The sequence below is a fragment of the Cucurbita pepo genome, chromosome 18, assembly GCF_057944985.1.
Source record: "Cucurbita pepo subsp. pepo isolate OVF chromosome 18, ASM5794498v1, whole genome shotgun sequence".
Taxonomy (NCBI): Eukaryota; Viridiplantae; Streptophyta; class Magnoliopsida; order Cucurbitales; family Cucurbitaceae; genus Cucurbita; species Cucurbita pepo.
This window is the reverse complement of record NC_141815.1, coordinates 3457735-3529823: the sequence shown is the minus strand read 5'-3', so window position 1 is coordinate 3529823 and position 72089 is coordinate 3457735. Positions and strand designations below refer to the sequence as shown.

The 72089-nt window shown below is 36.8% G+C and overlaps 4 protein-coding genes, 1 long non-coding RNA gene and 2 other non-coding genes across 9 annotated transcripts in view; 2 read left to right on the top strand and 5 right to left on the bottom strand.

Moving 5' to 3' along the window:
* The window catches only part of LOC111787013 (cysteine synthase), a 5288-nt gene extending 2136 nt beyond the window's left edge, over positions 1 to 3152 (bottom strand). Inside the window, exons 1-8 of the mRNA XM_087119427.1 lie at positions 2886 to 3152; positions 2720 to 2777; positions 2086 to 2144; positions 1904 to 2013; positions 1735 to 1792; positions 497 to 760; positions 250 to 387; positions 1 to 19 (exon numbers count right to left, since the gene is read on the bottom strand). The exon at positions 1 to 19 is cut by the window's left edge and continues 33 nt beyond it. Of these exons, the coding sequence (XP_086975553.1) occupies positions 1 to 19; positions 250 to 387; positions 497 to 760; positions 1735 to 1792; positions 1904 to 2013; positions 2086 to 2124 (628 nt within the window). The 5' untranslated portion in view covers positions 2125 to 2144; positions 2720 to 2777; positions 2886 to 3152. The remainder of the gene's footprint in view (positions 20 to 249; positions 388 to 496; positions 761 to 1734; positions 1793 to 1903; positions 2014 to 2085; positions 2145 to 2719; positions 2778 to 2885) is intronic.
* Positions 3153 to 7692: 4540 nt separating this feature from the next.
* On the bottom strand, positions 7693 to 12390 carry LOC111779900 (cysteine synthase). 3 transcript variants are annotated; one of them, XM_087119425.1, is made up of 12 exons: positions 12253 to 12390; positions 11416 to 11474; positions 11182 to 11291; positions 11032 to 11089; positions 10197 to 10460; positions 9979 to 10116; positions 9638 to 9689; positions 8567 to 8646; positions 8389 to 8448; positions 8227 to 8307; positions 7981 to 8065; positions 7693 to 7864 (listed from the first exon to the last, which is right to left on the bottom strand). In XM_087119425.1, the coding sequence occupies exons 2-12, from the start codon at positions 11452 to 11454 to the stop codon at positions 7716 to 7718; spliced, it is 1116 nt and encodes a 371-aa protein (XP_086975551.1). In that variant the 5' UTR covers positions 11455 to 11474; positions 12253 to 12390; the 3' UTR covers positions 7693 to 7715. The 3 variants fall into 3 exon arrangements, with proteins under 3 accessions (XP_086975551.1, XP_086975552.1, XP_023515859.2); XM_087119426.1 differs by lacking the exon at positions 12253 to 12390 and adding an exon at positions 11548 to 12223; XM_023660091.2 differs by having other exon boundaries at positions 7693 to 8065.
* Positions 12391 to 21825: 9435 nt separating this feature from the next.
* Positions 21826 to 21989, top strand: LOC111780766 (U1 spliceosomal RNA). The gene has a single exon (XR_002812911.1). It is a non-coding gene; the product is annotated as a U1 spliceosomal RNA (small nuclear RNA).
* Positions 21990 to 27528: 5539 nt separating this feature from the next.
* On the top strand, positions 27529 to 27692 carry LOC111780746 (U1 spliceosomal RNA). The gene has a single exon (XR_002812888.1). It is a non-coding gene; the product is annotated as a U1 spliceosomal RNA (small nuclear RNA).
* Positions 27693 to 30146: 2454 nt separating this feature from the next.
* LOC111779899 (putative transcription factor At3g04930) lies at positions 30147 to 31862 on the bottom strand. Its single transcript, XM_023660090.2, has one exon. The coding sequence runs from the start codon at positions 31640 to 31642 to the stop codon at positions 30455 to 30457; it is 1188 nt and encodes a 395-aa protein (XP_023515858.2). The 5' UTR covers positions 31643 to 31862; the 3' UTR covers positions 30147 to 30454.
* Positions 31863 to 37102: 5240 nt separating this feature from the next.
* On the bottom strand, positions 37103 to 39786 carry LOC111779907 (guanosine deaminase). Its single transcript, XM_023660103.2, has 5 exons — positions 39644 to 39786; positions 38917 to 38976; positions 38043 to 38233; positions 37588 to 37692; positions 37103 to 37464 (listed from the first exon to the last, which is right to left on the bottom strand). Exons 1-5 carry the CDS (start codon positions 39660 to 39662, stop codon positions 37276 to 37278), a joined length of 564 nt encoding a protein of 187 aa, XP_023515871.1. The 5' UTR covers positions 39663 to 39786; the 3' UTR covers positions 37103 to 37275.
* Positions 39787 to 44193: 4407 nt separating this feature from the next.
* Positions 44194 to 45740, bottom strand: LOC111779910 (uncharacterized). The gene is made up of 2 exons (XR_015413641.1): positions 45596 to 45740; positions 44194 to 44390 (listed from the first exon to the last, which is right to left on the bottom strand). It is a non-coding gene; the product is annotated as an uncharacterized LOC111779910 (long non-coding RNA).
* Positions 45741 to 72089: the final 26349 nt, after the last annotated feature.

Sequence of the window (72089 nt, the reverse complement as noted above, 5' to 3'; positions counted from 1 at the left end):
CTGGTTCTATTCCATATACCTACATTTCAAACACTTTTTGAGCCATAGGAATAACTATAAAATTTAGAAAAGTGCTTTTCATGGAATAAAAGCAGTATTAAAGGAACTTTTTGTACGTCTGAAGTCATCTCAAACTCATCCTTAAAACCATTTATAAAAGCAATTTAAAGGACTGCTTCTTTCATGAAAAATGCGTTTTGCTTAAAAACTCTCCTATTTCAAAGGACATCCCAAACAATTTAAACCAACCTTGATTTTTGGGTTCTGCTCCTTAAGGAACTTCCCTGCACCAGTTAGTGTCCCCCCCGTCCCAATCCCAGCCACGAGCGCGTCGACTTTTCCATTTGAATCTTTCCATATCTCGACCCCGGTTGCTTCGTAGTGAATCTAATGAAATTTTTAAAAAAATTAAGGAATTATCTTTTCGACAGATCAAAGACTGATACAGGTGCAAACATGGGCTATAATCGAAGGATATATCCCATCAGAAAATTACCATTGTATTGGCAGGATTGTCAAATTGCCTCAGAAAATATCCATTGGGAGTGGATTTTTCAAGATCTTCAGCAATCTTTAGAATTGCATCACCACTCATTTCTGGGTTGGTGACATGCAACTCGGCTCCAAAAGCAAGTAGCAGAATTCTTCTCTCCATGCTGAAAAAAGCTGGCATTACGAGAATAAGTCTGTACCCCTTGATTGCTGCAATCCATGCCAGTCCAATGCCGGTGTTTCCTGCTGTGGCCTCAATGAGAACACTCTTTGACCCCACAAACAAACAAAAAGTCAGTACCCATAATCTCAAGCTTTTGAAAGTAGGTAAACTTAGAGATATGAAAAGGTTGAAAAATAAATTTGATAAGTTAATTCAAAATTTAAAAAGCCTTACATATATTTGTTACCAAAAGCAAATATAATAAAGTTACATGGAAGTTTGATAATATACTAAGAAAATAATTGTTAAACACAAATATTCATGTATTGGCAAATGATAAAACAATAAAGAATGAAATTGATATAAAAAATTTATACTTCAAAAAACGTACAAGATCTCACGTAAATATGTATGACTTTCTTTCTATATATATACAAAATATGTATGGCATTTTGGTGCCTACTGTTACTTGCAGATTGAAAGTGTAATGGCTCAAGCCCACAGCTAACAGATATTGTCATCTTTAAGCTTTCCCTTTTGGGCTTCCCCTCAAAGCTTTAAAACGCGTCTGCTGGGGAGAGGTTTCCACACCCTTATAAAGGGTATTCCGTTCTAGGAGAGGTTTCCACACCCTTATAAAGAATGTTTCGTTCTCCTCCCCAACCGATGTAGGATCTCACAATCAACCCCCCTTCGAGGCCCAACGTCCTTGCTAACACTCATTCCTTTCTCCAATCGATGTGGGACTCCCACCAAATCCACCCCCCTTCGGAGCCCAGCGTGCTGGCACATCGATTTGTGTCCACCCCCTTCGGGGCTCAGCCTCCTCACTGGCACATTGCCCGGTGCTTGGCTTTGATACCATTTGTAACGGCCCAAGCCCACCACTAGCAGATATTGTCTTCTTTGGACTTTCCCTTTCAGACTTCGCCTCAAGGCTTTAAAACGCGTCTGCTAGGGAGAGGTTTCCACACAAGGATAAAGATTGTTTCATTCTCCTCCCCAACCGATATGGGATCTCACATAAAGATTAAGAATTGAATGAGTAGAACATTGGCTCGTGGCACACTATTATTTACCTTCCCTGGTGTTATAAGGCCCTTATCCTCTGCATCTTGTATCATACTGAGCGCGATCCTGCAATTCAGAGATTTAACAAGTAAACATAATAAAAATTCACCATTTTGAACTATCAAAACAGAGATTTTATATTAATGAATTCACTTTATTAATGGAGTATCTATTTACCGGTCTTTGACACTCGAACAAGGCTCCATTGACTCTAGTTTAGCAGCAATCTTGGCAAAGCAGCCATCTACAATTTTGTTGAGATAGACCATAGGGGTATTGCCTATTAGCTGCAGGCCAAGAAACCATCCATCAAGAAAAGGAAAAGAGAAAAGACAAGCAGCCCAGTAAGTAAATATTACTTCAGTGGCATCAGTCTTGATTGCACACTTGTCCTCCATGAGTTCAGTTAAGTTCGTTTCTGCATAAACAACAAGTGAACGAGGGAAAAGAAAAGGGAGAAAAACAGAACAAAAGAAAGGACACAAAATCACATAGAAGTAAGACTTGCTAGCTACAAATTTCTTGTATGGTTAATATAACTAAAAAAACTGAGTTGGCTTAGTGGTCAATAAGAGTCTTAAGTTCAAGCAAATGTAATAGGATCAGATAATTGTCCCGTTAGAATAGTCGATAAGCCTGCTAGCTAGCTTGGACACTCAAAACTCAATACATAAAATTAAGACAGTAAGGACTTGGAGTATCTGAAGTTAACATTGGAGCAGGTCAGAGCTTTCCAACAATTAATGAAGATAGGCTTTGGGCTAAGGCTAAGACTTCCCAAATGGTGCATAGAAAATACAAGCAGCAACAAAGGAGAACACATAATACAATCTCGACCCACCAGTGATTCGAAATCAAGCAATTAACGAGAAAAGAAACTGAAACCACAATCTCAAAGCACATCATAATTGAAGATCAAGAATAAATCATACGAAGAAACAGAGAAATCAAAATGAAAATGAAAATGAAAGCTAAACAAGAACAAAGCAGCACCCTCAAAACGGAACAAGGGAAGATCAGTCAATGAATTTGATCTCAATCAACAAACCCACTGCAAGAAAAGAAGGAAAAGGTTACGTTAGTGCATAAAATATTAATAATCTATGGAAAATGGGGTAGCGCGGCTTGGTTAGTCAACGAATGAGGTAAGGTAGCTCACCAATGGAAGTTGAAATCCGAGGAGGAGAGTATTTGGTGGATTTCAGTGGCTAGGCCGCCATTCTTACGCGTCATTGTGCTCCGCAAGAGAAACAAACGATCAATGTTGCGATCTCCTTCACAAATCTTACCACATTCAATCCATTCGCAAATTCAGTTGGCAGATTGCTTATCGAAAATCGAAACGGGATGAGATCGGAACGAAATCGAGAAGGATCCAAATGTTTTGTATATTTAGCTGTCGAAACGGTCAGGAACTATTTAACAAATACAATATATATATATATATATATATATATATATATATATTTTTTGTTTGAATGCGAAAATCAAATAAATAATAAGAACACTTTGACGACGGAATCGAGGGTACCAATTTTACACCTATATTTATTAAATTTATTTATTTCAACATAATTATTAAAATTTTAATTTCTTCAATTTAATTTACTAAAAAACATGGTTTGTTTAGCCTTTCTTGATTTTTTAATTTTATTTTTTTTAATTTTATTTTAAATATAATTAATTATTTCATTAAGATAAATCAATAATAATCTATTTAGATATATATTTAATTCATTTCCACAAATACAAGTGTATTTAGTTAATTATGTTCAGTTAGTTTACTTTAGCTAATTACTTATTTACTATTAATAATCAATTATTTTGATTATTTAAGGAATAATTAATTAATTCAAATTCAAATTGATAATAATAAACTAAAATTAATTAAATATCATATTGTAATAATTATGTAACAAACCTAAAAATAAAATTAAAAATAAAAATAAGATAATAATAATTAAAAAAAAAATGGTAACTGATTCCTCCTCCATCAATCTCTCACGTCTCTTCCTAAAATCTCTCCTCAACACCTCCTCTTAGACCTCTTAGAGAGAAAAAAAACAAAACAATGAAACAAAGACAGAAAGAAAACATGGCAGATTTAGGGAGAGAAAAAAAAACATGACCTTCCGTTCATGTAGATTTAACCATAATTATTACACCTTCAATTTTACTAGTTGAGATCTTCTTTCTCTATTATTCTTACACCTTCAATTCTTGTTGCAATTAAGAAGATTTAGAGATTTAAATTATATATTTCCAAGACAAAGTCTTTGATGCTGGCATGACGTCTAATACTGGAGCATTATAAAATATAGAGAATTGAACTTGAAATTGATGTCATGGGTTCACATAGATTGACTTAGATACCGAGGACAAAAATCGAATTTTTATTAAAGACAAATTTGTGACACCAACCTAAGTTAATCAAGTAAGTGGTCATACTATCGGCATGATTAAATTTGATGTTACATGTGCCCTGTGGTTCTACACGTGTCATATATATTGATATGTGTGAATTGGTTGTGGATCAATATGTTTATGATATGTTGTGTATATGTTAAAATATGTGAATTGTATGATAATACTTACGGCATGATGTGTTCAATGAAATGTTTGAGATAGGATTCGAGAATGATGCACTAAACGTAATGTAACAATAGGAGTAAGATATGTTCATGGAATGTTAAGGTTAGGTTACGTATCATAATGCTATAAATATGAGAGATTGATAAAAACGATATGGTCACGATAAATTAATAAAAGAATATGATTAAGTTATGGGTAGAAAGGATATGATTATGATAGATTGATAGAATGAAAGCATTAAGATACGTCCCTGTAACAATATGACTAAAGTATGTTCATGTAACGATATGATTGTGATATGTATAAGAACATTAAGGCTATGTTAAATTAGGAACGACATGACCACGAAGTGTTTACGATATGATACGACATGTGAATGTCAGAGATATATATATATATATATATATATATATATATATATATATATATATTGTGATATGATATGAAAGTGATATGAAATATGTTATGGAGATATGTGATAAATTGACATGTTCATGATATGATATATTGTGATGCGATATGTTATGGTATGAGATGTATATGAAGAGATGTTATGTTAAAAGCATGGAACGTTATGTTATGTCCATTAAATTGTATGTATACAGCATGATATGAATGACATGAAATATAACTCCGTTAGATTTATGTATGATATGAGAACGGGAAAAATGAGAAATAATATGATATGAATGATAAGCGATATGTGAAATGATATGATATGTACAGAACACTGAGGGGTTATATTTAATAATGATGAAAACAGAAAAATATTGAGACCTCATGCATGTGTGCTCATGCATTGGGAGATATCCCTATTTCATCACGAGGGTACGGACACATACACCACTAGGCGAGTGAAGTATCATTATGTTTTACATAATGCTGCCATGACGATTACTAATTCTAATGGGTTTCCCGCATAAGGAGCTTCTAGAGCAGGCTCGCCCGACAAGAAAAGGGTCCCAGCAATGTACGAACTGTCTAGTGAGCTCATACTCACACGTATGGGCTGTGTGTAGAGTGTATGGTACACATCCAAGCTGTCCAATAGGATAATGTCTTAGGAAAAGAGACTGATATGATAGGTCCCGTCATTGCATTCACATGTTCTTGCATTTAACCTCCCATAGTGGGTCACTTACTGAGTATTTCTTAAACTACTCAAGCCACGTGCTACTACATTTTTCAAGTTAAGGCAAGGTGTTCCCGTACGGCTGACGACGGCATCGCAACTCGAGACCACGACACATGCATAGGGTAGTGGTATTTATTTTCTTAGACTTAGGTTAGAATAGGATGTTTTTTTTAACTTAAACGCTTATTTATTTTATTTAGTCTTTTGTTGTGTCGTTCTAAAGATATTTTCGAAACACGTAAGTCTATGGTTGTGTTTTAAGATAAATGTTATGTTTTATGAAATTTAAATGAAGTCTTCCGCATTCAATGTTTAGGATATCATATGTATACAGTAGCGATCTTAAATTAAGTAGAAAATTTCGGGTCGTTACAAGTATAATGTAGGATATGTTATGTTTTATCTTGGATGGAATGTGAATGTAAATTGATATATTTATGATGTTTAGATTTAGTGAGGTTGATATTGTGAATGGGGAGCTATAGTTTTAGTAAGCTACTAAATGTTAGTGTATGCGTGAAAATGATTTTGCTAAGGAAAGTCATATGTTTCCGTTAAACGTCTTGAACATAGATAAATTACGTGTTATGACCATAGAGATGGAAATAAATATACCAACGTAAAGTATTGGTATGAACAAAACAAAACAAAAAAAAAAAAAAAAAAAAAAAAGAGATTTTATCTTACCACTTGGGAAAAAAAATTGAGTTAAGACCATAAAAGTTGAAAACGTTGTATACTTGAATTGATTGGAGAATAATATAAGTGCTTTTAATGGTAGCTGAGTTTTGGAAGTAGTGAGATGTAGAAAACTTTCCTGCCTTAATACGAATTGAAATTTTTTAAAAATACAACTATAAGTATGAAAGTTATGAGGTGATTTAAAAGTATGGAGTCACAGTTTGGATGAGGCATTAGGATCCTGACCAAAATTTTAGAAGTATACAGTCTCAGATTATCAAAAGTTTCTTAAAATAGAATAATTAAGAATAAAATGTCAGAGAATCATATAATTGCGTTTAATATTGGAGAAATGTGATCCGAAATTTCATATAAATAAATAATATTTATATTTAATTCTCGTAGTTTCAACCATTAAAATAATTTTAACTAATTTAATTTTAATTTATTTTACATTCATTAATAAATATATTACTAATAATGTGCCAAAACTTTTAAATTTTAAGTTAAAGATACACTATTTTTTTAAATACCATTAATATCAAATGATAGCTAAATGTGATTACTATATGTGCTCTGGGTGATTGATGGACGTTATCTCTTTATTGGGCTTGTATATTTACATGATATAGTTTACGTAGCTCCAAGTGATAGATTGTGAGTTCTCACTGTTGAGTGAGTTTATCTGCACAGAGCTAAAACGAAGAGACTAGAGTTAGGTTGGTTAGACGATGACCTAGATCAAGACACCTCTAGTAGGCTGACACTTTAGGATCGTGAGCGGCGATCAGAGGGTGTAGACGCTAATGCTCCCAAACTAAGAAAGACTCGAGAAGTCGTATCAAAGTACCTTATTGTCAAAGGTCTACATTAAGTCACCTACCCACTCTAGAAATTCCAATGACCTTCTCAACCCTAGAAATGACCAAAGTGATGCTAGAATATGTGTTTCATGCTTTAGGTGATCAATAGGAAAATTTTCTAAACAAAGCATGCACGAGTGAACCAAGTTAAGTTTAGGGCATTATAGTTGGAGTAGTTTACACGTTGACCTAAGTTAGTACATTTTCAATAGACCCTATACCTCAGAATTGTGAGCGGTGGTCAAAAGCCTAAACTTGTGTGCATTCAAAGAATGGATTAAGTCAAGGAGTCAGTCCTCAACGTCCTGAAAATGAGAGACAAGATTTAAATCACCTAAACGCCACTAAAAACCTAATAGACTTCCACGACATCCAAGAATGACTAAGGTAACTCTCCACACTATAAACCATATAAATAATGGCACTAGACTCTCTACTACCCTTTCCACTCTAATACCCATGCGGTCAAAATTTCACTTCCGTACTTATACCACGAGCTAGGCACAACCCAGTTAGGATAGTGTGACAGGTGCCCCAACCTAGTGGAAATGGCAAGGGTTTCTAAATAACCTCATCCAGCAATTCATCCCGCACCAATGAGCACTTGGGGAGGCCAATAAATCCAAAGTTCAACTCTAGAGAAACCTTCAAAAGCAGCAACAACAACAGACAAGATGAATCAATACTACTAAAAATTGGCCAAGAAAAAAAAAACGAATCAACTGTTTCGGAATGAATTTCGTCTCAAAATACAACTCTTTATGGCTTCTCCCGAGTAAATAAGTAACGAACTAACGATCACTCGATCAAATAGTAGGCTTTTGGACATACGCCTCTCAATAACCTCGAATAGCATTTTGTTCTTTCCTGTGTCATGTATGAACAAACCATGAAAATGTACACAACATTGTCCACTTTTCTTAACTTATTCTACTTTCTAAGCAAATTAATAAATAGTTTCCTGATCTCTTTGTTTGTTTAACTGTATGTCATGTTTACTGCCTCCTGCCTAGCTGAGTCAAAGAGTGAAGTCGATAGATACCGCTCGCCGAAGCTCGGAAAGATCACCTACCAGTGAAAACATTAAAGGACTATTTCAAGATTGATTCAAGTAAAGATAGAGTTACAAATATTTAAAGTGTGTGATCTCAAAGTGAAGGGAGACCTACCAAGATTCAACTTTCAAACTGAGAATGAATGTTAATAGGAAGATGGTAACATAGACTTACAACAATCAGTTTTCCTTCATTTTCGGGTCGCTTTGCGATCTTGATTGCAGCAGCTGCAGCAGCACCGGACGAAAAGCCGACCTATAAAGGGAATAATGTAGTCACCTTTGGCAGAAATGAGCATTTGTGAAGTAAAAATAGTTTCAAGAAAGATTAGAATACCAAAAGGCCTTCTTTTGAAGCAAGTAGCTTTGCAGTTTCAATGGCTTCCTCACTTGATATCTTACACAAACATACAAACATAAATAGTAGACATGAAGATTCGGATTACAAAATGTATAGAAACTCCAATGGATGAAAATGAGTAGCAACAGGCTCCTAAGTTTGTTCTGAGACTTACCTGAATAACCTCGTCGATCAATTTGATGTCGAGAATCGATGGGATGAAACCAGCACCAATTCCTTGTATGATATGCTGACCTTCAGTGCCAAAACATGTCAACGGTCAGCACTTGACGAGGCCAATCAAGTCACTACATGATTGTGATAATAACACAACATGAATTTGAACTCGAGATCTACTATTATAACATGTTATATCCCTAACCATCCAAAGTTCTAGGTTAAGTCACTGCATGAGACTGTTAGGAATCACGGATCTCCATAATGGTATGATATTGTCCACTTTGAGTAAAAGCTCTCGTGGCTTTGCTTTGGGCTTCCCAAACGGCCTTATACCAACGGAGATGTATTCCTTATAAAACTTAGGATCATTCCCTAAATTAGCCAGTGTGGGACTTCTCTCCCAACAATCCTCAACAGAAACACCATAGTTCAAAACCTCGATTGTCTTTGCCGTCTGGAGGCATTGGTTATCCTAAACAATGTTACTGAGTGGCAGTCTTTAATCCAAAATGACCATCCTTTCAAGAAGGAAAAGAACACTATGTGGCTCCACTTCAACAGAGCCTTCATGGGTTCTATGGAATGAAGAAAATGCAAGGATATTTCAAGACAAAGGAATGTCTTCACAATTTTGTAGGCTTTTATTGGTGTAAAAACGATCGATTAATACAATTGGAGAAGTTTCTTGTGTTCAACACAATTCTGTGCGGGAAACACTCCCACTTTTTATTAACACCACTCGAGAAGAGATTACAAGACACTTAAAAACTACTGCAGCACCCTGTGCTTTCTTTTCTTGAGATGAAAACCTAGGTACGGTGAAGGGGTATTTATATTGGAGGCTAGGCAATCTATTCCTAAAATATCTAGATCATTTTGCTAAAAATAAATATACATGAGCTTATACAATTATTGGGCTTGACCCTATCGAGCTAGTGATGATACCTCAACATCTTATATACAATACGGAGTCTATTTGGAAGCATTTTATGTACCATGAAACTTTCTTTGCAAGTTTAAAGGAGTGAAGAAAAAGGATATGGAAGGCATGTAGCAATAAACTCACCGGGTTGTCCTCCACTCAACACTGCACTTTCAACTGGTTCTATTCCATATACCTACATTTCAAACACTTTTTGAGTTTTTTCCATACAAATAACTATAAAAGCAAAAATATTTATGAAAAACGCGTTTTGCTTAAAAACTCTTCTATCTCAAATGACATCCTAAACTATAACGGCTCAGGCTCACCGTTAGCAGATATTGTCCTCTTTGGGCTTTCCCTTTCGGGCTTCCCCTCGACGCTTTAAAACGCGTTTGCTAGGGAAAGGTTTCCACACTCTTATTATAAAGGGTGTTTCCTTCTCCTCCCAACCAATGTGGGATGTCACAATTATTTAAACCAACCTTGATTTTTGGGTTCTGCTCCTTAAGGAACTTCCCTGCACCAGTTAGTGTCCCCCCCGTCCCAATCCCAGCCACGAGCACGTCGACTTTTCCATTTGAATCTTTCCATATCTCCACCCCAGTCGTGTCGTAGTGAATCTAATGAAATTTTAAACAAAATATCCTGATCAAAGAGTGATATAGGAGCAAACATGGATTATATCCCATCACAAAAGTACCTTTGCATTGGCAGGATTGTCAAACTGCCTCAGAAAATATCCATTGGGTGTGGATTTTTCAAGATCCTCAGCCATCTTTATAACTGCATCAACACTCATTTCTGGGTTGGTGATATGCAACTCGGCTCCAAAACTGAGTAGCAGAATTCTTCTCTCCATGCTGAAGAAAGCTGGCATTATGAGAATGAGTCTGTAGCCCTTGATTGCTGCAATCCATGCCAGTCCAATGCCGGTGTTTCCCGCTGTAGTCTCGATAAGTACACTCTTTTCACCCACCCACATATAATATTGGATTTGACCCACGATTGAGATATGTCGAAACAAGTAAAAGAGGCAAAGGAAAAACTTGAGGAGAAAGAACTTTTGGAACAAAGTAATCTTAAGCACTTAGCTTTTCAATTCTCTTTTGTTGTTGTGTTGTTGTAAAAAAAACATTCTTCTCATGAGTGTTTATAGTCGAGAAAGCAGTAACTTACTTTCTAAACTTTCTTCTCAAGTTAAGAACTACTAACAATCTTCTAAGTTAAAACACAAAACTTGGTCCACAATTCGGCAACTACTACCAATTCTCCTATAGTTGCTCCATGAGTTAGTAACTTATTCTACTAAGTCGGCTAATAATTCTCTTGATTACTCCCTAAGTTAGTAACTTGTTCTACTAAGTCTACTAACAATTCTCCTAAAGTTACTATATAAGTTAGTAACTTGTTCAACTATCTCGAGTTTGTTAGCTCACATATAAAAAGTCAATTTCCACAGGTCTCTATTATTTGCAGACTCAAAGATTCAAAATTGAATGAGCAACCACATTTGCACATGGTACACCATTCTTTACCTTCCCTGGTGATATGAGGCCCTTATCCTCCGCGTCTTGTATCATACTGAGCGCGATTCTGCAATACATAGATTAAAAAACAAAAGAAGGGTTGCTAACATAAGAAGAAAACAGAATACGAATTCGTGTTATAAATGGAGTATCTATTACCGGTCTTTGACACTCGAGCAAGGCTCCATTGACTCTAGTTTGGCAGCAACCTTGGCAAAGCAGCCATCAACAATTTTGTTGAGATACACCATGGGGGTATTGCCTATTAGCTGAAGCCCAAAAACCATCCATCAAGACGAAAACAAGAACGATAATCTAGTGGGAGTAAATCAAGTAGAAATGGGAGTTGAAGATGAAGTTTAAAGCATAAGAAGCAATGGAAATAAATATTACTTCAGTGGCATCAGTCTTGATTGCACACTTGTCCTCCATGTGTTCACTCAAGTTCAGTTCTGCATAAATTTTAGATTAATAAGAGAAGAGGTCTGCGGGAAACCAGACCAAAAAAGATACTAAAAAACTTACCACAAAATCACCATAGGTTTGCCTAGAGGTCAAGAGATCAACAAAATCCCATACAAATAGTAAAAAACTTAGAAAACGAATGAGTTCAAGCATGGCTACAAGTTATCTCGACAATCAAATGTAGTAGACTCATATGGTTGTCCCATTGAATTAGTCTACATGTATGCACGCTGGCTAGAACATTCATAACTCGTTGCGAGGATAACAAACTTTGAAGAACCTCCAAGATGGTAAGGTCTTGGAAGATTTGGAGTTGAGCAAGGGAAAGGTGGATAGCAGATATTGTCCTCTATGGACTTTCTCTTTCAGACCTCCCCTCAAGATTTTTAAAACGTGTATGCTAGGGAGAGGTTTCCACACCAAAGGGTGTTTGGTTCACAATGAGGAGCATACCATGAAATAGAATCCAAGAAGACAGAAGAACAATGTTGAGATAAAGCACAAAGTGTTGTATGGACGAGAAAAACAAGCAGCAACAAAGGAAGAGCGAACAATTTTGAGTGATTTGAAATCAAAAGCAACGAATAAAAAAAAAAAAAAAAAAAAAAAAAAAGACTAAATCGAAACCCTATCTGGAAGTATCATCATCGAAAATCGCAGTAAATCATACTAAGAAACAGAGAAATCAAGAACAGAGAAGTCAGCTGAATAGATATGAATGAAGAAAGGCAATGCAAGAAAACAGGGGAAAACAGGGGAGCTTACTCAACAAATGGAGATGATGGGTAGAAGCTCATCAATGGAGGTTGAAATCAGAGCAAGGAGAGTGTTAGTCCGATTACTTGCCCAAAAATCAAAATAATATAAAATTTACAACCACAAATTAATAATTATATTTATTTTTTTTTTAATCAATATATTAAACTTTTAATAAAACTATAGGATAATATAAAAAAAATCACTTATATTAATGAAAATTTGATACTATTTATTTTGTCTCTCCTAAATCTTTTTTCCTCTTTCTTTATTTTATCCTTTTTTAATTTCTTTTTGTTTCTTTCTAATTTTCTTTTCCTCTCCAACTTTCTAGGCCCACCCCAAAGATTGATCTTCTTCATAATACCCATATTGCCCCTTGCTTTTATATTTTAAAAAAAGAGTTTTAAAAGGTCGAGTTGCTTTAGGCATATATTAGCCTATATCATAATTTAGTCACCTTCCCAAATAGCCTACCTTTGTGTGTGATAAACACGAGTGTTCTTGAGTGTAAAATCATTGAGTGTATGAGGTTCTAAGCATATACAACTACTGTTTGTACAATTATGAACAAAGACGAAGGAAATGGAGGAGAGATCAATTAGTTAGTTGAAGAATTCGAGAAGAATGAGGGGAGATTATTATTTGTAACACATCACAAAGAGTTGTTTGACTAGAGTGGGAGAGGTGAGAAGGGCAATGTTTTTACTAAATATCATCTTTGTACTTGTGTACAAGGAAGGATTTTTGGTTTCTAACTATAACAACTCGGCTTTGTCTAGTGTTTTTCAATCTCTTCTACAAGAATTTGATGACATGTTTCTTGATGAAGTACCTAAAGAACTACCTCCCATTAGAGATACTGAACATCAAATAGACTTCATTTCGGGTGCTGTCATTCCTAATAAGCCAACTTATAGAGTCAATCCAATTGAGACTAAAACAATTTAAAGGCAAGTGGAGGAGCTCATGTAGAAGGGCTATACACAAGAAAGTTTGAGTTCATGTTCTATACGAGACTTATTGGTGCCAAAGAAAGCTGAAACTTGGTGCATGTGCCTGGATTGTAGAGTCATCAACAAAATCACTATAAAATCTCGACCTCCTATTTAGGCTAGAGGATATGCTTGATGAATTGCATGGTTCATGTCTATTTATACTTTTTTTTTTTTAAAAATCTGAATATCATCAAATTAGAATGCATGTAAGAAATGAATGGAAAACAACTTTCAAAACTAAGTTTGAATTATATGAATAGTTTATTATGCTTTTTGGGTTAACTAATGCTCCTAGTACATTTATGCGCTTAATATATAATGTTTTCAAAAAATATATGGGAAAACATGTTGTATATATTAATGATATTTTAATATAATTTGAAGACTTTGCTTGAGCACGTGGAGCATATTTAGTCAGTTTTGATTACACATAGAAAAGAGAAATTCCATTCTAACAAGTGTAGTTTTTGCAAAGGAAAAGGTTCACTTTGTTGGCTTCATAGTTAGTAAAAATGGAATAGGAGTAGATAAAGGAGAAAGTTAAAGTTACTATAGTTGCACCATTATTTAGTAAAATGAATGTTGCTTTAAATGGGAGGAAATGCAAGAGAATACATTCAATCAGCCAAATCCGTGAATAAATTCTTGATTCTGGGTGCTCCTATCATATGTGTCCCCATAGAGAGATGTTCCTGGACTTCAAAGAGTTCAATGGTGGAGTTGTCTATATGGGCAATGATAGTACTTACATGATGATGGAATCGACTCAGTACAAATCAAGATGTTTGATGGGGTTGTACGAAAACTCAATGATGTTAGGTATGTCTCTGACTTGAAGAAAATTTTGATTTCCCTTGGTGTTCTGGATGCGAATGGTTATCGTATCATTTTGGAAGGAGGGAATTTGAAAGTAGCTTGTGGAGCTTTGGTGGCAATTAAAGGGACTAGAAAAGGTAGCATATACTACCTTAATGGAACCGCGATCATTGGGCATGCTGCTGTGGCAAGTTCGAAAGAACAAGACATATCGAAATTATGGCACATACGACTTGAGCAGGCTGATGAGAAGGCGCTCCAGACATTGGTGAACCTTGGAGTCCTTAAGGGTGCCACAATCAAGGAGTCCTTAAGGGTGCCACAATCAAGGAGTCCTTAAGGGTGCCACAACTGGTAAAATTGATTTTTGTGAACATTGTATATCTGGTAAACAAAAAAATGTGAAGTTTGGTATTGCTATACATCAAACAAAGGGCTTCTTATTATGTTCACATTGATGTATGGGGTCCAAGGAAGAATATCTCATTGGGAGGAAAAATGTGGTTTGTCACCTTTATTAATGACTACTCGAGGAGAGTTCGAATGTATCCCATGAGGCACAAAAATGAGGTTCTCAGAATCTTCATGGAGTGGAAGAAAATGATAGAGAATCAGACAGACAAGAAAATCAAAAAGTTGAGATCAGACAACGGTGGAGAATATACTTATGATCCATTCCTTAAAGTATGTCGAGATGAAGGGATCGTTCGATACTTCACTGTTCTTGGTAAGCCACAACAAAATGGAGTTGCCGAGAGAATGAACCAGACATTGATAGAGAAGGTTCGATGCATATTGTCTCAAGCAGGATTGAGTAAGGCATTTTGGGCTGAGACTCTTAGTTATGCCGTTCACTTGGTGATTCATTTACCTGTTTCTAGAAATGTTGGAAAAACTCCGCTTGAGGTATGGTCGAGTGCTCCTGTTAGAGATTATGATAATTTGCATGTGTTTGGTTGTCCTGCTTGTTATCATGTTACCGACTCTAAGCTAGACCCTAGAGCAAAAAAAGCCAAGTTTATAGGCTTTAGCAAAGGCATGAAGGGCTAATGGTTACGGTGTCCAGAAACAAATAAGATTGTCAATAGTCAAGATGTGACATTGGATGAGTCTGGAACGTCTTTGCAGAAGATTGAAAATAATGACGAAGCATCGAAGCAAGTGGAGAAGGTGGTGTTCTCTCCCGATATGGTTGCTTCTACTGAAGAACCTATTGATCAGGTAGATAATAACTTTGATGTGTTAGAGCAGGTGGAGCAAAGCCTCGTAAATGAAACAGTGGAGAAACCTGAGTCCATCGCCAGGAACAGGCCACGAATGGAAATTTGAAAACCTACAAGATTTGATGATACAATAGCATATGCTTTCTCCATGATTGATGGAGTTTCCAGAGCCCCAAACTCGCAAGATGCTATTGTAACAACTGTAAAAAAACAATAATAATAATTAAATAATACAAATAATAATTTTTCCTAAACTACTCTCCACTAACCCCTCCTTCCTCTCCCAACTATCTCTCCTCAACCAACTCTTACGTCAAAATCCCAAATCCAGAATACAGGACGCATACTTGCAACAATTATAAAAAAAAAAAAAAATACCAACAACAAGATTTACTGTCGGAGATTTAATTGGAGAGAGATCTTGTTTTGTTATTACTGTAAGTCATTTTTCAGATCTCCTTTTCATTGATCCAATCGTGTTACAAGAAATCACGTCAGAATCAATTAAAAATGATAATAATATCCAACCCTAAGAGCATGAAAATGATATTAATATAAATATCCACGAGTAGTGTTACCTAGAGTAACAAAGAGATAAGACTAGAGGGTTGTGTCAGAAGAGACATTATGATGGATTTAGAGGGACCTCATGCATATTGTATGTTCATAAGCATGGGGCTACTTCCCCTAGAAATGATGAGTGCGGACGCGCACAGTATGATGATGAGTGCGAATGCGCATAGATGAGGGTGTTCATGAGGTGCATGACACTATGAGGTTCCCTTGACCTCCGTACGTCGCTACAGATTAGTTTGACCAGAGGGTCCAGGGGGTGTGCGAGCCCCCTGGAGATTCACACTCACATGTGTGAGTCGTGTGTAGGGAAGTACTACACATCCAATTTGTCCGAGACTGAAGATCATCCTTATGATGTTTAGAGATAGGTCCCTAAATCATGATTACATGTGTTTGCATTTGCATGGCCTCCTATAGTGGGGCCACTTATTAAGTATTGTTTGAAATACTCAGGTCGTGTGCCACATCATTTTTCAGGTAAAGGCAAAGCGCACTTGTACGGAGGACAGCGACATCGCGAGCAGAGACTGTGGCACGTGCACAGGGTAGACTCATATTTAAATTCCAGTTAGAATGAGTTGTTTTGCATTTCATTGTTTTAAACTATTTTTTATTTGTTTTTATTTTCTCTAAATTACAGTAGTTCGTATTTAAACACGTAAGACCATGACTGTATTTTCCAGAGAAAGTTGTTTTAAGCATTTTTCGAAGTTCACGTTATAAATGATATTTATATAAGAGTTATATTTCCGCATTATAGATGAGCATGAGACGTTAGTAACGACTCTGAATATGTGGAAATTTAGAGTCGTTACAGTTATGAATTAGGACATAGAGTCATTGCAGATAAATCAAATTTGGAATTTGGTACAACTTCCAAAAGGTAAAATGAAAATTGGTTATAAATGGGTTTATGCAGAAAAAGAAGATTCTTTTTGGTATACGAAATATGGCTAGACATGGTGGCAACCAAATGACTTGCAAGTTGAGATGGTTGTAAATTGTCATAAGTTTTTTATTTAATTTAGTTATTAACTCACTTTCAATATATAATCATTTTGATTAAATAAGAATATTAATTTTGTTATTAATTTTGTAACAATTTTAATTAATATTCTTATTTATTTTTGTTATTAGTATATAATGTTTTTTTTATTAAGATTCTACCTGAATTATCCCTATAAAGGGTTTGTTTAGGAGGTTGAGGTTACCGGAATTTGATTGAGTTTGTGTGTCACATTGTATTTCTTGAGTGACATTTTGGTGAGATACTTTGTAGTGTGAGAGTGAGGTATTCACTTGTAAACACTTTGATTATTAGTGATTGGTTGCTACCCGTGGATATAAGGGAATTTTTTCTCTCCGAACCACGTAAATCTCTTTGTCTCTTTGTTTAAATTTCGTTCGTTGGTATTTTAAGTACATTCGATCTTGCTTCTGTTATTGATATAACAATTGGTATCATAGTTTTGTGGTTGTAGCATTTCGACGCACAACAATCACTACAAGAGAAGTAAGATTTGGATTACCTTGTTGATCGAATATCAAAAATACTTGTTTGAGATTCGAATCACTCCACAAGCAAGATCGATCATGTCTAGCTTGAATGATTCTTCTTAATCAAATATCTCATAGCAAGAACACTTGTTTGAGATTCGAATCACTCCACAAGTAAGATTGATTATGCGAGCTTGAATGATTCTACATGTAACCTAAGCTATATAGAATTGTAAAGAAACTTGGTCATTGGCTAGAGAAGAGCACAAATGCTTCTTTTACTCTATTTTTCAAATCTTCTTACAAATACAACATAATGACTCTATATAGCCTCAAAATGAAACTCTTGACAGACATTTCAAGGGTGTGTAACATTTATATTTTATGACCATAATTAGCCAGACTATAATTAGCCACGTACTTTATGACTATAATTGGTTAACATATAACTTTCAATTAAATAAAAAGTCTTAAAATATATTAATGAAATACAATAAAAGGTTCACTCTTATTCAATGTGGCATGAATTGAAAAATCTTTTGATAATTTCAATACCATTTTCTTCACATCTTCATTGAGGTATATTGTAAGATTGATGTCTCTTGGTTCATATCATTCTCTACTTATTTAAGAGGATTCGACCTCGAATCTATTTGTGAAACTTTGCTACAAAATAAGTTATGGAAATACAAAGGACCTCACAACACTCTCTCATGTTATAGGCTAGTACACAATCAGAGACCATGACACGTGCATAGGTTAGTATAGGGTCGTTACATTAAGCTTACATTGTAAGTTAATCTAGAAAATCTATAAGTAAGTTAATCTAGAAAATCTATAAGCCAAGAGCACTAATACCAACTCTAATGATCGGTCGTTACATTAAGCTTACATTGTAAGTTAATCTAGAAAATCTATAAGTAAGTTAATCTAGAAAATCTATAAGCCAAGAGCACTAATACCAACTCTAATGATCTTACTTTTTTCTTTTTTTTTTTTTTTTTTTTTTTTTTGTTTATAATAAGATCGTTACCATATGCATGTCATGACTATTATATGCATAAAACTATTTAAAAAAATTGCCCTTCCTCTCTCACGTTATAGGCTAGTACACAATCAGAGACCATGATACGTGCATAGGTTAGTATAGGGTCGTTACATTAAGCTTACATTGTAAGTTAATCTAGAAAATCTATAAGCCAATAGCATTAATACCAACTCTAATGATTTTACTTTTTCTTTTTTTTTGTTTATAATAAGATCGTTACCCCAGGCATGTCTTACTTTTTCTTTTTTTTTGTTTATAATAAGATCGTTACCCCAGGCATGTCTTACTTTTTCTTTTTTTTTGTTTATAATAAGATCGATGCGTATCAAATAAGGTTCGAACCTGAGCATAGAAACTTATACCAATAATCAATTCATCCTCTTGGCCGAAAAAGCTACGACACCATTTAGGTATTCATTGCCCGTGTGTATCAAGGTGTTCCATGGCTCGTTAGTCCTCTCTTCCATGGTATTGCACTACCTTCATACACCTGAAGGAAGAATGTTTTCGTCTCACCGGCATTTATGTCCGACGGGTAAACCGTTCGTATTCCATCATTTTCTTTCTATATTTCACCTTTCCTTTTCTTGCATGTGAGCTTATGACGAGTAGTCGTGCGTGGAGAATGTTTGGGAACTATTCGTGGTTTGTTGGGTGTCTTAAAACAAGAGGTGGGGTTCGGTTTGTCTTCGCCGGTTTGCGTTCATCGGAAAACTACGACGACCATTCGATCTCTCTCTGTTACTCGTGGTTCCTCTCTTGTAGGTGTGTGTTGTGACGACCGTCGGAAAATTCCTTAATTTAGAATTTTAAAAGAAAAGTTGGAAAGTTTGCTCGTATTTGGGACTCGAGTATTACATATTATGGATAAATAATTAAAATAATATGCTTTTGAAAACCATGTCTACCTTAGGTAAGAAATAGTTTCCTTGAATGAAAAATGTGTATACTAGACAAAGTATAAATTCAAGATAAACTAATGGGGATAGTTTATATTAGTGGCGACAAATAGAGTAACTAAGATGGTTCATTTTCGTGCCCCTTTTTATTTATTTTTCCACACGAGCGTTCGGAGCAAAATAGAATAACTAAAAGAATTCGAAAAATATAAGTTCAATTAGATAAAATAATTGAAATAAATCAAACAAGGGAGAAAATAAAGCTCAAGGACCCGAGGGAGCGGTGTCGCAATGCTCCCTTATAGGCAACCATATGAACAATAGGTTTAGCATTAAGACGTTATAAGCATAGTTAGTAGTTCCATTTGTAGTGTTGCGATGCTACAAACAATATCTCGACACTATAACTGTAGCTATAATAGAACGATAATATTTTAATATTTTTTAACCATTGGAGGTATTAGAGGACGGAAATTGGAGAAAAGTTTTCTAGAAAGGGGAGGAAGTTGGGTTTTGCCGATATTACAAGGCTTTGATTGATGGATGAAGTTTCCAATGTCTAGTAAAGTTGATGGTAAAGTTGATGGTCTGTTCATTGGGTTGGGTGGCTGATGATGGTGGAACTTTGTTTGGTGAAGTAAAGTTTGATCATTGGATGATGTTTGAATGCATCTCCACCAACTCAAAAAGGGACAAAGATGATGGATTTGAGGTCGGATTGGACCCGAAGAGCAAATACAGGATAGTATCAAGAAAATTAGTAACTCCGGCCTAGGCCAACCAAGTAAATGGCCTTATTATCGGCTCGGTTGGAAGACATGTCTTATGTACGATGACACGTGCTTAGTGACCCTCTCATGTGTCATATTTGTTTATGTAATATTATGATGTGTTATGATGATACTATGATGATGTGGTTTGATATGCTATGATGATGTGTTGCGATGATGTCTTGATGCTATGATGATATGATGATATGCTGGATAATGATGTACTATGACACGATGACATACGATGTATAATGATGATATGACATAATATGATGACATCTCATGTTATGATGACGTGCATGTGCGAAATGCCACGTTGCATTATGATGAAGAGTTTTCTGATACACAATCCCTAGATAATGTTATGAATGATGAATGTATGAAGGTTTATGCATGCATGTTACCTAGAGTAATATGTGAAGGATATGTGGGTTGTGTCACATGAATGATTTAAGATGAACTATAGGGATCTCATGCATATTGTATATTCATTTACATCAAGTTACTCCCCATTTTATGAGATGAGTACGGACACATACACTATGATGATGATCATCATCATCATCATGTCTCGCATGATATTTGAAGGTTTGTTGTGCCTCCAGGTGTTCAGCTAAAACCAACTAGGGCGAATATAATGGGCTCGGGGGTGTGCGAGCCGTCTGGTGGACTCACGCTCGAATGTGTGGGCCATGTGTAAGAAAGTACTACACATTTAATTTGTTTAGACTTGAGGCCCCCTCTATGATGGTTTTACATGATAGGTCCCTAATCATAATGACATGTTTTTGCGTTTCCTAACCCCAACAGTACGGTCACTCATTGAGTATTTCTTAAAATACTCAAATCATTTGTTACTTCTATATTTCAGGTAAAGGCAAGAAACCCCTATACCGTGACATTGCAATTAAAGACCATATGCATTTAATTTCGTAGGCTCATGTTAGTATAGAACAGTGTTATTTCTAATATTTACTTTGCTTTATTTTATTATCTCTTTTGTATTGTTTTAAGATTTTTTTTTTTTTTAAACATGTAAGTCATGACATTGTTTTATAAATATGTTTCGCGTAAGAAGTAACATCATACCTAAGGTAATGACTTTGGGTTAGTAGAAAACTAAAGACTAATGGTGATTAACTCATTCATTATTAATATATAATAATTTTAAAGCATAATTAATAATTTAATTTAAATTTATAGTTAATAATAATCAACTATAAAAAAATTAAAATAAATTAAATATTCTATTATAATAATTATTTTACGAGTTATATAACTTTTAATGTGTTTTTATTATTTTATTAATTATGATACATGGTACTTGATTTTTGAGAGAGAACGTGTTTAATTAATCATTCCATTTGATTAATGTATTAATTATTTATCATTAAAATTTATGTAATTTTATTAAAATTATTTTTTGAGGATAATTATTAAGATTGAATGCTCAATAAAATAAAGTATAATAAATGATAAATAAAGCAAAAAAAAAAAAAAATCCTAAAGTCTAAGGTAGATTAAAATTAAATTAAATTTTAATTAGTTAAAATTATTTTGATAATTTAACTTGATAAAAAAAAATATAACTAAGTAATTAATTATCTTTAATTATCTAAAATTTATTAATATTAATTTGTTAGGAAGCGCATTGGAAGGAGAAGTTCAGTGCATTTTTAAATGTCCCACATCGGAGAATTTCAAGAGGCAACTGCGAAGGTGGCTATAAATACTATGCCAGCCACAGGTTATGACTTACTTACCTGGACGGGGTAAATGAGCGATCAGAACGGCCCATTGCCTGGACTGGTGACCTCCATTGCACATAAAGGAGGGGTGCCCGTCCAAGGTCTGCCCTAAGTGGCAGAACCTACGTCATAATTTGTGGTAGTGGGGGCCTGCGTTCGCGCGGCCCCTTCCAATGTCCTTAGTTTTAAGCGTTTTGATGCTTCCACCAGATTATTATTTTGAATGCTGTATGTTGTTAACTATATGCTTAGGTGGAACTAAATTTTGCTAGGCAGTTGTAGGGTTTTATCCCTATCCTTGTGGGAATGGCGTGGGAATGGCTTGGATGTGGGAATGGGGATTAAAGGGGCAACTTGGATGTGTACTTAATTTGAGAGTATGGACCTACCAGCCGGTTTGCACACCTCCTTGACCCTTTTCTGGTCGGACGAACATTCTCTAGTAGTTGTTGATGTCGGAGATACCCATTAGGAGTAGCGACCGTCACGGCAGCATTATGATAAACATAATGATCGTTTTTCTGCATCGTAGCGTACGCGTCTGGACTATCGTGAAGGAATAGGGGTATCCTCCAATGCATGAGCACATAATAATGCATGAGCTCCCAACATTTTTCCCTTTTCATTATCATTTAATACAACCCTGGTAGTGTCTTATTCGTATCATATCATTTCTCATAATGTTCATCATATCATTTATCAAAACTTTCATACGTATGTCGGGGTTGTATTTTGTGTTAGTTCATTGTGTTCGCATGTCAATCATATCATTCATGTCGTACATATATCATATCATAATGTTTTCATGCTTTCAAACATAACAATACACACGTGTGAAGCCATGGGCACATACAACACACAATATAACCAAATGATGGTAGAGCCACCTATTTGGTTGGCCTTCTAATTTGAGTATGTTCGCTCTCCTTCCTCGAAATTAACGTCGGTTGTCATGTCCTACTGGAATATCAATCCCGTTTCGTTAGTAATCTAATAATTTTGAACTCAATTAAACTTAAATTGAGAAATTTACCCTTACACTAACCTTATTTGCCTTAAATAAGATTTAGCTTGGAACAATGGAAAATGGCTATTTTTTCCTTTACCGAGAAGAAGGCGCGAGTTTTAAGTCAAGGAGTCGAGCCAAGCCGAGCTGAGGGAGGGTGGCGTTGTAGGTGTAGCACGTGGTGCAATCGGAGGCCGGCGCGTGTGTCTTTTTGAGCGCATATTTTTCATATCGATCAAGGCTTGTGGTTGAAGCGCCGGTATGCGGGTGTACGGGTCACGGGCTGCTTGCTGCAACGCGGTGCTGGGCTACTACAGGTTAGGCCGATTTGGATCCGACCCGAAGTTCAGACAAAATTTCTCTCTCCTTCGAGAAACGATGCTTTGGCGTCGGTCCGTTTCTGGCCGATTTTGCATAGGTTCTTCGTGGTTGACTCTTCCTCTTCACCTCCCACGTTGTATTATGCTTCGGCGTCCATTGCACTCGAAGGAGGGGTTCCCGTCCAAGGTCTGCCCAAAGTGGCAGAGATTACACGTCATAATTTGTAGCAGTCTCCCGGTTGAAGAAAAATGTTAGGAAACGATGACACGTGGCAATAAAGGAAAGACCTGAGCTTTATTTAAGAGAGAATGGAGTCTTATGGTTAGGGAGGGGTGGGTCTTAGCCTAGCTTAATAAATAATAATTTCAACAAAACTGGTTTAAGTTACTCAAAATTAGTTTTATACTAAACTAATGAATTCATAAAAGTAAGATTGGAAAAGAAACACAGATCAAAGGAGTTCTATTAAGCACAAGTATCGTACTATTTTCAGGTCTTTACAAATGGCTAAGATGGTAGTTCAAACTATCAAATACGAGAAATCTTTAAATGCAAATACATATTGTAGGGCCCGCTTGGCTTGACAAGTTTGGACGTCTCAAACTCAGAAGATGTGTAATCTAGACAACATTTGTTCACAATTTTTATACATTTTTTTTGGTTTCCCACGTCATCTTTCAAACTACATTGCTTCTTTTGTGGTTAATTAATGGAAAGGTTGAAGTTGCAGGGCGAGTATCGAAACCTCGAGCTCCAAATTGCAAGTGGTATCTATCTATTGTGCATGTAAAGAACTCATTCATGAACTTCAGCCTCAACAAAAGAATGTGTAAACGAAACTTGAAAACCACCGGAAGTCAAGAAGCCATAAAAGATGAATTGATGTAAGGATTCGTTATTTTTAGATTTTCAATTCAACTTCTATAGATGAACCTCCCAATTTAAATGGTTTGTATGGAAATAATATTATTATAACAAACATATATAAACATTACACAGACTTTACTCCGGCAATATTTATAACAAATTTAACACATGGACCATTGTAAATTAGAGCAATAATTTTGCACAAGTTCCAATTTGAAACTGATATCATAGATTCACATAGATTGACTTGAATTTCAAATGACAGAATCCAACTTTAATTAAAGATAAATTAGTGACAATAACTTAAACTAGTCAGTTAAGTGTTGGTTTGGTTAAAAATTGATGTTTGTATGATGACATGCACCCCGTGATTCTGCACGAAACGTAATGTAACGATATGACTAAGATATGTTCATGAAAGGATATGGTTAGGTTATGTATAGAAAACGATATGATTATGATACGTTGATAAAACAATATGGTTAGGATACGTTCATGCAACGTTATGGCTAGGATACATTCACGAAACGATATGAGTAGGATACGTTCATGAAACGCTATGACTATGATACGCTTGGGAAACGTTATGACTAAGATATGTTCATGAAATGATACAACTATGATATATATAAGAACGATAAGACTATGACAATTTTTAGAAACGATGTGACTAAGATACACATATGGAACGATATGACTATGATATGGTATGGTATGGGAATGATGTGTGTGTGTATATATATATATATATATATCATATCATACGAGAATGATATGATATATGTTATGGTACAATATGTTTGATGAATTGATATATTTAAGATATGATATGTTAAAGGCATGCTCGAGATATCATATCATTCATGCTAGTTCATCGTTTTATTTCATGATATGTGCATGATGAGAATTGTTATGTTTGGAAGCATGAAAATGTTATGACGTGGCATATAAGTGTAATATGAATGATATGATATGATTGACATGCAAAACGATGAACTAGCATGAAATAAAACCCGACACACGCGTGAAAGTTATAATAAATGATATGATAAACAATATTATAAATGATAAGATATGAAGGAAGATGCTAGCTGGGTTGTAGTATATGATCATGAAAATGAAAAAATGTTGGGACCTCATGCATTATTGTGTGTTCATGCATCGGGGGATATCCCTTCTCCTTCACGATAGTATGGACGCGTATGCTACGAGACAGGGAAGCGATCATTATATTTATCATAATGCTGCCATGACGATCATTATTCTTAACTGGTGTCCAGCATCGACAGCTACTAGAGAATGCTCGTCCGACCAGAAAAGGGCCCAGGAGGTGTGCGAACCGACTGGTAGGTCCATACTCGCACGTGTGGACCGTGTGTAGGGAAATTAAGTACACATCCAATTGCTCATTAGGATAGCCGTGGTAGGAAAATAAGTTGTTATGATAGGTCCCACTCATGATTGTGTGTGTTTGCATCTAACCCCAATATTGGGGTCACTTACTAAGTATTTCTTAAAATATTCAAGCTACGTGCTACTTCTATTTCAGGTAAAGGCAAGACATTCTTCTACCGCTGATGACGATATCGCAACTCGAGACCATGACACAAGCAATAGGGTAGTCGCATTTATTTTACTTAGGCTAGAATAAGATGTTTTTAATTTAGATGTTTATTTCTTTCATTTAATTTCTATTTAGGTTGTTTTGAAGATGTTTTCAAACACGTAAGGCCATGACATTGTTTTAAGATGAAATTTATGTCTTATGAAGAAATTTAAACGTTTATTTTTTGCATAGAAATGATTACACAATGATTATGGTAGTTACTCTAGATAAGTATAAATTTATGGTCGTTACAGTAAGGATTATTTTTGCTAAAATTTTTGCTAAAGTAACCCTTAAATCTTTTGAATTTGGGTAATATTTCGGACCCCATTTTGTAATTTGGAAAATGCTCTCTCCACACTTAAATTCATTTGATCCGACTTGATCCTACAACTTCGTGACGAGACAAGAAACAATTTTGATGAAAGACTCAAAGTCTAAAAAGCTTTAGAGAGAGTAAACTCCAAATTTGAGTTTGACCTTCAGTTTTGAAAACCTAAAAAATCAAAACTTTGACTCTAAAATTCTCCTAAGATACTCAATGTTGTGGTCGGTGAGTTATCTCTCACCTCTTTAGTTTAAGAGAGAATACCACAAATTTTCTAAAAGCATTACTTACAAATGAAGAGACCACTTAGACTTCATCTTGATAACACACCTTGATCACGATTTTTAATAACATTCACGTTTTTAAAGTGAGCACAAATCATTAAATTTTTAGACTCGTTGGAATCATTTACATGTATAAATCTTAGGATTAATCATTGGGGGCATTTTACTCATTTCTCTTAATCCTTAACTTATACCCTTAACTTGATTTAGGTTCTAAACTTGATCCAAGCATCTTGAAATTTTATCCTTGTATATGGGTCTTACTTAAGATCATCAACCGATTGGAGGGTGTTTGAACATTGAAATTTCTTAAAGAAACTTTAGGGGCATTTTAGTCATTTATGATCCAATTATTCTAAAACTTTACCTAATATATAGAAATCAGAAATGAGACATCTTATAAAGTTTCATAACATTTGAAGGTCATTTGGATTATGAATGGAAGGTAAGTTGCCTTTACGGGCATTATGATTATTTTATATTATTACTTAGTTTAGCTTCTTGTTCAATGACCACCAAATTTCATATATATTCTTGACCTGTAATATTATACTTAGTATTAAAATTTCATGGGCATGGGAGTTCATTTAGTAGGTTTTGTTAATGTTACTTGATTGTCGAGCAAAATGCTTGATTTAGATTCTTAACTCATGATTCTTGACTTGATTCTTCCATAATCTTTTAAATCTGACTTTACTCAAGGTTCATAATGAAATCCAAGTGATTCCTATAAGTATTTCATAAGAAAAAAACTTTAGATTGGTTACTTACCTCATTGTTGACATATGTGACCTTTATTCTCAAGCTCCCGATATCTATGTTACTCCAAATTTTCTTTGGTAGGTCAATCTTTGAGTTTAGTTCTAGAACTATCAAGAATTTCATGAGAGTAGTGTAAACGGAGATTAAATTTGAGAAAAATGGATCGACGTTATGGTTTAGGCTAGCATATTCAGTTCAATCGAATCGGCCACATCATTTTCTTCCCCAAAATAGGGGAAGAAGTCATACAGCGAGGTCCATACACCTCTGAACATCGCCTTTAATAGCTCGATACAACACATTAGTATATGAAAATTAAATTAAGTTTGAATGATTTAAAATTAATTTAATACTTAATAAAAAAAAAACTAAGTATAATTAATTATGTTTAGTTATCTAAAATTAAACAAGATAATATTAATTTGTATTAAAAGAAGGGTGAAGTTGAGTGCATTTATATTTGTCCCACATCGCAGAATTTTTAGAAGGCAGCTGCGAAGATGGATATAAAAACTATACCGGCGGCGAATTGTAAATTACTTACCTGGACGGGGTAAATGGACGGTCATGAAGGTCCATTGCCTGGATTGGTGACCTCCATTGCACTCGAAGGAGGGGTGCCCGTCCAAGGTCTGCCCGTAGTGGCAGAGCCTACGTCATAATTTGTGGTAGTGGGGGCCTGCGTTCGCGCGGCCCCTTCCAATGCCCTCAATCCCTAAGCATTGTGCATATCAGTCCCTACGTATTTCTTTTTTACTATGATACAGCTCAAGACACATTTAGCAGTCTCCGGTTGGTAGGAATGGTAGGTGCGGTCGGCACTAATGAGAGAGCGAAGGTTGTTGATGGGAAGACTTTGGATCTTATTAGATCAATGAGAGATTAGTAAGTGATTAGTAAGTAATTGGCTAAATGTACCTAGCTCAATGGAATATAATGTACCTAGAACGAGTAACCTCAATGATATTCCAATGAGATTAGTAAGTAATTGGCTAAATGTACCTAGAACGAGTAACCTCAATGATATTCCAATGAACTATATTCCAATGAGATTAGTAAGTAATTGGCTAAATGTACCTAGAACGAGTAACCTCAATGATATTCCAATGAACTATATTCCAATGAGATTAGTAAGTAATTGGCTAAATGTACCTCGAACGAGTAACCTCAATGATATTCCAATGAACTAACAAACGTGATGACAAAGCCAATAATCATTCCAATGAACTAACAAACTTGATGACAAAGCCATAAACTTGATGACAAAGTGGAATGAAATTGACTATCTAAGACCTTAATAGAACATATAGCACTAAACCATGCTATTTTTTTTATGAGAGCTCACTAGTAGGTTGCTTATTGGTCATTTTCATACTCAACCTCGCTTTTCTCAAATGGATGGTAGAGTAACAGTCGATGATTGGAGCGTTAAGAAGTTAGGTTGCTACAAGGGGCCATATCCGTGTCATTCTCCGATCTTGTATTTGGTTGAAATTTTGTTTAAATTATTTTGTAAACATTTTTTTTATAACACCCATGGCTCATTGCAATACCCTCTTCGGATAAAAATCTTCAACCCCATACCCACTCAAATTGAGTATTTCCTGACTCACAGGGACTCGACTCTACAAATATTTTTTCATCTCCAAGGAGGGTCATGTGGTGAATCAATCAACAAGCTTTAATTTAATTAAATAAAAAATGAGTTTTTTTTTACTCTAATTAGTTAGAGGAGAATCAAGTCATTTAGTCAAATCATAACAATACAGCATGCCCTACGTCCCGTCGATTAAGCATCTTTTGGCAAAGGAGACCAAGTTCCTTTTGTTTTAAGCTAGAATAAGTGAAACAATTGAGCCATGTGCTGAAATACATATTGAATCCCGTCGATCCATTTTGAACCCAACCAACAATAATTACAAAACAAAGAGGGACCCAAGCTGTATCCATGTATTTGATATTATTATAGACTGTAGTAGGAACCACAAAGAATGGTCTGATTTATATAAAATAAAAAAAATTGGGGGTTTTGGAATTTTAATTAAATTTAATGCAGAAGATAAAGAAGATAAACCAAATAGATTTTAATTAATTTTCTTTATATTCCTTCCTAAATTAATTATTGTGGGTTTGGTAGCCCTTAACAACCCATCTCTTCTAACTTTAGAGAAGCTAATTTTAATTCACCATATGCAATATTAATATTAATATTAAAGCACAACTTTCAACTGCTTTCACCATAATCACCCTACTCATAACTAAGACCATCCTTCAAATCATGCTCATGCCATTAACATATGTCCAACCTAAACCGAGTCTAACTCAATAGCAGATAAAACATTTATTACTATTGCAGAAGTCAATAACCTGCTCAACAATGATCGAACTAAAAATAAATGAAGGAAGAAAGAAGCAGTCATAGAACCATTATCTAAAGGCCGATGTAGATTGACTTACTATATACTTACAAACAACACTTTTAAATCTTCATATCGATTTCATAGAAAATTGGGCTTGGTCTAGCATTATGAATTCTACTGAGTGCATATCATATCATGTTTAGAATCACGAATTTCCATAATGGTATGATATTGTCTACTTTAAGCATAAACTCTCGTGGCTTTACTTTGAGTTTTTCAAAAAAGTCTTATACTGATAGAGATAGTATTCCTCACTTGTAAATCTATGATTATCCCCTAAATTAGCCTTATGCTCAAAGTGGATAATATCATATCATTGTGGAGAGTCATGATATCAATTATCAAATTAGCACTACCCAAATCTAGAAATCTAAATTCCATCTATAAAACCCATCTAGAAACGATAAAAATCCTAAAACTTAGTATTTCATTCCTTGAAAATATGGGCAGCATCTTATTATATAGTTTGAGCATCTTATAAAGACAAAAAAAAAAAAAAAAAAAAAAAAAAAAAAAAAAAGGGAATATTTGCCCTTTAAACTTCTGACTTTCTGGCCTTCTCTTCTGCATAATAGTTTCTCTAAACAGTCTCAAGAAATGTAATCAGGTATTTTTCAGAACTAAAACTAACATAAAAGTATTCACAAATTCACCAAAAACAGAACAAACCTCTTACAAATATGAAGATTCAAAATCTTCATCCACCATAGCCAAGTTCAGATGAACACAGAATATGATATATAATCTCAGAACTTTCAGCTACATTCATGAATGGAAACAAAGTGATGAACAAAATAATACAGGAGAATGATGATGATGATTAATGGGTTCAGTTAAAACTATGGTATAAACACATTGTAAATGAGGGGTTTTATTATAAGTTATTTTTTACAATTATTCTACCAAATTGACCAAAGGGGGTGGCACTAAGTACACTATGAACCACAGATCAAACATGTTTCAAGAACTAAAAGGAGAGAAGAGAAAGCCAAACCTCATACAAATTGCCAGTTCTTCAAGACTCAGAGCTAGCTTCCTCAAATCAGCCTCCCATGGATCTCAAGTCTTCTAATGCCGTTTTAATTTGTTCCTGAACCAACTCCAATCTCTTGGAATAAACCTCCAATTCCATAATCTGCTGTTTCCTCCACCTCTCATCCGCCATGTCTCCTCCACCGAAGCTCAATGGAATTGGATGCAAAGCCAGCCCACTGAACCCTCTGCTTCCACAGAGCCCTCCTCCTCCCATGGAATTGCTCAACAATTCCTTGAACAATGGCGACAGGCAGCTCCTCACCGTTTCCTCGATCAATCCTCCTACACCTACGTGATTGACATTTTCGTTGTTGTTGTTGTTGTTGTTGTTGTTGTAGGTGCTGTTTTTCTCTTTATTCAAATTCTCATTGGACGAACGCGGCGGCCCGTCCATTCTTAATCCCGATCCAGGCCGTGAACGCTTCCGCGATTTCGGAATCGGCGTCGGTTTCTTTTCGGAGAAATTCGCCATCATCTCTTCGTTTCTAGCGTCCATGTAGCTAGCATACGGAGTCGGAGCAGGCTCCTCGTCGTCCAAAGCGTTGTCATCGACTCCAATTCGGCCGGTATTGCTCCAGATCTTGCGAGAGATCTCAAAGGTAGCTTGATCGTGAGGGCTTTTGAAATTGAATTCCTTACCAGAGCTAATCTTACCAATAACGTTGCGGTATTTCTTCTTCAACCTCCGTAGCTTTTCCACGAGTTGATTCTTGTTAAAATCCAACTGTAATTTCGACTTGATCTGGTCGTAGAACAACGCCGTATCGTTCTGATGATGATGAGTCGTACCACGCTGCATCGTGTAATCCAAAAACCCCTGCAGAAGCTCGATCTCATCCTCATCTGTCCAAAGGCGTTGAAACAACTTCCTGGACTCATCCAAGGGCTTCTTCTCGCACTGCAAGGTCAAAGGCTCAGCAGAAGCGGTCTCAAGGCGCTGGCGGATCAGATCGGAGGAGGAGATGGAGACAATCGAAGGAGGAGGAATAACGGGGACCGGACGGTCGATGGTTCCGGGAGTGGCGACGGTAACGACGGCGGAGACGGAAGGAACTGCAACAGCGCCGGCGGAGGAAGTTGAAGGAGAAGGATCATCGTTCAATTCCTCCTCTTCGTCGTCGTCGTCGTCCTCGAGGGATTCCTCGTCGTCCTCGAGGTCTTCGTCGGGGAAAACGGCGTCGTTGCGAGGATCCATTGAGGAGAGAGAGAGAGAGAGAGAGAGAGAGAGAGAGAGAGACGGAACAGTTAACAATGGTGGAAAAGGGTGGGTGGTTTGGGTTTGGGGTTCACGAGGTTTGATTGAATTTTGGTGTGTATTGGGTTTGGCGTGTGAGAATGGGTTCGGTGGACTTCAAAGCCGCCTAACTTTCTAACCCCCACGCGCTTATCTTGTGAGTGTTACTCAATTTACCTTCTTTCCCCAAATAATCCCAAACATCTCCTCTCTCTCAATTTATACTCATTGTTTTATTTGAACATAATTGAACAATATTAGTTGAATTAGAGTCCATCTTAGCCATGGTAGGACTCACAATACTCGATCACACGTTCGAGAATTCTCGCCTTGTTTCTCCACCGTCACGCACCTTATATGTGTCTTACCTTCCTAAAATGATCTTCATTTCTATGTAAGAGGATAAAGATGTTCATATGACCCAATAACTCGACTAATCAAGACTACCTGTCACCATAAAAATTAGTTTTGGTTAGATTTTTTTCCGTATGAATGAGGTTGTATTCTTTGAAAATCCAAATTTTGGGTTGATTCAAGGTTGACATATTTTTATCCAAGTCAACCCGATCAACCAGTCAACCAAAAAATAGTGTTACAATTCAACCTTAACTTACCATACTTTTAAGATTATTATGAAAATTTAAAATGCTTGACCTTTATTATTGACGTTTGTGATTAATAAATGTTTGATATTTGAGTTTTACAAATTTTAGTTATTAATGTAACATTTATAGTGGATAAGTAGATTTTTTTTAAATAATTAAAAAAAAAAGGCTTGGCAACCCAACTTAACCCATTTCGAAACTAGAAAGTTTGGTTGGATTGGATTGTGAACTCTGTCCACGTTGTTCGGGTCACCAACCCAACCAACTTGAAATTATGGGTTAGTTCAAAATATTTTTCCAATCCAATCCAATCCAATTCAACTGAACCGTATATGCACCTCTAGTAAAGAGAGTGAAACGACATTAGCAACCAAACGTTCGATTGAGGAGCAAGGTCACCAACCAGCTAAGAATACCATAATGAGAACCACTCAAAGATTTGATTCATTAGTCCTCTTAAGCTACAAGATTCTATTACAGAGGAATTTTGACAACAGAACAATGATGGGTTCATGGATTCGATCAGGCCGAAGGAAGTTCAATTAGGCGAGAGGCAGACCATGTTGGCTTGATCCATGTCCCAAAGATCCACGCTCATGTGTGCGCCTATCTGCCTAAGTCCCACGCGGCCACCAAACCCCATGCGCACACAGGGCCCACGACGCAGCCCAGCAAATGACCATACAGAGGCTGCGTCCACAACCCAGTGTCGCCCCCACAGGCCAACCAATCAAGGGGTTATCGGTAAACAACAACTCAGCGCACGTTTATTGTCACAACCATACTATTATAGGAGTAGTTGTGACCTTCACATCCAGATAAGCAAAATAACAACTCTCAAGTGGCACCCATCAAGCTATGTGAGGCCTTTGACGAGTATTATGATGCAATTGAGGAGGACGGTGCATCATCCAACACACCATGTATGTAAAGTGGGTATTGAAGAGAAGATGAGGCATAAGCGAGATAAGGGCAACGAGTAGACAAGAGTGTCAAAGATAGGCTTGTTAAAGGGCCAGGTAGGGTCCCGGGCCTTAACTTCGAAAGTCGAGGTTCTAAAAGGAATTTTGACATGCAGCTCCGAAGTTAAGACTGTCCATATGAAATATGAAAAACTCACCAAATTTGGTGTAAAAGGATAACGAACAGACGCTCCACGTACCATATGACCGTTCGCCAAAATCATTATACACCTGGAAAACCAAAAATACCTCAAAATTACGTTAGGGGTTGACATGATGTTAGTTCTTCACCACCCCTGGGTCTTGTGGCCTAAGCGAGCTAGCCTGTGACACATGCGTGTGTCACAGTGAGGATGAGCGTTACCAGACGAGTGTTTTGAGCAACTTCCTTTAAAATGGGTCTTTTAAGGATAGTGTCGGATGGCACGGATGTGTCAACATTGCACCTGTTCATGTGTCGGAGGTTGAATTATGCACCCATTACCCGGAATTGATTCCGTAAATGAACTAGAATACTCGAGAGGGTCCAATGCCTTAATAAAACCTAGATGAATGGATGTCCGGGATGCCCTGATGTTATGAATGACACATGAGTCTGTTCTCGATGGGCAAGATCGAGCGAGATATGATGGCTGATGACATCGTGGGACTTGGGACATCATGACATGAAGGCTATGTCAATTAGGAACTAAGATTAGATGCGACGTTGCACATGAGAGAGCTTGACCTCGAGTCGAGGCAAAGTCGAGCTAAATGGCTTGGCCCAATGTAGAGGTAAGCTAGATAAGTCACAGATGATTGAACATGCATGCACGAGCGGCATGTGTAACCGACATGTTTGAATTTTGCACCAAGTCATGTTTGGTTGGTAAAGATAAACCTTGCCTAAGGTTTAACGAAGCCAAAAGACGAGCAAAAAATGATTATGGGGTTTTGGGTTCCTCTGATTGCTTGTCATGAACATGTTAAGGTCACAATGTCATATGATTGAAAGTGTACGGCCGTAACACTTGCAGGCCTGCCCATCACCGGGTCGTGCACACGCATTGATCAAGATGCTCTCCGCCCAAGGCCTTTATGCCACACGTTCATGGCCCATTTCCTTCCGCTTGAACCAATTGAAAGCTGTAGAATTAATTCATTTTAAATTAGGATTTAATTGTTTAATAATTTTAAAGTAAGCTTGGTTAGACTCCTACGCTATATGAAAAGTTGAATGAAAATTAGTTGTCCCTTTTTTCAAGCCTGGTGTAATAACAGTTAAAAGAAATCATAAAATAAAAATATTAAAAATATTAAAATATAAAATATTTAAAATGAATAATAAATACTCAAAAAATATGAACATTAATTTATAGAATAATCCAAATTATACTAAACCATATTTTTTATTTAAAAAATTTTAAATATGAACTAATAGACTTGATTTGGGAAGAAAAAAAAAAAAGATAGAGTAAATACGTCAAGATATTTCTTTATCCTTAGTAATTGGACTACAAGATGGTCGATCCTTGCCACCATTTTGTTTTAATTGATATTATCAAGGCGATGGATTTGATGTTGAATTGGACATAGAGAAGCCGATTCAAGCTAGTACTAAGAATAATTAGTAACTCTAGCCTAGATCAATCAAGTAAGTGACCTTATGGTTGGTGTTAGAAGAATTGTATGATGTATGATGATGCATGCTCCGTGTCCCCTAAATGCGTCATAATGTTATGCTATGTGATGACATATGATGCCATGTTACGTATTTATGTGATGTCTTGTTATGTCATGATATTAATGAAATGAAAAACCATGTATACGAACCCACCTAGTGGGTCCATGTGCTCGTGCATGGACCGCGGAACTAAAAAGAGCTCAAGACCATACTATGATGTTTTAAAGGATAGATAAATTACTAAAATGTCCCTAGACTTTGAGATAATGATGAAAATACCATTGAGAAAAATCATATACACTATGGTGACCAGGTGAAGAAAATTTACGAAATCTTGAAATCCAACTATTGGATCTTCTCCAAAATCGAACAGCCTCTAGAAGACCCAAACTTCATCAAATCCTCCAACGACTAGGATTCAAATTGGATGTCAGGTAAGCCTTTGGTTAGAGAAAAAATTTCGGTAGAAAATTAAAAAAAATTATCTCAAATTATAGCGGTTTTAGATGTATCAAGGTCGTTGGAGGCTCCCTCTAAAAATTATGAAGTGTGGGCTACCATTTGGAGCAAGAATCAAACATGGTTGAGCCATCAATTAATAGTTCTAGTCTTCTTGCTTTTGGGTTTTCCTTCTCATATATTTTCTAAATTTGAGAGTTGTGGTTCACCCATTCTCTTCAAACTTGATTCTACACATTCTAGACGATATTACTCACAACTTTGGTGAAGAAAACGAGCATCAAAAGTGCCTCTAATCTAAACGCCCAATACGACCGCCATTGATAAAGCCTGAGAAATTCTTGAAAATTCAATTTGAGGCTCCACGCAAATTCATCTAGTAAAATATCCCATTTGATTTCTGCACTTTCAAGGATCATTTCCGCAATAGACCCTGAGGGGAGTTGAGATCACATATTCAAATAAGTTTTGGGGGTAAAGTTCAAATTTGTACTTTCAAGACTTTCTCATTCAAAATTGATAATTTCTTAAGTATTAAGAAACGAAAATGATTTTGAAAGACATGAAGCCTAATAAGACCTAGGTTGAGCTGCCCCAAGAGAATTGGAGTTCTACGCTTTGGTTGACTTATAGGTTGAGGCATTGACCCCAAAATTACCCCAAAACTATTTCTTGAGCTTGAGGGAAGTATAAGGGAGAAGTTTCTTGAAGAAATCGTGATCCGAAAGTGTCTGAATCACCCTAACCAATAAAGAGTGGTTCTGGGTTTACTCTAGTGAAGAATCGTGTTTTCCGTCAACTTTGCGAGATTATATAATATGCTTCCCTACACCTCAAGATAAGAAACTTATCTCTAACTCTCCCTTAATGATCTAACTTCATCTAACTTTAAGTTTCATGACGAAATCGAGAGGAAAAACACTCTAGAATGAGCTAGGAAGAGAGATTTATACGGGGTCACATAGGGCCCAAGAAGATGTTGAACCAATCAGGTCAGCCCAAAAATGATCCCTTCCAATTTTTCTCAAAATTAACCTTTCTTTTAGTTTGGTTTGGATGAAAATCTGAATAATTAAAATATAAAATTTGGTTGGATGAGAAATACATTGATGTATAAAATCTGTCAAATCTCTAGAAAACAAAGTATTAAAACAACATTTAAGGGACTGATTATAGAGAAAATGATTTGTTGATAACTGATTTATTAAAATTAACTTTCCACATTTTAAAATGATTGTATAACCAAAAGTGATTAAAAATAATTAAATGTATTTTTTTTAGAGTGATTTGAAAAAATAGTTTAATTAAAATATTTATTTTCAAAAGCAATTTTAAATCATCAAAATACTAATAAAGACATTACAAATATGGAGAGAGGAAAAAGGAAGAAAATGAAAATTTAAGGAAAAAAAAAAAAAAAAAAAAGAAAGAAAAAAAAGAGAGAGCTGTGAGGTTAAAATGTTAAAGTCTATTTTAAAAGTAAAAATTTCCCAAAAATAAACATCAAATCATTGACTAGAAATCACCTTTAAAGTAGTTTACCTAAAATCACTTATCCATTGCTGTTGTTAAATATCATCATTTTTAAATTTCTTCGTTCCAAAATCATTTTCAAACATGCTCTAATATCGTCCCAAAATCTCTTTTAATGCTCTAGAAATCAATCCCGAACAAATTGACCTAAGAGACATCGATCAGTAATACATGGATGCAATATGAACGAACGAAAATGTAATCAAATACAGACTGACATAGCAATTATCATTTCAAGAGGCAGAAAATGTGTTTGATTGAAAGTACAACTGCATGATTGTTTCATGAATTAAGGATATATATGAACAGTTTATATTTATTTATTTGAACAGAAAAAGAAAAGAAAAAAAAGAAGAAGGAAAAGGAAAATATTCAATATAATTGAAATTTTGCCTTTGTATTCTCAAACACTTGCTCCGCAATGGCAACACCACTCCCATCTGCTTTCTTGATTTCCAAATGAGCCTTCTGATAAAACCCAGTGCCCCTTATGGCATCAGCAATGAAATCATCAAACCCTATTGCAATGGCAGCTTCTGCTTTCGCTCCATAAACCAATCTCTGTTATTTCAACAACATTAAAGATACTAAATAAACGAAAGCCAACCGAGATGAAAAGCGGGTGAGCTGATTCCTACGACGGTTATCGAGTTAGTTAAGATACAAATAGCTCCGAAAGCAAACCTTAATTCTTGAAAGATGGATGGCGCCGAAGCACATTGGACAGGGCTCACAAGATGCATAGATTTCGCAATCCGAAAGTTCGATTTGACCGAGCTTTTTGCAAGCCTACAGTAGATTATTACGTTCAAAATGTAAACGAGTGAATCCAAATGTTCTAGCTTACAAGTCTTCAAGTCAAAAAAGCTTAGCATCGATTGCAAACGGAATAAATAACTTAGAAACAGTGGAGCTCAACACGATAAAGAGAAATCAATATGGACTCAAACAGTATGCATGAATGAGAAAATAAAACCGAAGCTTTCGGAATCATATGCATAAATGACTATGTGAACATGAATGAACATATATTGTTGCATACTCATGACTGAGGAAGACAAAATTTGATGATCAAGCAACTTTTTCACTCCCAATGTCGAAATGAAATTCATAGCATTGGGCTACAATTTTATACCAACCTCCCTAACTGCAGTGACTTCAGCATGTGCTGTAGGGTCAGTGTTTCTCAAGACCATGTTATGACAGCTCACAACTACTTCGTCGTTGCGAACAACAACCGCACCGAAAGGACCTCCATCTCCACACTCAACTCCTTTGTAAGCCTCTTCAACTGCTTGTGTCAAGAACTTGAGGTCTCTGTCTTGTACATCTGGTTTAAACACACAGACAAATAATCAAATATTGTTAACATTTCATCATAAAAGTTTTGACCATTTTCGCTCATTCCAAGTCCAAACTAAACAACGAACAAAATAAATGATTGTAGCAAGGCAGTGGCCAGCTGCAATCTAGATTGTGTCTACTAACTAGATTGTACTGTAATAGAATTCAAGAACAATGTTGAGAAAGAAAAAAGGGCCAATACACAAAATAAATCTCAAACCAAAAGTCCCTCTAAAACAAAGCCTTGCTTCCGGACACTGCATTGGTTTGAACTGGAGATCATTCAGTTGGAAATCAATTTCATATGAAGTCTTAACCCATGAAGAAAGGGAATCAAATTCTATAAGTTTGCTGATTCGTAGGCCAAAGTAAATTGTATGGATTTAGACCAATCCAAGACAGCAAGAACAAGAACAATCTTGATAATTATACAAATATATCTCAAGGGAACGAAAAAGGAACTATTGTCAACATGATTAAAAAAGAAATTTGCAAAAAACGAAGGGGTTGTGTGTTGGATGAAAGTCCCACATCGGCTAATTTAGAGAATGGTCATGCGTTTATTATAATCAAAGAATACTATCTCCATTGGTACGAGACCTTTTGGAGAAGCCCAAAACAAAGCCATGAGAGCTTACGCTCAAAGTGGACAGTCCTGTTCATCTATACCTTCTTGATGACACCCAAATGCAGATGCTACAGAGAGAGTTCCATCTTTAGCTTCCACCACTGAAAATAAGGAAGAAAAACAAAATTACAAACCTAATGAGATATTCCAATAAAAGGAAAGAAAACCAAATTTATATGAATCTTATTCCATCAATCGTCAAGGTTGAGTCTAAGGTGCATGTAAACCCCAAAACAGTATAGAGAGAACAAGATAAAAACAACATACAGATTTAGAATCAGATCCATTTACAACAATAATAAAAAGAAGAGATATGAAATATGAAAGATTAGAAATCAGTTCGTCATTGACAGAAGAATTAGGAAGCATCGTTACATGTGTCTCCTCAAAGGAAGAAAAATCGAGCGAAAAATTCCATATCACTACTTAAAATTACTCCTAATTTCACTAATTCAACACCAACACGCTGTTCGATTTGTATCCTCTCAGATCAAACAATGGTTCTTAAGAAACCCGAAATACCCTCCCGATGCGGCATCAGAGAACAATGCAAAGTGAGAACAAACAAGCCAGAAAGATCGGAGAAGAAAATCCGGAAAACACGCGATTTACAGAAGAGGTCGTAAACAACAACAACAATAGCAACTAAATCGTTGGATTCACATTCGCACAAAACGGCTGCAAGATCACAGTAAAACAGCGACTGATTCGAAAGAAGGAGAAACAGATTGAAAATGAAGAGAATGAAGAAGGTGTAGGGATTATTACCAGTAGAAGAATCTGCCATGGTCCAGATCGAGAAAACAGGGAGAGTAAAAGTTGGGATCGAGAGAAGGAGGGCGAAAGAGGTTTAAGAAATGGAGGTATACAAATCTTGAGAGCGAATGAACAAAAAGCTGGAAAGAGATTCCATTTGGGGCCATCTTCCATACAAAAGCCAAATCCTGAGGCTTCAAATTTTTTCCTCATCTGACTCTCGAGATAATTCCATTTTTTCTTTGTTTATATTTTAAATTTAGTCGATCAATTTTTTTTTTTCCAAATTTAATCTTCATTCTAAATTTTTAAAATTTTACTTCATAAAAAAAAAATGAAAACTTAAAATTCTAAACATAAATTTTAAATTTATGACTTGAATAAGGAATATATTAAATTGGTAAATTTATGACTTGAATAAGGAATATATTAAATTGGTTTAAAGTTTTGTTTAAGATGTTTGGTTATAATAATGTAAGACCCAAACACTTGGAAAGGAATCGTAAATAGAGAAGAACAAAAATAATCAGTTGGGCACCGATTTCGCGACACTAACTTGTTTTTGCTTGCATTTTAGGGCGGTTTCGAAAACCTTCTTCTTGGGAGCGGTTTTTTCGCACGCAGTGAAAAAAATATTTTTCGGTATTGTGGTAGAGAATGCCCCAATTCGATCGTTGGGAATCGATTTTGCGACACCCGCGCGTTTTCGTTTGAGTTTTTGAGTGGTTCCGTAAAGCTGCTCCACGGGAGCGGTTTTTTCGCACGTATGCGAAAAAAATATTTCTCGGCATTGTGGTGGGGAATGCCCCAATTCAATGGTTGGATACATATTTTGCGACACCGACGCGTTTTCACTTGCGTTCTAGAGCGATTTCGAAAAGCTGCTCCACGAGAGCAATTTTTCGAACACATGTGAAAAAAATATTTCTCGACATTGTAGTAGGGAATGCGCCAATTCGATGGTTGGGAGTCGATTTCGCGACACTGACGCATTTACGCTTACGTTCTTGGGCGATTCTGAAAAGCTGCTCCACGAGAGCGGTTTTTGCGCACGCATGTGAAAAAAAAAATATTTCTCAGCATGGTGGTCGGGAATGTCCCAATTTGATTGATATGAATCCAACAACTGATCACTTCCATGTACCCGAACGAGCAATTACAAGAAGCAATACAAAGAAGATTCAAGTATCAAATCAAGAAAATAATGGAGTGACTAACATTGAAAAGTGATTAGAAGACTTGCCATTGGTAGTTGAATTATCAATTAAGACAATTTATGAATGACTTATTTTCTTCAATTTGTATTTAACAGCATTTATCAGTGATTTGTAGTTGGTAGTTGAAACTTATTATGTTAGGGTTATCTCTTGGGCCTATTTAAAGGCATGTAATATTCATGTTTGGGGATGAAGTTCTTGAATACAAACAAAACCTTTGTGTTTTCTTGATATCTTTTTGGTGTTGTTCTTTTTCAAACCTTGCTTTAAGTTTGATGTTTAAACCGATTCATTGAATTAGTTTTGATCAAACTAATTTTGGAGTGAATTGTCTTGGTATCTAAGAGTGACCATCGTAGATTCCAAGTTCGATCTAGGAGTTATTCATCTTCTAACCAGCTCTTGGTTGGAATCAACCCGTTAAGTTATCTTTCTCTGTGAACGTTTTGCAAGGATTCTAGGACCTCTAACTTTGCAAAAATCTAGCATTGTTGGTGCTTATCATTGATGCTTGGATAACCATTTTGCGACACCGGCGCATTTTTGCTTGTGTTCTAGAGTGCTTCCAAAAAGCTGCTCCACGAGAGCGATTTTTCGAACGCATGCGAAAAAAAATATTTCTCAGCATTGTGGTGGGAAATGCCACAATTCGATGGTTGGGAACAGATTTCACGACACCGACGTGTTTTCGCTTGTTCTTGGGCGGTTCCAAAACGCTACTCCACGGGAGCGATTTTTGCAAACGCATGCGAAAATATATTTCTTGGCGTTGTGGTGGAGAATGCCCCAATTTGATGGTTGGGAACCGATTTCACAACACTGTCGCATTTTCGCTTACATTCTTCCGTGGTTCCGAAAAGCTGCTCCACGGGAGCGGTTTTTGCGCACACATGCGAAAAAAAATATTTCTCAACATTGTGGTAGGGAATGTCCCAATTTGATGGTTGGATACCTATTTTGCGACACCGGCTCATTTTCGCTTGCGTTCTAGAGTGGTTCTGAAAAGCTGTTCCACGGAAGTGGTTTTTGCGCACGCATGTGAAAAAATATTTCTCGACATTATGGTGAGGTGATAAGATAAGGAATCACTACAAGAGGAGTAAGATTCAGATTACCTTGTTGATCGAATATCTCAAGGCAAGAACATTGTTTGAAATTCGAATCACTCCACAAGCAAGATCGATTATGTCTAGCTTGAATGATTCTTGTTGATCAAATATCTCAACACAAGAACACTTGTTTGAGATTCGAATCACTCCACAAGCAAGATTGATCATGTCGAGCTTGAATGAACATGCAACATAAACTACATAGAATTTCAAAGAAACTTAGCCATTGGCTAAAGAAAGCACAAATGCTTTTTTTTTTACTACATTTTCCAAGTCTCTTATAAATACAACATACATGGTTTTATATAGTCTCAAAGTGATACTATTAAAAACATTCCAAGAGTTGTTGCATTCATATGGTCATAATTATAACCATGATGGAAATGTAACCTAAAATAAATAAAATGTCTTAAAATACATTAATGAAATACATAACTCTAAATTATCTATATTATAATCCACCCAAAATTTATAAAAATGAAACTTCATTCTTCATCAATGTGGCATGAATTGAAATATCTTTTGATAATTTCACATGCTTTTTCTTCGCATCTTCATTGAAATTTATTGTATGATTGATGTCTCTTGGTTCATATCATGAAGAATGCCCCAATTCAATAGTTAGTAACTGAGTTCGCGACACCAGCGCATTTTTTGCTTGCGTTCTAGAGCGGTTCCGAAAAGCTGCTTGTAATGCTAAAAAAAAAAAAAAAAAAAATAGTCGATCAATGTCAAAGGGGTAAAATGGGCATTTTACCTCTCAGCCCATTATAGGGGTCTTGAGGGTTCTCCACCGAATACGTGCAAAAGAGAGAAGTGTGAGAAAGAAGGTTGAGAGAAGTCTTGAGAGAGAAAAGTGAATCGCCAGAATCCTCGTCTGATAAGATAAGGAATCAATTACAAGGGGAATAAGATTCGGATTACCTTGTTGATCGAATATCTCAAGGCTAGAACACTTGATTGAGATTCGAATCACTCCACAAGCAAGATCGATCATGTCTAGCTTGAATGACTCTTGTTGATCAAATATCTCAAACACTTGTTTGAGATTCGAATCACTCCACAAGCAAGATTGATCATGTCGAGCTTGAATGATTCTACATGCAATCTAAACTACATAGAATTGCAAAGAAACTTAGCCATTGACTAAAGAAAAGCACAAATGCTTCTTTCTATATTTTCCAAGTCTACCTTACAAATACAACATACATGGCTTTATATAGCCTCAAAATGAAACTATTAAAGGCATTCCAAAAGTTGTAACATTCATACTTAATGGCCATAATTAGCCATTATGTAAATGTAACCTAAATTAAATAAAATGTCTTAAAATACAATAACTCTAAATTACTCTAAATTGTAACCCACCCAAAATTTATAACCATCAAACTTCATTCCTCTTCAATGTGACATGAATTGCAACCTCTTTTGATAATTTTGACAACATTTTCTTCACATCTTTATTGAAGTATATTGTATGAATGATGTCTCTTGGTTCATATCATCGTCGGAGAAACGCCAACGAAGTTCATCCCCTGCTGAGACTTACACTCTAGAGTTCCTTCTTGGAGAGAAGAAAGACTCGTGTTGCCGAGGTCCCTTCTTTCGTCAAGATCCGGGAGAAATCCGCAAGGTAAGATCTCGAATGTTACTCTTCAGATCTGAGATCTTCGTTTGAAAATGGAGTGTTAAAGTTTACCATCTTCATCTAGGGAAGATCTGCCACTGATCTTGTGTGGAAATCGGACGAAACGTCGAGATCTGAGATTCTTTCCAAGAACGGTAAGGATGTTATCGGACCTCTTTCCGACGCTCATAACTCGTCGTATTATAAGTAAAAATCAAGTAAAAAATATTGGCACGTAGGTTGAATTAGGATCTAAAACTTGGTTGAAGAAGTCATTACAGTCTGGATTAAGAATCGAGAGATAGAAAAATGGAAAAAACATTGGAAAACTAATCGGAAACCTCGTTTTCTGCTAGGAGGAGAGAGAAGCCGACGGCGTGCCACGTGTCAACCGGCTAGAGGACCACGTGTGCCAACCACCTCCAGACACGCGTCTGTCACGACCCGATTTTCGAGGCTTCGAAGAATCGAACTCGTGACTAAAAGGACAAAATCGAAAACAAACAAAAAGAAAATAAAAGAAAAGAAAAGCAAAGTAAAAGGATAAAAATACCATTCAATTAAAACAAAAGAGGAAGAAGATTTGTTTCGAAAATATTACAAAGGAAATTGCAAATGTAAAAATGAAATACAAAATTAAAATCAAATATTTCAAATGGAAAATACAATTATGAAGAAAAATACAAAAGACTCTAAATATGAAAACGAACAAAGGACTCTAAAAGACCGACCAAGGACTGACGCTCTGGAACGACACCCCTCTGTGACCGCACAGCTCTCGAACACCTCCCCGTATCGACTGGTACCTGAAAAAAAAAGGGGAGAAAGGGGTGAGTAAAAAAAAAAACTCAGTAAGCAGCCTACTTGTAGGCTCTTTTCGCATCCTTATCTTGGTAGGTAACCACGATCTTTCTCGGGTTTCTAAGGAGAGTGATCTAAGCTACAACTCTCCTTTCTGTATCATAAAAGGCTTGCCCATCTTATGCAGTGAAATGATCAGTGTCCTGAGGTGAGGCGCGACCTCATAAGCAAATCTGAGGGGATCGTATGGCTGGATCTGAATACGTGACTCTCTCTCTGAACATCATCCGTGGAGGTTAACTGACGACCCTCACACGGGACCATACATCCACAAAACGGGGTGCAACCCCCTATGTGCCGGTCAGCTACTGAGTCATCCTAAGTGGCTCCACGTCCCCCGCTCAGGGACGTGTTTCTACGGCCCAGGAGTCCTGTTCAGAAGACCCCTTAGCTATCACCACTAGGTCTGGGCACCTGTCACACTTCCCTATCCGGATCTGCAAAGCTCAACGATCACCGTACCGGAGCTTTGTCTCGACGGTATGGTATCGGAGGAGAGAGGGAAGTGGAGGTTCTGATGACACTATCTTCACTGCTCAACTCTAACGGGCTACCTACAGTTACCGTGGTGACCTATTATTCTTTCTAGGGTGGAACTTGGTGCCTTAGACTTAGATTCGTGTTTCTCTAGGATTCTCGTGCCTGGTGTCACAAACCTATCGGGTTTGGAATTCTGGGTTCTGATTCCGCCAGTAATCATTTCGCGGGTCTAATTGCACGGTATTCTAGAGGTCCCCCAATCTAGGGTCTCGTCTAGCCTACTTAGCCATAAGCGTCCTAATCTAAGCTCATAATTTCTTCCTATTCATCAAGAAAGATAATATAAGCAATCATCATACAATAGAGTTTACACGCAGCAGTTCATGCAAAATTATCAAACATGTTCAATGGGAAGATAACGTCCATCTTTACCCGGAGCGCAGATTTCACAAGTTTCCCCAACCTCCTCATGCATACATACATTATCAGAGTCTCAACCAAAACAGATTTAATACACATTTTGTATCTAGCTTTCCATAATCATCTTATATTCGCAGTTTCTATAATAACACGCTAAGTCGGGCTAGCTAATTTCATAGGTGGTAGCATGCATGCTTGTTCCTAGCTGTTCCTACAAGTACTGCTTGTGGAAATCCAAATGGCTACTTACTTGGTTGACGCGTGCCTTCCCAAGCTCGAATTATTTGCCGGAAAAGGTTCCAAAAATTCTGGAATTTCCTTGACATGTCCTAATTCACATAAAAATAGGATCAGAGTTGAAATCGGTGCGAAAAACAAGCAAACGGAGGTCGAACGGAGGGAAAAAGATCACCTACGCGCCTATACGCGCCAGCACGCGCTCTGGAGGGTGTTCTATGCGCGGATTCTACGCGTGCATACCCACGCGCTTCTTTCTGTGCAGTTGCGGGTCGAGACGGGTCGGTTCGGATAGGTCGGAGCGGTCTCAGGCAGTTCGGTTCGCGTGCGGAGCGCCGGTTCGGACTCGGGCCGACCCGGTTGCGCACGCCTGATGCGTTTCTCCAGCCCGCGGTCGCCACGTGTCGGTCGTCGGTCCTACCGCTCCTCCGTACGGAGGCTGACGTGTGGCGGCGATGCCTTCTCTCTCCTGCATTTTTTCCAAATTTTTCAGAAACCGTGAGTTTTGCGTTTTCGATCCATTTTCTTCCGATTTTCTTATCTTTCAATCCGTAATCCATATCAACAAAGTTTCTTCACGAAAGTTGTAGATCTCATATTCTACTCCTTCGAAAGAATTTCCTTAAATTTTTCTGATGATCACAGATCTTATTATTTGAGTTCAAATTCGGAGAAAAATACGAGTTCTTACCAAAAATTACGTTATCTTTAAACTCCGATTCGAACGCCGATCTTGGCCGCCTTCACTCCAGAACTTAACCAGATAGCGCTGTTGAGGGTAAGAGTCCAAGGATCAACACAAAACGTTGCTAGCACACGAAAATCTTGATGACTTCTCAATGTAGATACTCGTGGACTAACCTGAAGTTCTTGAATGTTTTGTCGAAATAGGAAGGTGCGATTCGTGAGAGCACCTTGCCTCGAGCTATTTGACAGTTTAGATTAGGGACTCGGTTCTCTGGCGTCGGTTCTGATCTGATCTCCTATGGCGATTTGTCATCTCTGTTCTTCCTCTCTCCCAAACCCTAACTTCTTCTCATTTCTCCATTCTCTCTTTTTTTCTTTTCTTTTCTCTCTCTTTCTTCTTTGAGCCCAAACAACTAGACCCCTTGGATAAGAGTAGGGGCAAAATGACCATTTTGCCCCTATGTTGTTATTTTTATTTTATTTATTTATTCATCTAAAAATTCGGGTATTACAGCGTCGAATGCCGCCTGGGAAGACGCGACTCCAGCCTTCCTGCAACACACCCCCGACAACGAACCGCGACTGCAGAAAGTCTTGGGCGCGTGACACTCACGCATGGAACCTGCAAGTGATTGCATCCCGGCGGGTGGCTGGCGCGTGTAAGCCCGTTTTCGACCCGTTTGACTTTTGTTTTCCCTATTTTCCTCCCGATTCCAATCCTAACTCCATTTTATATGAAAGAGGGCCTAATTGAGGAAAAATCACTACCTTTCGATATGTCAATTGTGTGAAAACGCTGCATAAGGGCACGCATCATCCAGATAAGTCACCACACAGAATTTTAGGAAGAAATACTTGTAGGAGTCGCTTGGAATTCATCCATGCTAGTTTAATTATCTTAGGTCGTAGCTTCCTGTGATTGAATGTAGGTAATTGCTTATTAAAAGTAAGATGTATTGTGTGAATTATTATGAGAATTACCTGAGTATTGCTGTTGTGTTTTTAAGTTTCCGCTTATTATGTATATGTATATTTCATGCTGAAAAGAGGATGGGAAATTGTGAACTCTGCGCTCTGGGAGTTGATGGATGTTATCACCCCGTTGCGCTTGTATGTTTACTTTGCATGAAAAATGTTTGATGATGTAGGATGATAGTTATGTACGTACTCAGTTAATTTTCATGACCCACATTTATGATTAAGTCTAGGGATTTGTGGTTAGAGTAACACGACACTTAGGTATAGACCTAACCCTTCCCCTAGTAGAGCAACAGACCGCCACGGCGTACGAACCCTCACTAGAGTACCCTTAAGCTACAAGTGTGTGATTGGTGTCATAGCTTCGTGGGGGACCAGGGAGTTCCTGATCAGAATCCGACTGCTCTTAGCCGTTTTAGCATGGAAAACGTGTGCCTACATCGTATATGATATGAATCCAACAACTGATCACGTGCCTGTACCCGAAGGACCGATTACAAGAAGCAAGGTTAAGAAGATTCAAGAGGCCTATACATTGCATCTTCAAAAGCCAGCTAGTGTATGATAAGCGCCTACAATGCTGGAATTTGCAAAGCTAGAGGTCCTTCTAGAATTCTTGCAAAACGCTCATAGAGAAAGCTAACTTAACGGATTGATTCCAACCAAGAGCTGGTTAGAAGATGAATGACTCTTAGATCGAACTTGGAATCTATGATGGCCACTCTTAGATACCAAGACAATTCACTCCAGAATTAGCTTGATCAAAACTAATTCAATGAATCGGTTTAAACATCAAACCTAAAGCAAGGTTTGAAAAAGAATAACACCAAAAGGTTATCAAGAAAACACAAAGGTTTTTTTCTGTATTCAACAAAATCCCCCAAACATGAATATTACATGCCTTTAAATAGGCCCAAAAGATAACCCTAACAAAATAAAGTTCAGCCACCAACCACTAATAAATGCTAATAAATGCTATTAAATACAAATGGAAGCAAATAAGGCATTAATAAATTTCCTTAATTGGTAATTCAACTACCAAAGGCAAGTCTTCTAATTACTTTCCAATATCAGCCACTCAATTATCTTCTTGATTTGATATGCTAATGCTATAAAGATTTTTGGGCTCAAAAGTCTTTGTTTCAACCGGTACACTAGCTAGCTTTTGAAGATGCAATGTATAGGCCTCTTGAATCTTTTTAACCTTGCTTCTTGTAATCGGTCCTTCGGGTACATGCACGTGATCAGTTGTTGGATTCATATCAGTATAGACCATTTAGCTGGATGGGTTAAGGGGGGTAGCTCTCCCTGACCAGGGGGACTGTCATGGGCCTAGGGGGTTGCAGCTCACTTCCTAGGTAAGTTACCAGATAGTCTTAGAGCCATGCCGAGTTAGCTACTCATAGGGCACCAGTCATTACACAGGTCGGCATAAGGGAGCTCTTAAGGATTTTTAAACGAAAGGACAAAGAACCAAGAAGTCGCGAGGGGAAAGCCCCAAGGTGCTAAAATGAAAACTAGATGTCCTGGAGCTAAAGTAGAGTCCGTGGGGTTCGTTAAGATTAGGATGCGATAAGAGTCTACAAGTAGGTGGCTTACTAAGTATAATTTTATACTCATTCTTGCTATACCTTTCTTTTTCACGTATGATATGAACCAAGAGACATCAATCATACAATATGCTTCAATGATGATGTGAAGAAAATATTGTTGAAATCATCAAAAGATATTTCAATTCATGGCCACATTGAAGAAGAATGAAGTTTCATGTGATAAATTTTGGGTGCATTACAATTTAGAGTTATTGTATTTCATTAATGTAGTTTAAGAGTTTTTATTTACTTTAGGTTACAATTACATAATAGCTAATTATGGCCATTAAGTATGAATGTTACAACTCTTGGAATGCCTTTAATAGTTTCATTTTGAGGCTATATAAAGCCATGTATGTTGTATTTGTAAGAAGACTTGGAAAATGTAGAAAAAGAAGCATTTGTGCTTGTAACGACCCTAAATTTCCACATACTCAGAGTCGCTACTAACGTCTCATGCTCATCTATAATGCGGAAATATAACTCTTACATGAACATAGTTGATAACGTAAACTTTCAAAAAAAACGTTTAAAACAACTTCTTCTCTGGAAAACACAGCCATGGTCTTACGTGTTTAAATATGAAATACTGAAATTTAGAGAAAACAAAAACAAATACAAAATAATTTAAAACAATGAAATGCAAAACAACCTATTCTAACTTAAGACTAGAAATTTAAATATGAATCTACCCTATGCACGTGCCACAGTCTCTGCTCGCGATGCCGCTGTCCTCCGTACAAGTGCGCCTTGCCTTTACCTGAAAAATGATGTGGCACACGGCCTGAGTATTTCAAAGAATACTCAGTAAGTTGCCCCGCTATAGGGGCCATGCAAATGCAAACACATGCAATCATGATTTAGAGACCTATCTCTAATCATCTTAGGGGTGGCCTCCAGTCTCGGACAAATTGGATGTGTAGTACTTCCCTACACACGACTCATACGTGCGAGTGTGAGTCCTCAGGGCGCTCGCACACCCCCTGGACCCTCTGGTCAAGCTAATCTGTAGCGACGTCCGGAGGTCAGCGGAACCCCATAGTGTCATGCGCCTCATGAACACCCTCATTTGTGTGCTTTCGCACCTGTGCGCATTCGCGCTCATCATAAGGTGCGCGTCCGCACTCATCATCTCTAGGGGAAGTAGCCCTATGCTTATGAACATACAAAATGCATGAGGTCCCTCTAAATCCATCGTAATGTCTCTTCTGACACAACCCTCTAGTCTCATCTCTTTGTTACTCTAGGTAACGCATACTCGTGGATATTTATATTCATATCATTTTCATGCTCTTAGGGTTGTGTCCTACGTCGATCTAACGACATGATGCAATATGGCACTCATCATCATCTATCATGCTCAATATGGAAAACATCATCATATTAAGGTAAAAATCATGCAATCATCATGCTCATCATAATGCCACAACGTGCGTCAAACATATTAAGCGTCACTCAACCAAATATGTATAAACTGGCACATATCATCAAGCATCATACAATTTATTTAGCCTATCCTAGTAAGGCCACTTACTTGGTTGGCCTCGGCCGAAGTACTCCCTAAATAGCTAAACGTAAGCTCCCCTTCCGTGAGAGCTGCTTCCTACTTCGCTGGGTTTATTTCCTACCACGCTGTTCACCACTTTCCGTTAGTATTTCACAATTAATTTACCTATAATTTAATAAATGTGAAATACGGCTCTAAAACGGCCTTGGATACCTTAATCGGGGCCGAAAACAGTGGAAACCGGGCTGAAAATAGGTGAGCCGAGCCGAACAGCCGCTGGAGGAGCCGCCGGAGCGTCACCGGAGGGAGCCCAAGCCGTTTGCGCCGAGCCAAGCCGAGGACTGCCGCGCCGCTGTGTGACACGTGGCAGCAGCAGAGAAAGCCACGTCGGGCTGTAGTGTCGGGTCGAAGCGCTGGTCAGAGTCCGGTTCGGGTCGTGGTTCGGGTCGCGGGCTGTGGAAGGGTACTGGGCCAAGGCTAAACGTTGGGCCTCGGCTTACTGGGCTGGGCCGCAAGTGTTTGGTTTGCAGGCCGGCTCAATTGGACCGTGGGTCTAGTCTGGGTTGGATCAACTAAACTGTAGCTTCTAGGCCGGTTTGAGGTTTGGGCCGCTGTAGTTGGGCTGGGCCGAAGGCAGAGGCCAAGGGAGGAACGGGCTGGCTCTCCCGGGTTCTGGGTTCGGGTTGACCCGGATCCGTGGATCTCGTCTTCCTTACCCGACTTCGGCCGATTTTCCAGCGAGCTTTCTCTCTCCTTCCCGCGGTGTTTCCGTTGCCGATTTCGGTCCTCTTCCTTCCCTTTTCTTCTTTGTTCGTCGTCCTTCTTTCCTTTCTGGGAGTTTTGCGGCCTAAGAGCTCCTAAAAGCCACAGATCTAAGAATCGATTAAGAAACCTAATTTTCCGACCTCGGTTACCGACGACGACGCTTACAAAATAACACAAAATGCACCCTGAGTTATTGTGCTTTCGTTAGGGATCCCTCTTATGGTGGTAACAGGTCGTTTGGTGTCGGTTTGAGGGTTGTTTGAGGGCTCATCGGAGAAACTGGACACTCGCCGACGTTTGTCCGAAATCTCTCTCTCTCTCTCTCTCGAAATTTTCTCTCTTTTCTCCCTTTGCAGGTCTTCTGAAGATGCTGAGTGTCGTGGGCTGAGGGTCGACGTGCTGTGACCGTCGTTTCGCGTGGGTTCCGCGAAACTCGGCGGTCGCCGGAAAACTCGCGGGTTTTCCTGCAACTGAGTTTTTTTTTTTTTTTTTTTTTTTTTTTCGTTTTCTCGTTTTCCTTTATTTATTTATTTATTATTATTATTATATATATATATATATATTTTTTCTTTCTTTCCCGGGTCGTTACAGTGCTCTTCTTTAGCCAATGACTAAGTTTCTTTGCAATTCTATGTAGTTTAGGTTGCATGTAGAATCATTCAAGCTCGACATGATCAATCTTGCTTGTGGAGTGATTCGAATCTCAATCAAGTGTTCTTGCCTTGAGATATTTGATCAACAAGAATCATTCAAGCTAGACATGATCGATCTTGCTTGTGGAGTGATTCGAATCTCAAATACAACATACAATGGCTTTATATAGCCTCAAAATGAAACTATTAAAGGGATTCCAAAAGTTGTAACATTCATACTTAATGGCCATAATTTGCCATTATGTAAATGTAATGATATGAACCAAGAGACATCAATCATACAATATACTTCAATGAAGATGTGAAGAAAATGTTGTCAAAATTATCAAAAGAGGTTGCAATTTATGTCACATTGAAGAGGAATGAAGTTTGATGGTTATAAATTTTGGATGGATTAGAATTTAGAGTAATTTATAGTTATTGTATTTTAAGACATTTTATTTACTTTAGGTTACATTTACATAATGGCTAATTATGGCCCTTAAGTATGAATGTTACAACTTTTGGAATCCCTTTAATAGTTTCATTTTGAGGCTACATAAAGCTATGTATGTTGTATTTGTAAGGTAGACTTGGAAAATATAGTAAAGAAGCATTGTGCTCTTCTTTAGCCAATGACTAAGTTTCTTTGCAATTCTATGTAGTTTAGGTTGCATGTAGAATCATTCAAGCTCGACATGATCAATCTTGCTTGTGGAGTGATTCGAATCTCAAACAAGTGTTTGAGATATTTGATCAACAAGAATCATTCAAGCTAGACATGATCGATCTTGCTTGTGGAGTGATTCGAATCTCAATCAAGTGTTCTTCTTGCCTTGAGATATTCGATCAACAAGGTAATCTGAATCTTATTCCCCTTGTAGTTGATTCCTTATCTTATCATCCCCACTACTTCTACATTTATCATTAATGAACATAACCCCCCGTCACGTTCCATGCTTCATGTCTTTCTCATTTACAATTTACATTTCATACATATTCCTATCGGAGTTATGATTCCAGATAGTTTACCGTATTTCATGTCATACAATTCATGCTGTTTACATTCAAACATTCCATACAATCATGTCATAACCATTCAAGAACAACATATCGTTACATGCATTACACATCACATTAGACTAAACAGCATACATAGCATACATTCACGTTCACATGACTACGTACTTAAGCACAATAATCTAGTATACAATGTATCATATCGTTCTCTAAGTTACCATAGCCTTAACGTTCTTATACCTATCACAGACATATCATTGCATATCGTACCTTAGTCATATCATCACAATAACGTATTCTAACGCTATCGTTCTATCAATATATCACAACCCTATCCCTTTGTACCCGTAACCTAATCGTATTCTTCCATCAATCTCTCTTGTCCATATCACTCCGGTTTGTAACCTAACCTTAACGTTTCATGAACGTATTTTACTCCTATCGTTACATTTCGTTTTGTGCATCCTTCTCGTATCCTATCTCAAACATATCCTTGAACACATTGTACCGTAATTATTATCATAAAATTCACATATTATAACATAACATAACATATAGGAAGCATATCGATCCACAGACAATTCACACATATTAATATATATGACACGTGCAGAACCACAGGGCACGTGTCAACATCAAATATAACCATGCCGATAGTAAGTGTAACGACCCTAACATTTTACCTATTTAATTTGAGATCATTACTATACCTTGAAATGCGGAATATACATTAAATTGGCTCTATTCATAAATGTGACTTACCTCACCTTTTATTACCTCGTGAAAGAGAAAATGATTACAAGGAAAAAAAAGAAAAAGAACATTATTGAAATAAAGGAAAAGTAACAAAACCGAAATGAATGTTTTATTCTACTCTATTGTTTATTATGCAATTAAATTTCAACCTGTACTAACCTATACTAATGATGTAAACTGAATTCAGCCTAGACTATGAAATGGAAAAAAAACAAACAACTACCCTATGCATGTACCACGGTCCCGAGGTGTACGATGCCGCCGTCGTTGTCACATGGGTGCCTTGCCCTTATCTGCAAAAGTAAAGTAGCACGAGGCTTGAGTATTTCTAGAATACTCAGTAAGTGACCCCCTATCGGGGTTATGTGACAATCACATGCAATTAAATGATGGGACCTATCGTTCCATTTCGTTTCGTTTCGTTTTCCCTACGGTGCAATCCTAACGGGTAATCGTGGACGTGTACCATATACTCTACACACAGCCCATACGTGCGAGTATGGGCTCACCAGCTAGTTCGCACACTGCTGGGCCACTGTCCTTATCCAGTGGGCATTCTCTGGGAGCCCCTTATGCCGGGACCCGTTAAAACTAGAACTGTCACGACAGCACTATACAATGCATAACGATCGTTGTCCTGCCATTGGATGTACGCGTCCGTACCCTCGTGATGGGATGGGGATATCCCCCCAGATGCATGAACACACATAATGCATGAGGTCCCCCTATTTCTACATTTATCATTAATGACCATAACCCCTCTGTCACGTTCCATGCTTCATGTCATTCTCATTTTCAATTCACATTTCATACACATTTTTATCAGGGTTATGATTTCAGACAGTTTACCGTGTTTCATATCATATAATTCATGCTGTTCACATTCACATTTTCCATACAATCATGCCATAATTATTCAGGGACCACATATCGTCAAATGCATAACATATCACATCAAACTAAGCAGCATACATAGTATACATTCACGTTCACATGCGTTCGTACTTAAGCACACTAAACTAGCATACAATTTTAATGACACGTGCAAATCCACGGGCATGTGCCAGCATACAACAAAATACGCGTAACCTACGACGGGTGAGCCACTTACTTGGTAGGCCTTAGCCGAAGTACTCCCTAGAATATAACGTAAGCTCCTAGCTCCTCGTGAACATTCTACGCTTCCGTTGGTGGTAGGTTCCTATTGGTTCATTCGTCACTTTCGTTAGTGTTTCACAAATATAATTAATTCCCAACTTGAATTTGTGAAATACGACCTTAAAATGTTATATTTTCACTTAAACAGGACCGAAACTAAGTCGGGGGGGGGGGGGGGGGGGTCAAAACGGTGACAAACAGGCTGGAAATAGTTTTCCTGAGCCGAATAAGCCGTCGGAGCCAAGAAGCTGCCGCCGAGCCGTTTGAACCGCTGGAGCCGCGCTGCAGACGTGCCACGTGGCACAATTATAGAGTGACGCGTGTGTAGGGGTCTCGGGTCGAGGCGCGGGTTATCGGATCGCTCGTGGGTCTTGGGTCGTTCGCGGGTGATGGGCCATTCGCGGGTGACAGGCCGTTCGCGGGTGAAGAAAAAATGCCAGCGGCTGGACTTATGAGTTTTGGGCTGAAGCGCTTGGGCCTCAAGAACCGTCGGGTTCTAGGCTTATGAGTTTTGGGCTTATGAGTTTCGGTTCGGACTTCATCCTCTTCGCTCGATTGCCTGCACGTTTTTCCGGTGACCTTTCTCTCTCCTCGATTACGTCGTCTCAACATCCTTTTTCCCTCCATTTTTCACTGTTCCCGAGTCTCTTCTTCACCCTAACCCCGTTTTTGGTACAGATTTTGTTTGTAAGGGCCTCACACTCCTGGATCTAGAGAAGTTCGGAAGTCCGACGTTCCGTCTTCCTCGCCGACGGTGTTCAACGTAAAGGATTCATCTAAATCTACTCCTGATGTGTGTAAAAGGTTATGGAATTACTTTTGTGGAGTAAAATGGAGGTATGGACGTCGATCTCGTATGTTTCGGCTTCGTCGGAGTTTCATCGGGGTTTTCTGTTCCTTCTCATTTTTTTCACTGTTTCGTTCTTTGCAGGTCGTTTCGGGGTGGCTGAAGGTCGGGGTCGAGTTCTGTGTTATTCCAGCCTTCGGCCACCTTTTGTGGGTCGTGTGCGAGCGAAAACTCCGGTGGCCGACGACCCCCATTTTTTTTTTTTTTTTTTTCTGTTCCATTACATTACCTACCCCTAAAAAGAACTTTCGTCGTCGAAAGTCTTGAACTCGTGGATCAACTCGGGATATTTCTCCTTTATTTCCTCTCGTTCCCACGTAGCTTCCTTGATTTGGTGGTTACGCCACAATACCTTAACGAAACCTATGTTTCTGTTACGTAAGGCTTTCACTTCTTGGGCTAGGATTCTAATTGGTTTCTCCTGATAACTTAAATCTTCCTCGATTTCGAGACGTTTGTAGTCTATTACGTGCGTAGGGTCTACAATATATTTCCTTAACCTGGACACATGAAATACATCGTGTACGCTTGAAAGTGAAGGTGGTAAAGCTAGTTTGTAAGCTACCGAACCTACTCTTTCTAAAATTTCAAACGGTCCAATGAATCGGGGGCTTAGCTTCCCCTTTCGTCTGAATCTTAGAATGCCTTTCATGGGAGCTACGTTTAGGAACACTAGGTCCCCCTCTTCGAACTCTAAATTCCTACCCCTAACGTCGGCGTAGCTCTTTTGCCTACTCTATGCGGTACGCATTCTTCTCTAATTTTCTGTACTGCCTCGTTGGTGATGCGGACCAGCTCGGGTCCTACAAGTTCTCGTTTTCCTACTTCGTCCCAGCACAATGGGGATCTACATCGTTTTCCATACAACGCTTCAAAGGGTGCCATCCCAATGGTTGCTTGGAAGCTGTTGTTGTAAGAGAATTCCATTAAGTGCAGTTTAGTGTCCCAACTCCTTGTGAAATCCATAATGCATGCCCGAAGCATGTCTTTCAGGATTTGGTTTAATCGTTCCGTTTGGCCATCCGTTTGGGGGTGGAAGGCGGTGCTAAAGTCAAGGCGGGGTACCCATCGCTTTTTGGAGTCCGTGCCAAAAGGTCGACGTGAAACGAGGGTCCCGATCTGACACAATAGACACCGGTACTCCATGCAACCTCACAATTTCTTTCACATACAGTTGGGCCCAATTTTGTCTACCGTATATGTTGCCTTACCCGGTAGAAAGTGAGCCAACTTTGTCAGACAATCCACGACCACCCAGATTACCGTATAGCCCTTTTGATATGAACCAAGAGACAACAATCAAACTTCATTCTTATTCAATGTAGCATGAGTTGAAACATCTTTTGATAATTTTGACAACCTTTTCTTCACATCTTCATTGAAGTATATTGTATGATTGATGTGAAGAAAAGGTTGTCAAAATTATCAAAAGATGTTTCAACTCATGCTACATTGAAGTATATTGTATGATTGATGTCTCTTGGTTCATATCACCTTTAATGTTTTCGGTAGGCCTATTATGAAATCCATGACAATGTTTTCCCATTTCCATTCCGGTATATTTAGAGGTTGTAGTAGCCCGGCGGTTTTCCCATTTCTATGGGCTTTTACTTGTTGGCACACCAGACACTTACTCACGTATTCTGTGATATCCTTTTTCATACTTCGCCACCAGAAGTGTTGTTTCAAATCTTGATACATCTTTGTTTCACCTTGATGTATCGAGAAGGGTGAGTTGTGTGTCTCAGTTAGGATTTTCTTCTTCATTTTGCTCATGGGTGGCACACATAAACGTCCTTGACATTGTTATCCGTCATCTGTTGACTTAGAGAATTCGTCCACTGAGCCTACTTTCAATTGGTTTAGGATTTTGCTTAGGCTTGGATCCCCACGTTGTGAGTCTATGATCCTTTGTCTGAGCGTGGGACGCACTGTCAGTCGGGCTATTTGGGCTGCCACTTCTTCGATTACTACCGCTATGTCAGCCCGTTCGAAATCAGTTCGCACTCGTGGCTCCCTGGTGATGAGAGCCGACGAGTGTACTGCTTTTCGACTCAGTGCATCAGCGACTACGTTTGCTTTTCCAGGGTGGTACTGGATGTCTATGTCGTAATCTTTTACCAGCTCTAACCATCTACGTTGCCTCATGTTCAATTCTTTTTGTGTGAACAAATATTTTAGGCTTTTATGGTTCGTATAGATTTGGGTCTTTTTGCCATACAGGTAGTGTTGCCAAATTGTTAACGCGAACGCCACCGCTGCCAGCTCCAAATCATGTGTATGATAGTTTTTCTCGTAATCCTTTAGTTGGCGTGATGCATACGCAACAACCTTGCCATGTTGCATCAGTACACAATCCAACCCCTTTTCGGATGCATCACTGTAAATCACGTATCCCATAGTCTTTGCTTTAGCTCTTGAAAGCTGGCCTCACAAGTATCGTCCCAAACAAAAGGTACACCTATTTTGTCAATTGGGTGAGAGGCGTGGCTATTCTAGCGAAGTCCTGGACAAACCTTCGATAGTAACCCGCCAATCCCAAGAAACTTCGTATCTCGGTGACCGTTGTTGAACGTTTCCATTTCGTAACAGCTTCTGTCTTGTTTGGATCTACGAAGATTCCGTCTTTAGACACTACGTGCCCCATAAACGAAACCTGTCCTAGGCAAAATTCGCCCTTGGAGAATTTGGCATGCAACTTGTTCCCCTTAGGATAGTTAAGGCTTTGCGAAGGTGCTCTTGGTGTTCTAGATCCGTTTTCGAGTATATCAAGATGTCGTTTATGAACACGATCACAAACGAGTCTAAGCACTCCTTAAATACTCGGTTCATTAATTCCATAAATATCGCTGGGGCATTGGTGAGACCAAAGGACATCACCACAAACTCGTAGTGGCCATATCTGGTTCGAAAGGCTGTTTTCGGTATGTGATATGAACCAAGAGACATCAATCATACAATATTTTCTTCACTCATTTTTAATCTTAATTTGATGATATCCTGATCGAAGATCTATTTTAGAAAACACTGTCGCCCCACGCAGTTGGTCAAATAGGTCCTCAATACGGGGTAACGGGTATTTGTTCTTTACCGTCCTCTTGTTTAATTCCTTGTAATCAATGCATAAACGCATGAGCCATCTTTCTTTTTGACAAACAACACTAGCGCACCCCAAGGAACACGCTAGGTCGAATGAAGCCTTTATCTAACAGGTCTTGCAGTTGTGATTTAAGTTCTTTTAGTTTTGTTGGTGCCATGCGGTACGGGTCTTAGAGATGGGTCCCGTTCCTGGTTCCAGATCTATTCCAAAGTCTACCTCTCGCGATGGAGGAATTCCTGGGAGGTCCTTCGGGAAGACATCCATAAATTCGTTTACTATGGATACTATATCTATTGGTTTTTCCTTTCCTTTTGTGTTTACTGCACAGGCTAGAAACGCCCATCCCCCTTGTTGTACCAGGCGTCTCGCTTTCATCATCGACATTATTTTTGGGGTGGTACCTGTGGAGGTCCCTTTAAATTTAAAGGTAAGTGATATGAACCACGACCAAGGAATTTCCATACCTCAAGGTCCAATTACAAGGATGAGAGCCAAGAAGCTACAACAAGTTTTCCATTTGATATGCTAATGCTAGAAAGATTTTTGGGCTCAAAAGTCTTTGTTTCAACATGCACACTAGCTAGCTTTTGAAGATGCAATGTATAGGCCTCTTGAATCTTCTTAACCTTGCTTCTTGTAATCGGTCCTTTGGGTACATGCAAAGAGTCAGCAGTTGAATTCATATAACGAACTTGATCAAGGCTTGATTGTGAATGGCTCGGATGCAATTCTACCACAAGAATTGCTTGAAACTTAGAAATGGCAAAATTGATGCTCGAATTTCTAAGGGAAACGTCTCAATTTGAGATCTGAATTACATTCATCCATCAATATGATTTTAACATAACATATTATGGGTTTTATAGTCTCCCGACAAAAGACGATTGTGGCCGGATTTATTCCTGATCCCCTTACAATTTAGAGTAATTTAGAGTTATTGTATTTTAAGACTTTTGATTTAATTTCGGTTACATTTACATAATGGCTAATTATGGCCATAAAGTAGGAATGTTACAACTCTTGGAATACCTTTAGTAGTTTCATTTTTGAGGTTATATAAAGCCATGTATGTTGTATTTGTAGGCAGACTTGGAAAATATAGAAAGAAGCATTTGTGCTTTTCTTTAGCCAATGGCTAAGTTTCTTTGCAATTCTATGTAGTTTAGATTGCATGTAGAATCATTCAAGCTAGACATGATCAATCTTGCTTGTGGAGTGATTCGAATCTCAATCAAGTGTTTGAGATATTTGATCAACAAGAGTCATTCAAGCTAGACATGATCGATCTTGCTTGTGGAGTGATTCGAATCTCAATCAAGTGTTCTTACCTTGAGATATTCGATCAACAAGGTAATCCGAATCTTATTCCCCTTGTAGTTGATTCCTTATCTTATCACCTTTAATCTTCACAAAAGACGAAGTCAAATTGACCATTTGACCCTTACATATTATATGAAATTAAAAATAATATTTTCCAACAAATGTTGATGGGCTTATATGAAAGCACCACCCAAGGGACACCACCATATACTTCTGAAATGAACTAAGAGACATCAATCATACAATATACTTCAATGAAGATGTGAAGAAAAGGTTGTCAAAATTATCAAAAGATGTTTCAATTCATGCCACATTGAAGAAGAATGAAGTTTGATTGTTGTAAATTTTGGGTGGGTTACAATTTAGAGTAATTTAGAGTTATTGTATTTTAAGACTTTTTATTTAATTTCGGTTACATTTATATCATGGCTAATTATGGCCATAAAGTAAGAATGTTACAACTCTTGGAAGACCTTTAATAGTTTCATTTTTGAGGCTATATAAAAGCCTTGTATGTTGTATTTGTAAGCAGACTTGGAAAAATATAGTAAAATAAGCATTTGTGCTTTCTTTAGCCAATGGTGTAACGACCCGAAATTTTCTACTTAATTTAAAGTCGCTACTGTATACATACCATAAACATTGAATGCGGAAGACTTCATTTAAATTCCATAAAACATAACCTTTAACTTAAAAACACAGCCATGGACTTACGTGTTTCGAAAACATCTTTAAAACGACACAACAAAAGACCTGAAATAAAATAAATAAGCGTTTAAGTTTAAAACATCCTATTCTATCCTAAGTCTAAGAAAATGAATACCACTATCCTATGCATGTGCCATGATCTCGAGTTGCGATGCCATCGTCAGCCGTACAGGAATGCCTTGCCTTAACCTGAAAAATGTAGTAGCACATGACTTGAGTATTTAAAGAAATACTCAGTAAGTGACCCCACTATTGGGGTTAAATGCAACAATCACATGCAATAAAATGATGGGACCTATCTTTCATTTCGTTTCGTTTCGTTTTGTTTCTTTTTCGTTTCATTTTCCCTACGGTGTAATCCTAACAGGTAATCGTGGACGTGTACCATATGCTCTACACGCAGCCCATACGTGCGAGTATGAGCTCACCAGCTAGTTCGCACACCGCTGGGCTACTGTCCCTAGCCGGTGGGCATGCTCTAGGGGCCCACCGGGACCCGTTAAAACTAAAACCGTCACGGCAGCGCTATGCAGGGCATAACGATCGTTGTCCTGCCATTTGGATGTACGCGTCCGTACCCTCGTGATGGGATAGGGGTATCCCCCCAAATGCCTTATCACACAATATGCATGAGGTCCCACTAGTCCTACAGTCATCATTTAATGAACATAACCCCGTGTCACGTTTTCATGCTTACATGTCATTCTCATTCTCATTCTGTTACATATCATACATATTCCTAGCGGGGTTATGTATCATGCAATTTACTGTATTTCATGTCATACAACTCATTCAGTTACATTCCAATACTCATACAACAAACCATAATCGTACAAGGGTCACACATTGTCACATGCATTCATATCACATCAACTAAGCAACATAAATAACATACATTCACGTTCACATGATTTTGTACTTAAGCACAATAATCTAGCATACAATGTATCATATCATAACCAAGTCATAACGTAAACACTTCATAGTCATATCGTTCTCTAACTTACCATAGCCTTAACGTTCCTATACCTATCACAGACATATCATTACGTGACGTACCTTGGTCATATCGTCACAAGAACGTACCCTAACGATATCATTCTATCAATCTATCACAAACTTATCCCTTTCTACCCATAACCTGACCGTATTCTTTCATCAATCTCTCCTATCCATAGCACTCCGGTATGTAACCTAACTCTAACATTTCATGAACGTATCTTACTCCTATTGTTACATTTCGTTTTGTGCATCCTTCTCGTACCCTATCTCAAACATCTCCTAGAGCACATCGTACCATAATTATTATCATACAATCCACATATAATAACATAACATAACATAACATATAGGAAGCATATCGATCTTCAGACAATTCACACATATCAATATATATGACACGTGCAGAACCACAGGGCACGTGTCAACATCAAATATAACCTTGCCGATAGTAAGGTCACTTACCTGGTTAGCTTAAGCCGGTGTCACGAATATATCCTTAATGAAAGTTCGATTCCGTCGTTATCCTTGATGAAAGTCCATTGAACTCCAAGTCAACCTATGTGAGCTCATGACATCAGTTTCAAGTTTGAACTCTATAAAATTATTTCTCTAATTTATGTTGACCCATGTGTTATACTTCATGCGAACGTTAGAGTCTTGAACGTTAGGGTCTTTGCTTGAGTTAGGTGTTGAAATATTTATATATGTTTGTTATAGTATTATTTTCATACAAACCATTTAATACTCATCAAAATTTACCAGATATTCTATCTGATGGTGTTTAATATCCTTTTAACATTTTCCAGATAATTTTCAATTATATTCACAGTCTTCCCTCTGTCTCTTACTGTGTTTTCTTTCTTTTAATTATCTCTCTGTTTGAGAATGACTCTTAATATCATTAAATAAAATAAAAGGAAAACTACTGACCTCTTCAAGCAATATCTGTTTTTAGCAAAATATCTCTTTCTACCAAAACAAAACTGAATCTGAACCCGTTTTGTGTTTGTTTTTGCAGGAGAGAAGAAATTATGATTAGTTAAATATGTTTAATTCTTTCTTTTTATTTTTGTTTGTTACTTTCTCAATTAGGTTGTCAATTACTTCTGGCCAATTTAATCGATTCTATTTTGTTTCTGCTATTGATCATGACGTATCTTTCTAATTAAATTGCTAAATAAAACTAAATAATTGGATAAAAGAAAAGGAGATCTGAGATATAACTTACCGAGAAATCTCAAATCTCTCTCCCCTCTCCCAGGTAAATCTTGATCATCTCTGTCAACCCATCTCCTATAAATTTGATGCAAGGCATGTCTGTTTTCTCAAATCTGAGATTTTTCATTTCTGTTTCATTTGCCAGGATTGTGAGGTGTGTTGAGGGGAGATTATTGGGGAAGTGACTTAGGAGAGAGAAAAGAGGGAATAATGGTTTTTTTTTTTTTTTTTTAATTTTAATTTCCTTATTTATTAATTTATTATTATTATTTTTTTTATACATAATAATAATTTTTATTTGTTTATTTATTTATTTTTGGGCTGTTACAAATGGCTAAGTTTCTTTGCAATTCTATGTAGTTTATGTTGCATGTAGAATCATTCAAGCTCGACATGATCAATCTTGCTTGTGGAGTGATTCGAATCTCAAACAAGTGTTTGAGATATTTGATCAACAAGAGTCATTCAAGCTAGACATGATCGATCTTGCTTGTGGAGTGATTCGAATCTCAATCAAGTGTTCTTGCCTTGAGATATTCGATCAATAAGGTAATCCGAATCTTATTCCCCTTGTAGTTGATTCCTTATCTTATCATTTGGTATCAGAGCTTCAGGCTTAAGATCGAATATATGTTTCCTTTGCGTTTCTTTTCAATTTGGTTTTTATCTTCTTAGTTTTTAATCGATCCAAAATAAAAAATCCAATCTGGGCTCTACTAAAAAATTTGAGAGGTGAGAATGAGAGCTTCATTTGTGTAAATGAGTGCAAACAGAGTGGCCTAAAATTCCTTGAGCATATACTCTTGAGAGAGTGTTGTGAGGTCCGTCGTATTTCCATAACTTATTTTTTGCAGCAAAGTTACACAAATAGATTCGATGATGAATCCTCTTGAAGAAGTGGAGAAAATGATAAGATAAGGAATCAACTACAAGGGGAATAAGATTCGGATTACCTTGTTGATCGAATATCTCAAGACAAGAACACTTGATTGAGATTCGAATCACTCCACAAGCAAGATCGATCATGTCTAGCTTGAATGACTCTTGTTGATCAAATATCTCAAACACTTGATTGAGATTCGAATCACTCCACAAGCAAGATTGATCATGTCTAGCTTGAATGATTCTACATGCAATCTAAACTACATAGAATTGCAAAGAAACTTAGCCATTGGCTAAAGAAAAGCACAAATGCTTCTTTCTATATTTTCCAAGTCTGCCTACAAATACAACATACATGGCTTTATATAACCTCAAAAATGAAACTACTAAAGGTATTCCAAGAGTTGTAACATTCCTACTTTATGGCCATAATTAGCCATTATGTAAATGTAACTGAAATTAAATAAAAAGTCTTAAAATACAATAACTCTAAATTACTCTAAATTGTAACCCACCCAAAATTTACAACAATCAAACTTCATTCTTCTTCAATGTGGCATGAATTGAAACATATTTTGATAATTTTGACAACCTTTTCTTCACATCTTCATTGAAGTATATTGTATGATTGATGTCTCTTGGTTCATATCAGCTTCTCTCAAAATCAAATCTTTTATAGAGCATTTAGGAATACAAAGCATACTTTTCTTAATTAAAAAGTTATGAAACACATAATAATCATCCACAGCTTTTTTTGCAAGTCAAGATGCATAAATAGTTCTTAAGTCTTAGTCATCTCTATATAATTCTGTAATATGCTCAAATCCGAGAATTTTTGCACTAAGAGAAGTAGAGAGATCGTACCTTTTAGATACCACATCAGCTACTATATTATTCTTACCCTGCTCATATTTGATGACATACGAAAATGTTTTAATAAATTCCACCCACTTTGCATATCTACGATTCAATTTGCTTTGACCTTTCACATACTTCAAGCTTTCATGATCAAAGTCGATATTTCAACGTTGGCCCATTTAGTTTTACACTAAAATACATTAAGGGCTTTCCATCTTGAATTAAAACAGCACTTATGCCCAAATCACATACATCACCTTCAATTTCAAAAGTTTTATCAAAGCTCTCTAGGCCATAAGTAATATTGCCACACATGCAATATATGAACTAGAGCAAATCATTCTTAATGTTGCCCGTTTAGTTTTACACTAAAATACATTTAGGGCTTTCCATCTGGAATTAAAACAGCACTTATGCCAAAACCACACATACATCACATTCAATTTCAAAAGTTTTTTCAAAGCTAGACAAAACAAATAATGGGGTATTGCTTAAATTCTTCCTAAACAAATTGAATGCATTCTCTTGCATTTCTCTCATTCAAATAGTGCAATTATGGTTCTAAAATCATTTATAAATCTCTTATAGAAGTTAGCTAAGTCGTGAAAATTCCAAACTTTACGTGAACCTTTTGGTGTTGGCAAATCCCTAATGACTTTAACTTTCTCTTTATCTACAGCTACTCTACTTTTACCAACTATGAAGCCAAGAGACATCCCTTATACAATATACTTCAATGAAGATGTGAAGAAACTATTGTTGAAATTATCCAAAGATATTTCAATTCATGCCACATTGAAGAAAAATGAAGTTTCATGTTATAAATTTTGGGTAGAGTAGAATTTAGAGTAATTAGAGTTATTCTATTTCATTAATATATTTCAAGACTCTTTATTTAGTTTAGGTTACAATTACATAATGGTTAATTATGGCCATTAAGTATGAATGTTACAACTATTGGAATGCCTTTAATAGTTTCATTTTGAGGCTATATAAAGTCATGTATGTTGTATTTGTAAGCAGACTTGGAAAAGATAGTAAAAGAAGCATTTGTGCTCTTCTTTAGCCAATGGCTAAGTTTCTTTGCAATTCTATGTAGTTTAGATTGCATGTAGAATCATTCAAGCACGATGATATGAACCAAGAGACATCAATCATACAATATACTTCAATGAAGATGTGAAGAAAAGGTTGTCAAAATTGTCAAAAGATGTTGCAATTCATGCCACATTGAAGAGGAATGAAGTTTGATTGTTATAAATTTTGGGTGGATTACAATTTAGAGTAATTGTATTTCATTAATGTATTTTAATATTTTTTATTTAGTTTATGTTACAATTACATAATGGTTAATTATGGCCATTAAGTATGAATGTTACAACTCTTGGAATGCCTTTAATAGTTTCATTTTTTAGGCTATATAAAGCTATGTATCTTGGATTTATAAGTAGACTTAAAAAATATAGTAAAAGAAGCATTTGTGCTCTTCTTTAGCCAATGACTAAGTTTCTTTGCAATTCTATGTAGTCTAGATTGCATGTAGAATCATTCAAGCTCGACATGATCAATCTTGCTTATGGAGTGATTCGAATCTCAAACAAGTGTTCTTGCGTTGAGATATTTGATCAATAAGAATCATTCAAGCTAGACATGATCGATCTTGCTTGTGGAGTGATTCGAATCTCAAACAATGTTCTTGCCTTGAGATATTCGATCAACAAGGTAATCTGAATCTTATTCCCCTTGTAGTTGATTCCTTATCTTATCACACGACATGATCAATCTTGCTTTGTGGAGTGATTCGAATCTCAATCAAGTGTTCTTGTATTGAGAATCATTCAAGCACAACATGATTGATCTTGCTTGTGGAGTGATTCGAATCTCAATCAAGTGTTCTCGAATCACAATCAAGTGTTCTTGCATGGAGAATCATTCAAGCTAGACATGATCGATCTTGCTTGTAGAGTGATTCGAATCTCAATCAAGTGTTCTTGCATTGAGTCATTCAAGCTAGACATGATTGATCTTGCTTGTGGAGTGATTCGAATCTCAAACAGTGTTCTTGATATGAACCACGACCAAGGTCTAATTACAAGGACGAGAGCCAAGGAGCTACAACAAACCTTATACAGTTATATTCAAGCTATGGTGAGCTCATCAAAGGAAATTCTAGAAGACGCTAGAGACCTCCCTTATATGTTGTGCAAAGTTGAGCTTCAAGAAAGAGATGAATTAAATGCACTTTAAGTTGTATTTAATGAACTCCGCTGAATTTATGAAACTAGTCCAAGAATGAGTCAATAAGCACATTTTATTATTTGCATTATTTAATTATAGTTTAACTATTTGTTTGTCATATTTAAGCTAGTTTTAAATATAGGAGTTAAGGTTATATTGTAACCCACCTAGGTTACTATATTCCACCATTAATTAGCCATTTTAATATGGAGGTTATGGGTATTTTTCATTTACTAGCCCATTTAATTTGGGAGTTATGTATCACATAGGTTAAGGTTGTAAAGGCTATATAAAGCCTTCTTTTATTTGATTAGACATCAGATTTTGGAATTAAGAATAGAATTTCTATTAAATTGAGAGCTAAACTTTCTTTGCAAATTCTTGTGTTTAGAACTTGCATGTAGAGTCATTCAAGTGGTATTGATCAAACCTCTTGTTGAGTGATTCGAATCACGAGTTTAGAAACAAGTTTTCTTTACTCTTGATCTTGATCATCAAGATAATCCGTTCCATACTTTCCCTTGGGTTGATTTCCATATCATTTTGGTATTAGAGCTTTAGGCTCAAGATCGGATATATGTTTCATTGCACTTATCTCTTTTAATTCTCTTATAATTTTTTTTTCTCAGTTTGTGTAGAATGTTCATATTCTATCACAAAAACTGTAATGACCCTAAATTTCCACATATATAGAGTCGACACTAACGTCTCATGCTCATCTCTAATGTAGAATAAAAATCTAAGAATACTCATCTTTATTAGCGGAAAAATTTAAAACTTCAGAATACGTTCAAACATTGGAAAACACTGCCGGACTTACGTGTTTCAAACCTCATGTTGGAGTTCAAAAAGATAAAAACGATTACAAATTAAATAATATAAATGAATGAAATGCAAACACCCTATCCTAACCAAGACTAGGAATTTAAATATGCAACTATCCTATGCACGCGCCACAGTCTCTAATCACGATGCCACCGTCAACCGTACATGGGAGCTTGCCTTTACCTGAAAAACAATATGGCACACGGCCTGAGTAGTAAGTGACCCCACTATAGGGGCCATGCTAATAATGCAAACACATGCAATCATCATACTCATCATATTGCAACAAGGTGCATCAAACATATCACGTACGTCATACATCAAAATATGTATGTACTGCACACATCATCAAGTATCGTAACCCACTGATATGAACCAAGAGACATCAATCATACAATATACTTCAATGAAGATGTGAAGAAAAGGTTGTCAAAATTATCAAAAGATGTTTTCAATTCATGCTACATTGAAGAAAAAGGAAGTTTGATTGTTGTAAATTTTGGGTGGGTTACAATTCAGAGTAATTTAGAGTTATTGTATTTTAAGACTTTTTATTTAATTTCGGTTACATTTACATAATGGCTAATTTCGGTTACATTTACAACTCTTGGAATACCTTTAGTAGTTTCATTTTTGAGGTTATATAAAGCCTTATATGTTGTATTTGTAAGCAGACTTGGAAAATATAGTAAAAGAAGCATTTGTGCTTTTCTTTAGCCAATGGCTAAGTTTGTTTGCAATTCTATGTAGTTTAGGTTGCATGTAGAATCATTCAAGCTCGACATGATCAATCTTGCTTGTGGAGTGATTTGAATCTCAATCAAGTGTTCTTGCGTTGAGATATTTGATCAACAAGAATCATTCAAGCTAGACATGATCGATCTCGCTTGTGGAGTGGTTCGAATCTCAAACAATGTTCTTGCCTTGAGATATTAGATCAACAAGGTAATCCGAATCTTATTCCCCTTTTATTGATTCCTTATCTTATCATTTGGTATCAGAGCTTCAGGCTCAAGATTGGATATATGTTTCCTTTGCGTTTCTTTTCAATTTGTTTTTTTTATCTTTTTCGTTTTTAATCGACCCAAAATAAAAAATCCAATCTGGGCTCTACTAAAAAAGTTGAGAGGTGAGAATGAGAGATTCATTTGTGTAAATGAGTGCAAATAGAGTGGCCTAAAATTCCTTGAGCATATACTCTTGAGAGAGTGTTGTGAGGTCCGTCGTATTTCCATAACTTATTTTTTGCAGCAAAGTTACACAAATAGATTCAAGGACGAATCCTCTTGAAGAAGTGGAGAATGATATGAACCAAGAGACATCAATCATACAATATACTTCAATGAAGATGTGAAGAAAAGGTTGTCAAAATTATCAAAAGTTGTTTTCAATTCATGCTACATTGAAGAAAAATGAAGTTTGATTGTTGTAAATTTTGGGTGGGTTACAATTTAGAGTAATTTAGAGTAATTGTATTTTAAGACTTTTTATTTAATTTCGGTTACATTTACATAATGGCTAATTTCGGTTACATTTACAACTCTTAGAATACCTTGAGTAGTTTCATTTTTGAGGTTATATAAAGCCTTATATGTTGTATTTGTAAACAGACTTGGAAAATATAGTAAAAGAAGCATTTGTGCTTTTCTTTAGCCAATGGCTAAGTTTGTTTGCAATTCTATGTAGTTTAGGTTGCATGTAGAATCATTCAAGCTCGACATGATCAATCTTGCTTGCGGAGTGATTCGAATCTCAATCAAGTGTTCTTGCGTTGAGATATTTGATCAACAAGAATCATTCAAGCTAGACATGATCGATCTTGCTTGTGGAGTGGTTCGAATCTCAAACAATGTTCTTGCCTTGAGATATTAGATCAACAAGGTAATCCGAATTTTATTCCCCTTGTATTGATTCCTTATCTTATCACCCACACATCATCATAACCTACACATCTTACTTGGTTGGCCTTGGCCGAAGTATTCCCTAAATTGCTAAACGTAAGCTCCCGTTCCGTGAGAGCTGCTTCCTACGTTGTCGGGGTTTATTTCCTATCACACCGCCCACTTTCCGTTAGTATTTCACAATTAATTTACCTATAATTCAATAAATGTGAAATACGGCTCTAAAACAGCCTCGGATACCTTAATCGGGGCCGAAAACAGGTCTGGAAGGGTCGAAACTGTAACGACCCAAAATTTTCTACTTAATTTAAGGTCGCTACTGTATACATACCATAAACATTGAACGCGGAAGACTTCATTTAAATTCCATAAAACATATCCTTTAACTTAAAACACAGCCATGGACTTACGTGTTTCGAAAACATCTTTAAAACGACACAACAAAAGACCTGAAATAAAATAAATAAGCGATTAAGTTTAAAACATCCTATTTTATCCCAAGTATAAGAAAATAAATACCACTATCCTATGCATGTGTCATGATCTCGAGTTGCGATGCCGTCGTCAGCCGTACAGGAATGCCTTGCCTTAACCTGAAAAATGTAGTAGCACATGGCTTAAGTATTTAAAGAAATACTCAGTAAGTGACCCCACTATTGAGGTTAAATGCAACAATCACATGCAATAAAACGATGGGACCTATCTTTCATTTCGTTTCATTTCGTTTCATTTTCCCTATGGTGTAATCCTAATAGGTAATCGTGGACGTGTACCATATACTCTACACGCAGCCCATACGTGCGAGTATGGTCTCACCAGCTAGTTCGTTGTAATAGCCCAAAAATAAATAAAGAAATAAACAAATAAAAATAATTATAAAAAAAAGTAGTTAAAATAATAAAATAATAAATAAATAAATAAAGATTAAAAGAAGAAAAACATTTGGTAACCGATCCCTCCTCCTTCCTTCAATCTCTCACCACTCCTTTCCTTAAAAAATAAATCTGTCAACAAATCAGAAATTTCTTTTCTGTAAAAACAACGGCAGTTTTACCCAGAATTTCTTCCTTCCTACAAAAACAAATAGAAAAAAAAACAAAAGGTTTAAGCAGACTTAGTTCCGCCGAAGGAGATATGTCATTTGAAGAGATCAGTATTAGTATGTTAAATCTTCTTTTTATTTTATTAAATAATATTAATTTGGTTACAATTATTTAGTTTTGAATCATAGGTTAAATGAGAGTTTAGGAAATCACAACCAATTATATTTTAGATCTAGTAAATTGTTGAGATCTACTGAATTGTTGCAATGATTTAGGTTGTAATTTTATATGAATTATAGGAAAAGAATATAACCAAATGAATCGATTAAATTAAAAGCTAAGAATATAATTGTTAACTAAATCAGAAGGAAGACAAAGGAAATAAGAAAAAATGAAATAGAGATTGAAATCAAGAACACTTTTAACTGAAAAGAAAAATAATAATAAAAATAAAAAGGGAAGATTTGGGAGTAGGAATAGATTAACAAAATTGAATAATACATTCTTAAAAATAATTAGAGAAGAAGATTGAGGAAAGATTTGTTGAACACAATTTAAAAATAAAATAGGAAATATTAGAGGGCATGAAACTCCCATAAATTTTGTTTAACAGTAAATATCAGAATTTTAACGATGTAAATGAGAGAAGTAATTTTATAGAGTTCAAACTTGAAACTGATGTCATGGGCTCACGTAGGTTGACTTGGATTTCAAAGGACGGAATCGAACTTTCATAAGTGACCTTACTATCGACATGGTTATATTTGATGTTGACACGTGCCCTGTGGTTCTGCACGTGTCATATATATTGATATGTGTGAATTGTGTGTGGATCGATATGCTTCCTATATGTTATGTTATGTTATGTTATAATATGTGGATTGTATGATAATAATTATGGTACGATGTGCTCTAGGAGATGTTTGAGATAGGATACGAGAAGGATGCACAAAACGAAATGTAACGATAGGAGTAGATACGTTCATGAAACGTTAAGGTTATGTTACATACCGGAGTGCTATGGATAGGAGAGATTGATGAAACAATACGGTTAGGTTATGGGTAGAAAGGGATAGGTTTGTGATAGATTGATAGAACGATGGCATTAGGATACGTTCTGGTGATGATATGAATAAGGTACGTTACGTAATGATATGTCTGTGATAGGTATAAGAACATTAAGGCTATGGTAAGTTAGAGAACGATATGACTATGAAGTGTTTACGTCGTTATGACTTGTTTATGATATGATGCATTGTATGCTAGATTATTGTGCTTAAGTACGTAGTTATGTGAACGTGAATGTATGCTTTTAGTCTGATGTGATGTGCAATGCATGTAACGATATGTGGTCCTTCAACGATTATGGCTTTTTTGTATGAATATTTGAATGTAACTGCATAAATTGTATGACATGAAATACGGTAAATTGCACGAAACATAACCCCGTTAGGAATATGTATGATATGT

Coding starts and splice junctions, on each gene's coding strand:
- LOC111779900 (XM_087119425.1), bottom strand. CDS start 11,454: ATGGAGGACAAGTGTGCAATCAAGACTGATGCCACTGAA. Junction 10,461..11,031: donor GCCTCATATCACCAGGGAAG/GTAAAGAATGGT, acceptor GTGGGTGAAAAG/AGTGTACTTATCGAGACTAC. Junction 9,690..9,978: donor AGCAGAACCCAAAAATCAAG/GTTGGTTTAAAT, acceptor TTTGAAATGTAG/GTATATGGAATAGAACCAGT.
- LOC111779899 (XM_023660090.2), bottom strand. CDS start 31,642: ATGGATCCTCGCAACGACGCCGTTTTCCCCGACGAAGACCTCGAGGAC.
- LOC111779907 (XM_023660103.2), bottom strand. Junction 38,234..38,916: donor ATTTGGGTGTCATCAAGAAG/GTATAGATGAAC, acceptor TGTTTAAACCAG/ATGTACAAGACAGAGACCTC. Junction 37,693..38,042: donor AAGTCACTGCAGTTAGGGAG/GTTGGTATAAAA, acceptor AATCTACTGTAG/GCTTGCAAAAAGCTCGGTCA.